This window comes from Artemia sp. Qi Xiang Cuo, chromosome 3 (assembly GCF_049724085.1).
Source record: "Artemia sp. Qi Xiang Cuo chromosome 3, ASM4972408v1, whole genome shotgun sequence".
In the NCBI taxonomy this organism is placed as follows: domain Eukaryota; kingdom Metazoa; phylum Arthropoda; class Branchiopoda; order Anostraca; family Artemiidae; genus Artemia; species Artemia sp. Qi Xiang Cuo.
The window spans coordinates 65,545,402-65,617,490 of record NC_142796.1 but is presented as its reverse complement, the minus strand read 5'-3'; the positions used below and the strand labels follow the sequence as shown (position 1 = coordinate 65,617,490).

Here is a 72,089-nt window from a genome sequence, read left to right as displayed (position 1 = left end):
GAGAATTTAACTCTGACAAGGTAAACCACAACAAAACACTACTGAAATATTCCAACTCTTGCATTTCAAAGAAAGAAATTCTAAATGAACTTTGAAAAATTAAGAGAATGTAACTGTGACAAGGTAAACCACGACAAAACACTACTGAAATATTCCAACTTTTGCATTTCAATGAAAGAAATTCAAAATGAACTTTGAAAAAATCAAGAGAATTTAACTATGACAAGGTAAACCACGACAAAACACTACTGAAATATTCCAACTCTTGCATTTCAACGAAAGAAATCCAAAATGAACTTTGAAAAATCAAAAGAATGTAACTGTGACTAGGTAAACCGAAACAAAACACTACTGAAATATTCCAACTCTTGCATTTTAACGAAAGAAATCCAAAATGAACTTTTAAAAATCAATAAAATGTAACTGTGACCAGGTAAACCGTAACAAAACACTACTGAAATATTACAACACTTGCATTTCAATGAAAGAAAAACAAAATGAACTTTGAAAAATCATGAAAATGTAACTGTGACAAGGTAAACCACGACAAAACACTACTAAAATATTCCAACTCTTGCATTTCAATGAAAGAAATTCAAAATGAACTTTGAAAAAATCAAGAGAATGTAACTGTGACAAGGTAAACCACGACAAAACACTACTGAAATATTCCAACTCTTGCATTTCAACGAAAGAAATCCAAAATGAACTTTGAAAAATCAAAAGAATGTAACTGTGACTAGGTTAACCGCAACAAAACACTACTGAAATATTCCAACTCTTGAATTTCAATGAAAGAAATCCAAAATGAACATTGAAAAATCAAGAGAATTCCACTGTGACAAGGTAAACCGTGACAAAACACTACTGAAATATTCCAACTCTTGCATTTCAACGAAAGAAAAACAAAATGAACTTAGAAAAATCAAGAGAATGTCAGTGTGACAATGTAAACTAGGACAAAACACTACTGAAATATTCCAACTCTTACATTTCAACAAAAGAAATTCAAAAATGAACTTTGAAAAATCAAGAGAATGTAACTGTGACAAGGTAAACCACAACGAAACACTACTGAAATATTCCAACTCTTGCATTTCAACGAAAGAAATTCTAAATGAACTTTGAAAAATTAAGAGAATGTAACTGTGACAAGGTAAACCACGACAAGACACTACTGAAATATTCCAACTTTTGCATTTCAATGAAAGAAATTCAAAATGAACTTTAAAAAAATCAAGAGAATGTAACTATGACAAGGTAAACCACGACAAAACACTACTGAAATATTCCAAATCTTGCATTTCAACGAAAGAAATACAAAATGAACTTTGAAAAATCAAAAGAATGTAACTGTGACTAGGTACACCGCAACAAAACACTACTGAAATATTCCAACTCTTGCATTTCAATGAAAGAAATCCAAAATGAACATTGAAAAATCAAGAGAATTTAACTGTGACAAGGTAAACCGTGACAAAACACTACTGAAATATTCCAGCTCTTGCATTTCAACGAAAGAAATACAAAATGAACTTAGAAAAATCAAGAGAATGTCAGTGTGACAATGTAAGCTAGGAGAAAACACTACTGAAATATTCCAACTCTTACATTTCAACAAAAGAAATTCCAAAATGAACTTTGAAAAATCAAGAGAATGTAACTGTGACAAGGTAAACCACAACAAAACACTACTGAAATATTCCAACTCTTGCATTTCAACGAAAGAAATCCCAATGAACTTTGAAAAATCACGAAAATGTAACTGTGTCAAGGTATAGCATATCAAAACACATTTCAACGAATGAAATCCATAACGAACTTTGAAAAATCAAGAGAATGTAACTGTGACATGGTACACCATGACAAAACGCTACTGAAATATTCCAACTCTTGCATTTCTACGAAATAAATCCAAAATTAAAATAGAAAAATTATTAGAATTTAACTGTGACACTTAAAACCACGACAAAACTCTACTGAAATAATCAAACTCTTGCATTTGTATTAAAGAAATCCAAAATGAACTTTGAAAAAATTAAGAGAATGTAACTGTGTCTCGTTAAACTACAACAAAAAACTACTGAAATAATCCTACTCTTGTATTTCAACGAAAGAAATCCCAATGAACTTTGAAAAATCAAGAAAATGTAACTTTGTCAAGGTAAAGCATAACAAAACGCATTTCAACGAAAGAAATTCCAAAATGAACTTTGAAAAATCAAGAGAATGTAACTGTGACAAGGTAAACCACAACAAAACACTACTGAAATATTCCAATTCTTGCATTTCAACGAAAGAAATCCCAATGAACTTTGAAAGATCAAAAAAAATGTAACTGGGTCAAGGTAAAGCCTAACAAAACACATTTCAACGAATGAAATCCATAATAAACTTTGAAAAATCAAGAGAATGTAACTGTGACAAGGTAAACAATGACAAAACACTACTGAAATATTCCAACTCTTGCATTTCAACGAAACAAATCCAAAATGAAGTTTGAAAAATAAAGAGAATGTAACTGTGACTAGGAAAACCGCAACAAAACACTACTGAAATATTCCAACTCTTGCATTTCAATGAAAGAAATCCAAAATGAACTTTGAAAAATCAAGAAAATGTAACTGTGACTAGGTAAACCACAACAAAACACTACTGAAATATTCCAACTCTTGCATTTCAATGAAAGAAATCCAAAATGAACTTTGAAAAATCAAGAGAATTTAACTGTGACAAGGTAAACCACGACAAAGCACTACTGAAATATTCCAACTCTTGCATTTCAATGAAAGAAATTGAAAATTATCTTTGAAAAATCAAGAGAATGTAACTGTGACAAGGTAAACCACATCAAAACACTACTGAAATAATCCAACTCTTGCATTTCAACGAAAGACATCCCAATGAACTTTGAAAAATCATGAAAATGTAACTTTGTCAAGGTAAAGCATAACAAAACACATTTCAACGAAAGAAATTCCAAAATGAACTTTGAAAAATCAAGAGAATGTAACTGTGACAAGGTAAACCACAACAAAACACTACCGAAATATTCCAATTCTTGCATTTCAACGAAAGAAATCCCAATGAACTTTGAAAAATCAAAAAATGTAACTGGGTCAAGGTAAAGCATAACAAAACACATTTCAACGAATGAAATCCATAATGAACTTTGAAAAATCAAGAGAATGTAACTGTGACATGGTAAACTACAACAAAACACTTCTGAAATATTCCAACTCTTGCATTTCAATGAAAGAAATTCAAAATGAACTTTGAAAATATAATAGAATATAACTGTGACAAGGTAAACTACAACAAAACACTTCTGAAATATTCCAACTCTTGCATTTCAATGAAAGAAATCCAAAATGAACTTTGAAAAATAAAGAGAATGTAACTGTGACAAGGTAAACCATAACAAGACACCACTGAAAATATTCCAAATCTTGCATTTCAATGAAAGAAATTCAAAATGAACTTTGAAGAATCAAGAGAATGTAACTGTGACAAGGTAATTTACAACAAGACACTACTGAAATGTTCCAACTCTTGCATTTCAATGAAAGAAATTCAAAATGAACTTTGAAAAATCAAGAGAATGTATCTGTGAAATGGTAAACCATGACAAAATACTACTGAAATATTCCAACTCTTGCATTTCAACGAAAGAAATTCAAAATGAACTTGGAAAAATCAAGAGAATGTAACTTTGACAAGGTAAACCATGACAAAACACTACTGAAATATTCCAACTCTTGTATTTCAATGAAAGAGAATCAAAATGAGCTTTGAAAAATCAAGAGAATGTAACTGTGACAAGGTAAACTACAACAAAACACTACTGAAATATTCCAACTCTTGCATTTCAATGAAAGAAATTCAAAATGAACTTTGAAAAATTAAGAGAATGTAACTGTGAAATGGTAAACCATGACAAAACACTACTGAAATATTCCAACTCTTGCATTTCAACGAAAGAAATTCAAAATGAACTTGGAAAAATCAAGAGAATGTAACTCTGAAATGGTAAACCAGAACAAAACACTACTGAAATATTCCGACTTTTGCATTTCAACGAAAGAAATTCAAAATGAACTTTGAAAAATCAAGAGAATGTAACTTTGACAAGGTAAACCATGACAAAACACTACTGAAATATTCCAACTCTTGTATTTCAATGAGAGAAAATCAAAATGAGCTTTGAAAAATCAAGAGAATGTAACTGTGACAAGGCAAACTACAACAAAACACTACTGAAATATTCCAACTCTTGCATTTCAACGAAAGAAATACAAAATGAACGTTGAAAAATCAAAAGAATGTAACTATGACAAGGTAAACCACGACAAAAGACTACTGAAATAATCCAACTCTTGCATCTTAGCGAAAGAAATTCAAAATAAACTTTGAAAAATCAAAAAAATGTAACTGTGACAAGGTAAAGCACAACAAAACACTACTGAAATATTCCAACTCTTGCATTTCAACGAAAGAAATCCAAAATGAGCTTTGAAAAATCAAGAGAATGTAACTGTGACAAGGTAAACTACAACAAAACACTACTGAAATATTCCAACTCTTGCATTTCAACAAAAGAAATCCAAATGAACATTGAAAAATCAAGAGAATGTAACTGTGACAAGGTAAATACAACAAAACACTACTGAAATATTCCAACTCTTGCATTTCAACGAAAGAAATTCAAAATGAACTTTGAAAAATTAAGAGAATGTAGCTGTGAAATGGTAAACCACGATAAACCACTACTGAAATAATCCAACTCTTGCATTTCAATGAAAGAAATTCAAAATAAACTTTGAAAAATCGAGAGAATGTAACTGTGACACGATAAACCACAACAAACCACTACTGAAATATTGCAACTCTTGCATTTCAAGGAAAGAAATTCAAAATGAACTTTGAAAAATCAAAACAATGTAACTGTGACAAGGTAAACCACGACCAAACACTACTGAAATAATCTAACTCTTGCATTTCAATGAAAGAAATTCAAAATGAACTTTGAGAAATCAAGAGAATGTAACTGTGACAAGGTAAACTATAATAAAACACTACTGAAATATTCCAACTTTTCCATTTCAACGAAAGAAAATCAAAATGAATTTAGAAAAAACAAGAAAATGTAACTGTGACATAGTAAACCATAACAAAACACTACTGAAATTTTCCAACTTTTGCATTTCAATGAAAAAAATTCAAAATGAACTTTGCAAAATCAAGAGAATGTAACTGTGAAATGGTAAACCACAACAACACACTACTGAAATAATCCAACTCTTACATTTCAACGAAAGAAATTCAAAACGAACTTTGAAAAATCAAGAGAATGTAACTGTGATAAGGTAAACCACGACAAAACACTACTGAAATATTCCAACTTTTAAATTTCAATGAAAGAAATTCAAAATGAACTTTGAAAATCAAGAGAATGTAACTGTGACAAGGTAAACCACGACAAAACACTACTGAAATATTCCAACTATTGCATTTCAATTAAAGAAATTCAAAATGAACTTTGAAAAATCAAAAGAATGTAACTGTGAAATGGTAAACCACGACAAAACACTACAGCGAAATATGTAGTGAAATATTCCAACTATTGCATTTCAATGAAAGAAATTCAAAATGAACTTTGAAAAATCAAGAGAATGTAACTGTGAAATGGTAAACCAGAACAAAACACTACTGAAATATTCCAACTCTTGCATTTCAACGAAAGAAATTCAAAATGAACTTTGAAAAATCAAGAGAATGTAACTGTGAAATGGTAAACCACAACAAAACACTACTGAAATATTCCAACTCTTGCATTTCTACGAAAGAAATGCAAAATGAACTTTGAAAAATCAAAAGAATGTAACTGTGACAAGGTAAAGCACGACAAAACACTACTGAAATATTCCAACTCTTGCATTTCAACGAAAGAAATCCAAATGAACATTGAAAAATCAAGAGAATGTAACTGTGACAAGGTAAACTACAACAAAACACTACTGAAATATTCCAACTCTTGCATTTCAACGAAAGAAATTCAAAATGAACTTTGAAAAATTAAGAGAATGTAGCTGTGAAATGGTAAACCAAGATAAACCACTACTGAAATAATCCAACTCTTGCATTTCAATGAAAGAAATTCAAAATAAACTTTGAAAAATCGAGAGAATGTAACTGTGACACGATAAACCACAACAAACCACTACTGAAATATTGCAACTCTTGCATTTCAAGGAAAGAAATTCAAAATGAACTTTGAAAAATCAAAACAATGTAACTGTGACAAGGTAAACCACGACCAAACACTACTGAAATAATCTAACTCTTGCATTTCAATGAAAGAAATTCAAAATGAACTTTGAGAAATCAAGAGAGTGTAACTGTGACAAGGTAAACTATAATAAAACACTACTGAAATATTCCAACTTTTACTTTCAACGAAAGAAATTCAAAATGAATTTTGAAAAAACAAGAAAATGTAACTGTGACATAGTAAACCATAACAAAACACTACTGAAATATTCCAACTTTTGCATTTCAATGAAAGAAATTCAAAATGAATTTTGCAAAATCAAGAGAATGTAACTGTGAAATGGTAAACCACAACAAGACACTACTGAAATAATCCAACTCTTACATTTCAACGAAAGAAATTCAAAACGAACTTTGAAAAATCAAGAGAATGTAACTGTGATAAGGTAAACCACGACAAAACACTACTGAAATATTCCAACTCTTGCATTTCAATGAAAGAAATTCAAAATGAACTTTGCAAATCAAGAGATTGTAACTGTGAGAAGGTAAACCATGACAAAACACTACTGAAATATTCCAACTTTTAAATTTCAATGAAAGAAATTCAAAATGAACTTTGAAAATCAAGAGAATGTAACTGTGACAAGGTAAACCACGACAAAACACTACTGAAATATTCCAACTATTGCATTTCAATTAAAGAAATTCAAAATGAACTTTGAAAAATCAAAAGAATGTAACTGTGAAATGGTAAACCACGACAAAACACTACAGCGAAATATGTAGTGAAATATTCCAACTCTTGCATTTCAACGAAAGAAATTCAAAATGAACTTTGAAAAATCAAGAGAATGTAACTGTGAAATGGTAAACCAGAACAAAAAACTACTGAAATATTCCGACTCTTGCATTTCAACGAAAGAAATTCAAAACGAACTTTGAAAAATCAAGAAAATGTAACTTTGACAAGGTAAACCATGACAAAACACTAAAGAAATTCAAAATAAACTTTGAAAAAATAAGCGAATGTAATTTTGACAAGGTAAACCATGACAAAACACTACTGAAATATTCCAACTCATACATTTCAACAAAAGAAATTCAAAATGAACTTTGAAAAAATCAAAAGAATGTAACTGTGACAAGGTAAACCACGACAAAACACTACTGAAATATTCCAACTCTTGCATTTCAACGAAATAAATTCAAAATGAACTTTGAAAAAATAAGAGAATGTAACTGTGACAAGTTAAACCACGACAAGACACTACTGAAATATTCCAACTTTGCATTTCAACGAAAGAAATTCAAAACGAATTTTGAAAAATCAAGAGAATGTAACTGTGATAAGGTAAACCACGACAAAACACTACTGAAATATTCCAACTCTTGCATTTCAATGAAAGAAATTCAAAATGAACTTTGCAAATCAAGAGATTGTAACTGTGAGAAGGTAAACCATGACAAAACACAACTGAAATATTCCAACTTTTTCATTTCAATGAAAGAAATACAAAAAGAACTTTGAAAATCAAGAGAATGTAACTGTGACAAGGTAAACCACAACAAAACACTACTTAAATATTCCAACTCTTGCATTTTAATGATAGAAATAAAAAATGAACTTTGAAAAATCAAGAGAATGTAACTGTGAAATGGTAAACCACGACAAAACACTACTGAAATATTCCAACTCTTGCATTTCAAAGAAAGAAATTCAAAATGAACTTTGAAAAATCAAGAGAATGTAACTGTGAAATGGTAAACCAGAACAAAACACTACTGAAATATTCCGACTCTTGAATTTCAACGAAAGAAATTCAAAATGAACTTTGAAAAATCAAGAGAATGTAACTTTGACAAGGTAAACCATGACAAAAGACTACTGAAATATTCAAACTCTTGTATTTCAATGAAAGAAAATCAAAATGAACTTTGAAAAATCAAGAGAATGTAACTGTGACAAGGTAAACTACAACAAAACACTACTGAAATATTCCAACTCTTGTATTTCAATGAAAGAAATTCAAAATGAAGTTTGAAAAATCAAAAGAATGTAACTATGACAAGGTAAACCACGACAAAACACTACTGAAATAATCCAACTCTTGCATTTTAACGAAAGAAATTCAAAATGAACTTTGAAAAATCAAAAGAATGTAACTGTGACAAGGTAAAGCACAACAAAACACTACTGAAATATTCCAACTCTTGCATTTCAACGAAAGAAATCCAAAATAAACTTTGAAAAATCAAGAGAATGTAACTTTGACAAGGTAAACCATGACAAAAGACTACTGAAATATTCAAACTCTTGTATTTCAATGAAAGAAAATCAAAATGAACTTTGAAAAATCAAGAGAATGTAACTGTGACAAGGTAAACTACAACAAAACACCACTGAAATATTCAAACTCTTGCATTTCAATGAAAGAAATTCAAAATGAACTTTGAAAAATCAAAAGAATGTAACTTTGACAAGGTAAACCACGACAAAACACTACTGAAATAATCCAACTCTTGCATTTTGACGAAAGAAATTCAAAATGAACTTTGAAAAATCAAAAGAATGTAACTGTGACAAGGTAAAGCACAACAAACAACTACTGACATATTCCAAATTTTGCATTTCAACGAATGAAATCCAAAATGAACTTTGAAAAATTAAGAGAATATAAGTGTGACAAGGCAAACAACAACAAAACACTACTGAAATATTCCAACTCTTGCATTTCAACGAAAGAAATACAAAATTAACTTTGAAAAATCAAGAGAATGTAACTGTGACAAGGTAAGCCACAACAAAACACTACTCAAATATTCCAACTCTTGCATTTCAACGAAAGAAATTCAAAATGAACTTTGAAAAATAAAGAAAATGTAACTGTGACAAGGTAAACCACAACAAAACACTACTGAAATATTCCAACTCTTGCATTTCAAGGAAAGAAATCCAAATGAACTTTGAAAAATCAAGAGAATGTAACTGTGACAAGGTAAATTACAACAAAACACTACTGAAATATTCCAACTCTTGCATTTCAACGAAAGAAATTCAAAATGAACTTTGAAAAATTTAGAGAATGTAACTTAGAAATGGTAAACCACGATAAACCACTACTGAAATAATCCAACTCTCGCATTTCAATGAAAGAAATTCAAAATGAACTTTGAAAAATCAAGAGAATGTAACTGTGACAAGGTAATTCACAACAAGACACTACTGAAATATTCCAACTCTTGCATTTCAATGAAAGAAATTCAAAATGAACTTTGAAAAATTTAAGAGAATGTAACTGTGACAAGGTACTACACAACTAAACACTACTGAAATATTCCAACTCTTGCATTTCAACAAAAGAAATCCAAAATGAACTTTGAAAAATCAAGAGAATGTAACTATGACAAGGTAAACCACGACAAAACACTTCTGAGATATTCCAACTCTTGCATTTCAATGAAAGAAATTCAAAATAAACTTTGAAAAGTTAAGTGAATGTAATTTTGACAAGGTAAACCACGACAAAACACTACTGAAATATTCCAACTCATACATTTCAACAAAAGAAATTCAAAATGAACTTTGAAAAAATCAAAAGAATGTAACTGTGACACGGTAGACCATGAGAAAACACTACTGAAATATTCCAACTCTTGCATTTCAACGAAAAAAATTCAAAATGAACTTTGAAAAATTAAGAGAATGTAAATGTGACAAGGTAAACCACGACAAGACACTACTGAAATATTCCAACTCTTGCATTTCAATGAAAGAAATTTAAAATGAACTTTGAAAAACTCAAGAGAATGTAACTATGACAAGGTAAACCACGAAAAACACTACTGAAATATTCCAACTCTTGCATTTCAACGAAAGAAATCCAAAATAAACTTTGAAAAAATCAAGAGAATGTAACTGTGACAAGGTAAACCATAACAAAACACTACTGAAATATTCCAACTTTTACATTTCAACGAAAGAAATTCAAAATGAACTTTGAAAAAATCAAGAGATTGTAACTTTGACAAGGTAAACCATAACAAAACACTATTGAAGTAATCCAACTCTTGCATTTCGACGAAAGAAATTCAAAATGAACTTTGAAAAAATCAAGAGAATGTAACTGTGACAAGGTAAACCACGACAAAACACTACTGAAATAATCCAACTCTTGCATTTCAAGGAAAGAAATTCAAAATGAACTTTGAAAAATAAAAATAATGTAACTGTGACAAGTTAAACTACAACAAAACACTACTGAAACATTCTAACTCCTGCCTTTCAATGAAAAAATCCAAAATGAACTTTGAAAGATCAAGAGAATGTAACTGTGACAAGGTAAACCACGACCAAACACTACTGAAATAATCTAACTCTTGCATTTCAATGAAAGAAATTCAAAATGAACTTTGAAAAATCAAGAGAATTTAACTGTGACAAGGTAAACTATAATAAAACACTACTGAAATATTCCAACTCTTACATTTCAACGAAAGAAATTCAAAATGAATTTTGAAAAAACAAGAAAATGTAACTGTGACATAGTAAACCATAACAAAACATTACTGAAATATTCCAACTTTTGCATTTCAATGAAAGAAATTCAAAATGAACTTTGCAAAATCAAGAGAATGTAACTGTGAAATGGTAAACCACAACAAGACACTATTGAAATAATCCAACTCTTGCATTTCAACGAAAGAAATTCAAAACGAACTTTGAAAAATCAAGAGAATGTAACTGTGATAAGGTAAACCACGACAAAACACTACTGAAATATTCCAACTCTTGCATTTCAATGAAAGAAATGCAAAATGAACTTTGCAAATCAAGAGATTGTAACTGTGACAGGGTAAACCACAACAAAACACTAATGAAATATTCCAACTCTTGCATTTTAATGAAAGAACTTCAAAATGAACTTTGAAAAATCAAGAGAATGTAACTGTGAGAAGGTAAACCACGACAAAACACTACTCAAATATTCCAACTCTTGCCTTTCAACGAAAGAAATTCAAAATGAACTTTGAAAAATCAAGAGAATGTAACTGTGACAAGGTAAACTACAACAAAACACTACTGAAATATTCCAACTATTGCATTTCAATGAAGGGAATTCAAAATGAACTTTGAAAAATCAAGAGAATGTAACTGTGAAATGGTAAACCACGACAAAACACTACTGAAATATTACAACTCTTGCATTTCAACGAAAAAAATTCAAAATGAACTTTGAAAAATCAAGAGAATGTAACTGTGAAATGGTAAACCAGAACAAAACACTACTGAAATATTCCGACTCTTGCATTTCAACGAAAGAAATTCAAAATGAACCTTGAAAAATCAAGAGAATGTAACTTTGACAAGGTAAACCATGACAAAACACTACTGAAATATTCCAACTCTTGTATTTCAATGAAAGAAAATCAAAATGAACTTTAAAAAATCAAGAGAATGTAACTGTGACAAGGTAAACAACAACAAAACACTACTGAAATATTCCAACTCTTGCATTTCAAGGAAAGAAATTCAAAATGAACTTTGAAAAATCAATATAATGTAACTATGACAAGGTAAACCACGACAAAACACTACTGAAATAATTCAACTCTTGCATTTTAACGAAAGAAATTCAAAATGAACTTTGAAAATCAACAAATGTAACTGTGACAAGGTAAAGCACAACAAAACACTACTGAAATATTCCAACTCTTGCGTTTCAACGAAAGAAATCCAAAATGAACTTTGAAAAATCAAGAAAATGTAACTGTGACAAGGTAAACTACAACAAAACACTACTGAAATATTTCAACTCTTGCATTTCAACGAAAGAAATTCAAAATGAACTTTGAAAAATCAATAGAATGTAACAGTGACAAGGTAAACCACAACAAAACACTACTGAAATATTCCAACTGTTGCATTTCAATTAAAGAAATTCAAAATGAACTTTGAAAAATCAAAAGAATGTAACTATGACAAGGTAAACCACGACAAAACACTACTGAAATAATCCAACTCTTGCATTTTAAGGAAAGAAATTCAAAATGAACTTTGAAAAATCAAGAGAATGTAACTGTGACAAGGTAAAGCACAACAAAAACTACAGAAATTTCCAACTCTTGCATTTCAACGAAAGAAATCCATAATGAACTTTGAAAAATCAAGAGAATGTAACTGTGACAAGGTAAACTACAACAAAACACTACTGAAATATTCCAACTCTTGCATTTCAACGAAAAAAAATTCAAAATTAACTTTGACAAATGAAGAGATTGTAACTCTGACAAGGTAAACCACAACAAAACACTACTGAAATATTCCCACTCTTGCATTTCAACGAAAGAAATTCAAAATGAACTTTGAAAAATCAAGAGAATGTAGCTGTGAAATGGTAAACCACAACAAAACACTACTGAAATATTCCAACTCTTGCATTTCAACGAAAGAAATTCAAAATGAACTTTGAAAAATTAAGAGAATGTAACTGTGACAAGGTAAACCACGACAAGACACTACTGAAATATTCCAACTTTGCATTTCAACGAAAGAAATTCAAAACGAATTTTGAAAAATCAAGAGAATGTAACTGTGATAAGGTAAACCACGACAAAACACTACTGAAATATTCCAACTCTTGCATTTCAATGAAATAAATTCAAAATGAACTTTGCAAATCAAGAGATTGTAACTGTGAGAAGTTAAACCATGACAAAACACTACTGAAATATTCCAACTTTTTCATTTCAATGAAAGAAATCCAAAAAGAACTTTGAAAATCAAGAGAATGTAACTGTGACAAGGTAAACCACAACAAAACACTACTCAAATATTCCAACTCTTGCATTTCAATGATAGAAATTCAAAATGAAATTTGAAAAATCAAGAGAATGTAACTGTGAAATGGTAAACCACGACAAAACACTACTGAAATATTCCAACTCTTGCATTTCAACGAAAGAAATACAAAATGAACTTTGAAAAATCAAGAGAATGTAACTGTGAAATGGTAAACCAGAACAAAACACTACTGAAATATTCCGACTCTTGCATTTCAAGGAAAGAAATTCAAAATAAACTTTGAAAAATAAAGAGAATGTAACTGTGACAAGGTAAACTACAACAAAACACTACTGAAATATTCCAACTCTTGTATTTCAATGAAAGAAATTCAAAATGAAGTTCGAAAAATCAAAAGAATGTAACTATGACAAGGTAAACCACGACAAAACACTACTGAAATAATCCAACTCTTGCATTTTAACGAAAGAAATTCAAAATGAACTTTGAAAAATCAAAAGAATGTAACTGTGACAAGATAAAGCACAACAAAACAATACTGAAATATTCCAACTCTTGCATTTCAACGAAAGAAATCCAAAATAAACTTTGAAAAATCAAGAGAATGTAACTTTGACAAGGTAAACCATGACAAAACACTACTGAAATATTCCAACTCTTGTATTTCAATGAAAGAAAATCAAAATGAACTTTGAAAAATCAAGAGAATGTAACTATGACAAGGTAAACTACAACAAAACACTACTGAAATATTCCAACTCTTGTATTTCAATGAAAGAAATTCAAAATGAAGTTTGAAAAATCAAAAGAATGTAACTATGACAAGGTAAACCACGACAAAACACTACTGAAATAATCCAACTCTTGCATTTTAACGAAAGAAATTCAAAATGAACTTTGAAAAATCAAAAGAATGTAACTGTGATAAGATAAAGCACAACAAAACACTACTGAAATATTCCAACTCTTGCATTTCAACGAAAGAAATCCAAAATAAACTTTGAAAAATCAAGAGAATGTAACTTTGACAAGGTAAACCATGACAAAAGACTACTGAAATATTCAAACTCTTGTATTTCAATGAAAGAAAATCAAAATGAACTTTGAAAAATCAAGAGAATGTAACTATGACAAGGTAAACTACAACAAAACACCACTGAAATATTCAAACTCTTGCATTTCAATGAAAGAAATTCAAAATGAACTTTGAAAAATCAAAAGAATGTAACTTTGACAAGGTAAACCACGACAAAACACTACTGAAATAATCCAACTCTTGCATTTTGACGAAAGAAATTCAAAATGAACTTTGAAAAATCAAAAGAATGTAACTGTGACAAGGTAAAGCACAACAAAAACTACTGAAATATTCCAACTCTTGCATTTCATCGAAAGAAATCCAAAATGAACTTTGAAAAATCAAGAGAATGTAACTGTGACAAGGTAAACCACAACAAAACACTACTGAAATATTCCAACTCTTGCATTTCAACGAAAGAAATTCAAAATTAACTTTGAAAAATCAAGAGAATGTAACTGTGACAAGGTAAACCACAACAAAACACTACTGAAATATTCCAACTCTTGCATTTCAACGAAAGAAATTCAAAATGAACTTTGAAAAATCAAGAGAATGTAACTGTGAAAAGGTAAACCACAACAAAACACTACTGAAATATTCCAACTCTTGCATTTCAACGAAAGAAATCCAAATGAACTTTGAAAAATCAAGAGAATGTAACTGTGACAAGGTAAATTACAACAAAACACTACTGAAATATTACAACTCATGCATTTCAACGAAAGAAATTCAAAATGAACTTTGAAAAATTTAGAGAATGTAACTTAGAAATGGTAAACCACGATAAACCACTACTGAAATAATCCAACTCTCGCATTTCAATGAAAGAAATTCAAAATGAACTTTGAAAAATCAAGAGAATGTAACTGTGACAAGGTAATTCACAACAAGACACTACTGAAATATTCCAACTCTTGCATTTCAATGAAAGAAATTCAAAATGAACTTTGAAAAATTTAAGAGAATGTAACTGTGACAAGGTACTACACAACTAAACACTACTGAAATATTCCAACTCTTGCATTTCAACAAAAGAAATCAAAAATGAACTTTGAAAAATCAAAAGAATGTAACTATGACAAGGTAAACCACGACAAAACACTTCTGAGATATTCCAACTCTTGCATTTCAAAGAAAGAAATTCAAAATAAACTTTGAAAATTTAAGTGAATGTAAATTTGACAAGGTAAACCACGACAAAACACTACTGAAATATTCCAACTCATACATTTCAACAAAAGAAATTCAAAATGAACTTTGAAAAAATCAAAAGAATGTAACTGTGACAAGGTAAACCACGACAAAACACTACTGAAATATTCCAACTCTTGCATTTCAACGAAAAAAATTCAAAATGAACTTTGAAAAATTAAGAGAATGTAACTGTGACAAGGTAAACCACGACAAGACACTACTGAAATATTCCAACTTTTTCATTTCAATTAAAGAAATTTAAAATGAACTTTTAAAAACTCAAGAGAATGTAACTATGACAAGGTAAACCACGACAAACACTACTGAAATATTCCAACTCTTGCATTTCAACGAAAGAAATTCAAAATGAACTTTGAAATAATCAAGAGAATGTAACTGTGACAAGGTAAACCATAAAAAAACACTACTGAAATAATCCAACTCTTGCATTTCAACGAAAGAAATCCAAAATGAACCTTGAAAAAATCAAGAGATTGTAACTTTGACAAGGTAAACCATAACAAAACACTATTGAAGTAATCCGACTCTTGCATTTCGACGACAGAAATTCAAAATGAACTTTGAAAAAATCAAGAGAATGTAACTGTGACAAGGTAAACCACGACAAAACACTACTGAAATAATCCAACTCTTGCATTTCAAGGAAAGAAATTCAAAATGAACTTTGAAAAATCAAAATAATGTAACTGTGACAAGGTAAACTACAACAAAACACTACTGAAACATTCTAACTCCTGCCTTTCAATGAAAAAATCCAAAATGAACTTTGAAAGATCAAGAGAATGTAACTGTGACAAGGTAAACCACGACCAAACACTACTGAAATAATCTAACTCTTGCATTTCAATGAAAGAAATTCAAAATGAACTTTGAAAAATCAAGAGAATTTAACTGTGACAAGGTAAACTATAATAAAACACTACTGAAATATTCCAACTCTTACATTTCAACGAAAGAAATTCAAAATGAATTTTGAAAAAACAAGAAAATGTAACTGTGACATAGTAAACCATAACAAAACATTACTGAAATATTCCAACTTTTGCATTTCAATGAAAGAAATTCAAAATGAACTTTGCAAAATCAAGAGAATGTAACTGTGAAATGGTAAACCACAACAAGACACTATTGAAATAATCCAACTCTTGCATTTCAACGAAAGAAATTCAAAACGAACTTTGAAAAATCAAGAGAATGTAACTGTGATAAGGTAAACCACGACAAAACACTACTGAAATATTCCAACTCTTGCATTTCAATGAAAGAAATGCAAAATGAACTTTGCAAATCAAGAGATAGTAACTGTGACAGTGTAAACCACAACAAAACACTAATGAAATATTCCAACTCTTGCATTTTAATGAAAGAACTTCAAAATGAACTTTGAAAAATCAAGAGAATGTAACTGTGAGAAGGTAAACCACGACAAAACACTACTCAAATATTCCAACTCTTGCCTTTCAACGAAAGAAATTCAAAATGAACTTTGAAAAATCAAGAGAATGTAACTGTGACAAGGTAAACTACAACAAAACACTACTGAAATATTCCAACTATTGCATTTCAATGAAGGGAATTCAAAATGAACTTTGAAAAATCAAGAGAATGTAACTGTGAAATGGTAAACCACGACAAAACACTACTGAAATATTACAACTCTTGCATTTCAACGAAAAAAATTCAAAATGAACTTTGAAAAATCAAGAAAATGTAACTGTGAAATGGTAAACCAGAACAAAACACTACTGAAATATTCCGACTCTTGCATTTCAACGAAAGAAATTCAAAATGAACCTTGAAAAATCAAGAGAATGTAACTTTGACAAGGTAAACCATGACAAAACACTACTGAAATATTCCAACTCTTGTATTTCAATGAAAGAAAATCAAAATGAACTTTGAAAAATCAAGAGAATGTAACTGTGACAAGGTAAACAACAACAAAACACTACTGAAATATGCCAACTCTTGCATTTCAATGAAAGAAATACAAAATGAACTTTGAAAAATCAATAGAATGTAACTATGGCAAGGTAAACCACGACAAAACACTACTGAAATAATCCAACTCTTGCATTTTCACGAAAGAAATTCAAAATGAACTTTGAAAAATCAAAAGAATGTAACTGTGACAAGGTAAAGCACAACAAAACACTACTGAAATATTTCAACTCTTGCATTTCAACGAAAGAAATCCAAAATGAACTTTGAAAAATCAAGAGAATGTAACTGTGACAAGGTAAACTACAACAAAACACTACTGAAATATTCCAATTCTTGCATTTCAACGAAAGAAATGCAAAATGAACTTTGAAAAATCAAGAGATTGTAACTGTGACAAGGTAAACTACAACAAAACACTACTGAAATATTCCAACTGTTGCATTTCAATGAAAGAAATTCAAAATGAACTTTGAAAAATCAAAAGAATGTAACTATGACAAGGTAAACCACGACAAAACACTACTGAAATAATCCAACTCTTGCATTTTAAGGAAAGAAATTCAAAATGAACTTCCAACTCTTGCATTTTGACAAATGAAGAGATTGTAACTCTGACAAGGTAAACCACAACAAAACACTACTGAAATATTCCCACTCTTGCATTTCAACGAAAGAAATTCAAAATGAACTTTGAAAAATCAAGAGAATGTAGCTGTGAAATGGTAAACCACAACAAAACACTACTGAAATATTCCAACTTTTGCATTTCTACGAAAGAAATTCAAAATGAACTTTGAAAAATCAAAAGAATGTAACTGTGACAAGGTAAAGCACGACAAAACACTACTGAAATATTCCAACTCTTGCATTTCAACGAAAGAAATCCAAATGAACTTTGAAAAATCAAGAGAATGTAACTCTGACAAGGTAAAATACAACAAAACACTACTAAAATATTCCAACTCTTGCATTTCAAGGAAAGAAATTCAAAATGAACTTTGAAAAATTAAGAGAATGTAACTGTGAAATGGTAAACCACGATAAACCACTACTGAAATAATCCAACTCTTGCATTTCAACGAAAAAATTCAAAATGAACTTTGAAAAATTGAGAGAATGTAACTGTGACACGATAAACCACAACAAACCACTACTGAAATATTCCAACTCTTGCATTTCAAGGAAAGAAATTCAAAATGAACTTTGAAAAATCAAAAGAATGTAACTGTGACAAGGTAAACTACAACAAAACACTACTGAAATATTCCAACTCCTGCATTTCAGTGAAAAAAAATCCAAAATGAACTTTGAAAAATCAAGAGAATGTAACTGTGACAAGGTAAATCACGACCAAACACTACTGAAATAATCTAACTCTTGCATTTCAATGAAAGAAATTCAAAATCAGCTTTGAGAAATCAAGAAAATGTAACTATGACAAGGTAAACTATAATAAAACACTACTGAAATATTCCAACTCTTACAGTTCAACGAAAGAAATTCAAAATGAATTTTGAAAAAACAAGAAAATGTAACTGTGACATAGTAAACCATAACAAAACACTACTGAAATATTCCAACTTTTGCATTTCAATGAAAGAAATTCAAAATAAACTTTGCAAAATCAAGAGAATGTAACTGTGAAATGGTAAACCACAACAAGACACTACTGAAATAATCCAACTCATGCATTTCGACGAAAGGAATTCAAAATGAACTTTGAAAAAATCAAGAGAATGTAACTGTGACAAGGTAAACCACGACAAAACACTACTGAAATAATCCAACTCTTGCATTTCAAGGAAAGAAATTCAAAATGAACTTTGAAAAATCAAGAGAATTTAACTGTGACAAGGTAAACTATAATAAAACACTACTGAAATATTCCAACTCTTACATTTCAACGAAAGAAATTCAAAATGAATTTTGAAAAAACAAGAAAATTTAACTGTGACACAGTAAACCATAACAAAACATTACTGAAATATTCCAACTTTTGCATTTCAATGAAAGAAATTCAAAATGAACTTTGCAAAATCAAGAGAATGTAACTGTGAAATGGTAAACCACAACAAGACACTATTGAAATAATCCAACTCTTGCATTTCAACGAAAGAAATTCAAAACGAACTTTGAAAAATCAAGAGAATGTAACTGTGATAAGGTAAACCACGACAAAACACTACTGAAATATTCCAACTCTTGCATTTCAATGAAACAAATGCAAAATGAACTTTGCAAATCAAGAGATTGTAACTGTGACAGGGTAAACCACAACAAAACACTAATGAAATATTCCAACTCTTGCATTTTAATGAAAGAAATTCAAAATGAACTTTGAAAAATCAAGAGAATGTAACTGTGAGAAGGTAAACCACGACAAAACACTACTCAAATATTCCAACTCTTGCCTTTCAACGAAAGAAATTCAAAATGAACTTTGAAAAATCAAGAGAATGTAACTGTGACAAGGTAAACTACAACAAAACACTACTGAAATATTCCAACTATTGCATTTCAATGAAAGTAATTCAAAATGAACTTTTAAAAATCAAGAGAATGTAACTGTGAAATGGTAAACCACGACAAAACACTACTGAAATATTACAACTCTTGCATTTCAATGAAAGAAATTCAAAATGAACTTTGAAAAATCAAGAGAATGTAACTGTGAAATGGTAAACCAGAACAAAACACTACTGAAATATTCCGACTCTTGCATTTCAACGAAAGAAATTCAAAATGAACCTTGAAAAATCAAGAGAATGTAACTTTGACAAGGTAAACCATGACAAAACACTACTGAAATATTCCAACTCTTGTATTTCAATGAAAGAAAATCAAAATGAACTTTGAAAAATCAAGAGAATGTAACTGTGACAAGGTAAACAACAACAAAACACTACTGAAATATGCCAACTCTTGCATTTCAATGAAAGAAATTCAAAATGAACTTTGAAAAATCAATAGAATGTAACTATGACAAGGTAAACCACGACAAAACACTACTGAAATAATTCAACTCTTGCATTTTAACGAAAGAAATTCAAAATGAACTTTGAAAAATCAAAAAATGTAACTGTGACAAGGTAAAGCACAACAAAACACTACTGAAATATTCCAACTCTTGCGTTTCAACGAAAGAAATCCAAAATGAACTTTGAAAAATCAAGAGAATGTAACTGTGATAAGGTAAACTACAACAAAACACTACTGAAATATTCCAACTGTTGCATTTCAATGAAAGAAATTCAAAATGAACTTTGAAAAATCAAAAGAATGTAACTATGACAAGGTAAACCACGACAAAACACTACTGAAATAATCCAACTCTTGCATTTTAAGGAAAGAAATTCAAAATGAACTTTGAAAAATCAAAAGAATGTAACTGTGACAAGGTAAAGCACAGCAAAAACTACTGAAATATTCCAACTCTTGCATTTCAACGAAAGAAATCCAAAATGAACTTTGAAAAATCAAGAGAATGTAACTGTGACAAGGTAAACTACAACAAAACACTACTGAAATATTCCAACTCTTGCATTTCAACGAAAAAAAATTCAAAATTAACTTTGACAAATGAAGAGATTGTAACTCTGACAAGGTAAACCACAACAAAACACTACTGAAATATTCCCACTCTTGCATTTCAACGAAAGAATTTCAAAATGAACTTTGAAAAATCAAGAGAATGTAGCTGTGAAATGGTAAACCACAACAAAACACTACTGAAATATTCCAACTTTTGCATTTCAACGAAAGAAATGCAAAATGAACTTTGAAAAATCAAAAGAATGTAACTGTGACAAGGTAAAGCACGACAAAACACTACTGAAATATTCCAACTCTTCCATTTCAAAGAAAGAAATCAAAATGAACTTTGAAAAATCAAGAGAATGTAACTCTGACAAGGTAAAATACAACAAAACACTACTAAAATATTCCAACTCTTGCATTTCAAGGAAAGAAATTCAAAATGAACTTTGAAAAATTAAGAGAATGTAACTGTGAAATGGTAAACCACGATAAACCACTACTGAAATAATCCAACTCTTGCATTTCAGTGAAAAAAAATTCAAAATGAACTTTGAAAAATTTAGAGAATGTAACTGTGACACGATAAACCACAACAAACCACTACTGAAATATTACAACTCTTGCATTTCAATGAAAGAAATTCCAAATGAACTTTGAAAAATCAAGAGAATGTAACGGTGACAAGGTAAACCACAACAAAACACTACTGAAATATTCCAACTCCTGCATTTCAGTGAAAAAAAAATCCAAAATGAACTTTGAAAAATCAAGAGAATGTAACTTTGACAAGGTAAATCACGACCAAACACTACTGAAATAATCTAACTCTTGCATTTCAATGAAAGAAATTCAAAATCAGCTTTGAGAAATCAAGAAAATGTAACTATGACAAGGTAAACTATAATAAAACACTACTGAAATATTCCAACTCTTACAGTTCAACGAAAGAAATTCAAAATGAATTTTGAAAAAACAAGAAAATGTAACTGTGACATAGTAAACCATAACAAAACACTACTGAAATATTCCAACTTTTGCATTTCAATGAAAGAAATTCAAAATAAACTTTGCAAAATCAAGAGAATGTAACTGTGAAATGGTAAACCACAACAAGACACTACTGAAATAATCCAACTCTTGCATTTCAACGAAAGAAATTCAAAACAAACTTTGAAAAATCCATTGAATGTAACTGTGATAAGGTAAACCACGACAAAACACTACTGAAATATTCCAACTCTTGCATTTCAATGAAAGAAATTCAAAATGAACTTTGCAAATCAAGAGATTGTAACTGTGAGAAGGTAAACCATGACAAAACACTACTGAAATATTCCAACTCTTGCATTTCAACGAAAGAAATTCAAAATTAACTTTGAAAAATGAAGAGATTGTAACTGTGACAAGGTAAACCACAACAAAACACTACTGAAATATTCCCACGCTTGCATTTCAACGAAAGAAATTCAAAATGAACTTTGAAAAATCAAGAGAATGTAACTGGGAAATGGTAAACCACAACAAAGCACTACTGAAATATTCCAACTCTTTCATTTCAACGAAAAAAAATACAAAATGAACTTTGAAAAATCAAAAGAATGTAACTGTGACAAGGTAAAGCACGACAAAACACTACTGAAATATTCCAACTCTTGCATTTCAACGAAAGAAATCCAAATGAACTTTGAAAAATCAAGAGAATGTAACTGTGACAAGGTAAACTACAACAAAACACTACTGAAATATTCCAACTCTTGCATTTCAATGAAAGAAATTCAAAATGAACTTTGAAAAATTAAGAGAATGTAACTTTGAAATGGTAAACCACGATAAACCACTACTGAAATAATCCAACTCTTGCATTTCAATGAAAGAAATTCAAAATGAACTTTGAAAAATCGAGAGAATGTAACTTTGACAAGATAAACCACAACAAACCACTACTGAAATATTCCAACTCTTGCATTTCAATGAAAGAAATTCAAAACAAACTTTGAAAAAATCAAGAGAATGTAACTGTGACAAGGTAAACCACGACAAAACACTACTGAAATATTCCAACTCTTGCATTTCAATGAAAGAAATTCAAAATAAACTTTGAAAATTAAGAGAATGTAACTGTGACAAAGTAAACCACGACATAACACTACTGAAATATTCCAACTCTTACATTTCAACGAAAGAAATTCAAAATGAACTTTAAAAAATCAAGAGAATGTAACTGTGACAATGTCAACCACGACAAAACACTACTGAAATATTCTAACTCTTACATTTCAACAAAAAAAAATTCAAAATGAACTTTAAAAAATCAAGAGAATGTAACTGTGACAAGGTAAACCACGACAAAACACTACTGAAATATTCCGACTCTTGCATTTCAATGAAAGAAATTCAAAATGAACTTTGAAAAATCTAGAGAATGTAACTCTGACAAGGTAAACCACAACAAAACACTACTGAAATATTCCAACTCTTGCATTTCAACGAGGGAAATCGAAAATGAACTTTGAAAAATCAAGAAAATGTAACTGTGAAATGGTAAACCACGACAAACCACTACTGAAATATTCCAACTGTCCTAGTCGATTACGTCATTCTATGCCCATATATGGACTCCCGTCATGACCTCCTGATAGGGTTCCACCGATTATGTAATCGATTTCTCAGAAATCCGAATTTTCTAGTCGATTACGTCATTCTATGCCCATATATGGACTCCCGTCATGACCTTCTGATAGGGTATTACCGATTGTAATCAATTTCTCAGAAATCCATTTCTCCTAGTCGATTACGTCATTCTATGTCCATATATGGACCCCATCACGACTTCCTGATAGGGTTCTATCGATTATGTAATCAATTTCTCAGAAATCTATTTGTCCTAGTCGATTACGTCATTCTATGCCCATAAATGGATTCCCATCACGAGCTCCCGATAGGGTTCTACCGATTATGTGATCAATTTCTCAGGAATTCTCTCCCTTCGATTACGCAGTCAATTTCTCAGAAATCCTCTCCCCTCGGGGGATCCTATGCTCATATATGGAGTCCTGTCACGTGCTCATGAGGATAGGTTAGGTTACGCAATCAATTTCTTGGAAATCCATTTTCCCTCTCGAGTCCTAGATCAATATATCTCTTCCTCTCCTTCCCCTTAGAAACAAGAAATTAATTACCCTTTCATGAAGAAATAATTCCCCTTAGAAACAACATATTAATTCTCCTTTCGTGAATCAATAATTCCCCTTAGAAACAACAAATTAATTCCCCTTTCGTGAATCAATAACAAACTTCGCCCCTGTAACAATTCTCCTGGACGAACACCAAAGATATTAATAAACTTCGCCCGGAAAACATTCTCCTGGACGAAGACCAAAGACATTAATAAACTTCGCCCGGAGACAGTTCTTCTTGAAAATACATCATAGTGAGAAAAATCCTGTTTTTTCATTCTCAGTGACAAAAACCATAAAACAGACATAAATGGCTGTTGACATCCATGAAAAACATCAAATGATTTAACCAACACTCATAACCGTCCAAGAAACATCCATCAAAGTGAGAAAAATCCTGTTTTTTCATTCTCAGTGAGAAAAACTATCTCCCTAGGGACTCTGCCCATATATGGTGCCCCGTCACGAACTCATGAGGTTAGGCTAGGTTACGCAATCAATTTCTCGGAAACGTGTTCTGCCTGAGGATTCCATGCCCATATATGGACCCCCGTTGGACTGACAGCACAGGTGTTCTCTCTAGGGACTCTATGCCCATATATGGTGCCCCCTCACGAGTACTGGGGTCCTCTCTACTTGTGTTGTTGTGCAAAAAACAAAAGGGTGTATCTACATCTTCTTTACTTTAAGTGTAAATAAGGCTTTTAGACTGTTTGTAGAAACTGTTATTTTTTCTTATAGTTTACAGATATAGAAAATTGAAAAAGTCCACAGTGTATTGCTGAATAGTTCGGGATCAATTCAAATTTAATTTCTCTTTTTATTTGCACAAAAAAAAGAGTGAGATATGCTTTATCCTTTTCGAACTCAACGATATCTCGATTTTGATGCCTTTTAATGTTTCATGCCAACAGTTTAGTTTAAGAATGCTTTGGGTGAATTTTACAGAATTAACCCAGTATCCCCCATCCTGCGTAGGGATACTATTAATGATTGAATTGTTATAGGAGCGTGTTGAAGCTGATGAAAGATTGGAAGCCAAAGGTGGATTCTATCGAATTAGATTCTCAATTGATCCGTGAAAAATTGATGCAGCTCATCACTATTGCTACTCAAAGTAAGTTTAGCTTGTGTTTTTAATCTTTGTGGGTTATCAAAAAATGAGCTTACTGAGTTACCTTTCCAGCAGCTTCACAAAAGCTTTTCACCCCTACTTACATAATAGAACATTCAGTATTGAAAGATAGTGGCTGGTGAGCCTCAAGAAGGTTAACACCAACTTCCCTGAGTACATATAAGAGGAGGCTATTGGTCGTGTCCAAACTTTACAAGTTTGTCACTGAATTATTTTGCCTCTTGTACGGGTGGGTCGTCCACAGATTAGCTCTGGTAAAAAGACTGGTCAAACAGTTCGTGGTAACGAACTGTAAGTAAGGTGCGACCCGGCTCAATGGTAACCAAAACTCTAACAAACAGAATTTTGATACCAATAGATACATCAAAAGAATCAAATTTTAATTCTGATTTCAAATATATAAGTTTGATCAAGTTTAATCTTACCCATCAAAAGTTACGCGCCGTAGAAAATTTGGATGATATTTGAAAAAAGGGAAAAGACCCCTTAAAAGGTATAGAACCTTAATGAAAATCACACCATCATATTCAGCGTATCAGAGAGCCTTACTGTAGAGGTTTCAAGCTCCTATCTACCAAAATGTGGAATTTTCCCTTTTTTACCAGAAGAAAGATCACGGATACGTGTTTATTTGTTTTTTTTTGTTTTTTTTTCTTTTCCCCAAGGGTGATCGTATCGACCCAGTGGTCCAAGAAAATGGTGAGAGGGCTCATTCGAACGGAAATTGAAAGTTCTAGTGCCCTTTTTAAGTGACCAAAAATAATGGAGGGCAACTAGGCACCCTTCCACGCTCATTTTTTCCCCAAAGTCACCCGATCAAAATTTTGAGATAGCCATTTTGTTCAGCATGGTCCAAAATATTATAACTATGTCTTTTAGGATGGCTTAATCACTCGAAGCCCCCAGGGGGAGGGCTGAAAGTTATGAACTTTACCCAATGTTAGCATATAGCACTGGTTATTTGGACCCGGCTCAATGGTAACCGAAACTCTAGAAAACTGTATTTTGATACAAATAAATACATCAAAAGAATTGGATTCTAATGCTGATTTCAAATATATAAGTTTTATCAGGTTTAATCCTACCCATCAAAAGTTACGCGGCTGAGAAAATCTGCCTGATTTTCAAAAAAAGTGAAAATATCCCCTAAAAGTTATAGAACCTTAATGAAAATCACACCATCATATTCAACGTATCAGAGAACCCTACTTTAGAGGTTTCAAGCTCCTATCTACCAAAATGTGGAATTTTCCATTTTTTGCCAGAAGAAAGATCATGGATACGTGTTAATTTTTTTTTTCTTTTCCCCAAGGGTGATCGTATCGACCTAGTGGTCCTAGAATATTGTGGGAGGACTCATTGGAACGGAAATTAAAAGTTCTAGTGCTCTTTTTAAGTGACCAAAAAAATGGAGGGCAACTAGGCCCCCTCCCACGCTCATTTTTTCCCAAAGTCACCCGATCAAAATTTTGAGATAGCCATTTTGTTCAGCATGGTCAAAAATATGATAACTATTTCTTTTAGGATGACTTAATCCCTCGAAGCCCCCAGAGGGAGGGCTGAAAGTTATGAACTTTACCCAATGTTAGCATATAGCAGTAGGGTAAGAGGTACCATTTCTGATGGCCCTATAGCAATTCCTGTTTTATTCTGGGCCTTTACGTTCCATGGTAGCTTTCCAAGGCATAGTCTACAGCCAGCGGTTATTTGGTAGTGTATAATTTGGTCAAACAGGTTTTTTTTCTGTTTTTGTTGTCAATTACACAATGAATGTAGGTCATGAGTTCGAATACACATTCTTAAAACTACACGTGATTAAACACGTTATAAAACTAAGTGCTATTTGCTTATGTCCTGTTGGTACCATTCCAATCGATTTTTTTTTTCAACCAGAGTTTTTTTTTTCAACCAGAGTGGGTTTTTTTTAGAGCTGACACCTGTTTTTTTAGGCAGCCAAACAGAGACAACGGAGATATTTACTCCTCTCTCTCTCTCTCAATTTTTTTGTTGTTGCTAGCTCAGTTTCATTGTGGTAGTGAGAGTGTCAACACATGACAAAATTCTCCATACATGTCCGTTATGTATGTATACACTGGGTAGCTGGTCATCATCATGTGAGAATTGCACAATGATTGAGGAGTATGATGAAAAGTGTAGATTATGCAACCCGTGTAAATTGCATAGAGGATATGCTGTACAAATTAAAGATTATAATTTCTGTAATGAAGAGGTGTGTGACTCTCATCCTAGAGGGCACCTATGCTCCGATTGCCAATATGATAAATGTAATCAATGGGAGAATACATATCCCGGTATGACTGGAAAGAATCCTAAGCATGATTTTAGTTTATTGCTACGAAATTGGTATCGTCGAGGTTTTAGATTGTTCTGGGAGGAGGAAACGGGTGAGCGATTGAACTTTTGTAACAACAAAAGAATATGGTTTCTACGTCTTCGTTGTGAAGACAATGGATTCTATTATTATAAGCCCACTGTTTATTATTTGGCGATGACGGAATGTGATTCGACACTTGAGGACACTATTTCTGACATTACTTCAAAGAAACAAATTGAAACATGTGGATTCTATAAAATTAATGAGAATAGTATCATTGACTATACAAAGAGATATGACAAGAGTGAAGTTACACTCTATTGTAGAAAATGTGACTCTGACATTGCACTACATCAGGATCAGTACACTGTGAATTCAGATAATCTACCTGCACTAGTTGTTGTCGACAAATACCTAGCAGTGGATGAAATCTAAAGAGTAGAAAAGTCGTTTTATCATGTTTATAAATTTTTGTTAGTAAACAATTTAACATACATCTTTAGAACATTTTATTCGTAGGATATTAAAATCAATATTAAATACGCTTGTAAGTATGTTTTCCACTGGAGAGTCGTTCAATTGAGATTTGTCAACGTAGATTTCGAGAAACTACTTGTAGATGTAGCCACGACATTCGAATATAAAAAAGAGTAATGCATGAAACCTACATGTCTTAGTCGTTAAATCTGTCTCTTCGTTGATTTTGAATAATGGTTTTCACCCTGCTTTCAATAAATTCGGTAATGTATGGAGAGTAGAATTTATACGATAGGCCAAGAGGATCAAAAAATTCAATGTTCTTCACGGTTTGAAAGATGCAAAGCCAATGACCGGTCTTCAAAGTCGATGGACTTCTATAAACAATGATTAGGGCATTGCTAGCACTTGTAATTTTTTCAATGAGGTCCTACGGTATACAATAGAACTTGTACTGGAAAAGGTACGGATCAATATTAATTACACAGTTTATTTGGTTTTTGTTCAAGGTCCTAGGTCTAATAGAGCACTGCCGTCGGGTGTGATCTCCCAATAGGTTTCAAATTGACTCAGTGATATTAACGTGGTACTCTCAGCCAGAGCAGTGGAAAATGTACACTCTTAACGTACATTCCATGTTCGTGCTATGCTCATGTAACGTGTGCCTGACAAGTTCAAAACAATAGCTCCATGTTTTTTTGAACATATCAAATCGGTTATTCAATTTTCAAAAAGTTGAGAGTCGTTATCAAGGGATTGCATGGTCAACTCGTACAGAGTTCTATAGGATTTTTTATCAAATAATAGATTGTTCAGTGGAATACCATACACTTTGCAAACGAGGCTAGATAGACTGAAAAAATTAAAATCATGGGGGGATTCGGTCCAGGATCGAACGGCACTGCCATTCTTCACAAAGGCCAAAGCCAATTTTGATGGGATTTTTTCATTGATAAATGATGAATCGCTATAGCTACGACAACCGGTGGCAATGTGACGTTGATTGGTGATCGTTTGAGGGACAAGAAGTTTAATGTTGTTAGCAATGGCTCTTAGCTTTTCCTCTGCCAATGCAACATAGCTCAGAACCTGTTGTTTTCAGACGGGGAGACATGCCGATATGATATTGACATTTGCATCGGGTGCTGCAGGAAGTGTTTTTCTCAAAATGAAATTCGATGGGGCCATCTGTTACTTTATGTCAATCTTGACATTGGGGGGCAGCCATTGGGATATATTGAATATCTAATGATTTAATTTTCCAACTAGATGATACTCCTGGGTCACTGCAGTAGTTAACTCACCGTCAGTATAAACACATGATCGATATTCATAGCCCAATGATTTTCCTCTCAACTCCTTGTATGCCTTTGGCGTCATCATCATAAATTGCACGTAGCTTGGATAGTTTGATAAATTATTGCTAGTGCTCACCAATGTTCCATTAATAAATACATTAATTTGTTTGAATAGGTTGTGTAGAATACAGTTTTCATAGGAGAGACCATCGCCGGCATTTGGAGTTGTATTATCTGACTTTTTCGTCACCACAACATTTAAATCAATAAATGTTGACGACAAATCAATGAAATAGTCTTCATTGGAAAATATTTGAAAGTGTATATTTTCATAGAGGGGTTGTTGGGGGTGAAATTGTTCATAGTAGCCATACTTGACACTGACAATCAACATTTTCAGCATTGAATAGATTCAATGAGGAACTAATTGATGGATATGATTCCTTGTGGGAGAGATATGTCATCTTAAGAGAAGAAATCCTTCTTTGATCTAACAATCTTTTCTTTTTCTTTTTCTTCTGCTTATTGGCCTTCGTTGTTTTATTCCTCAAAGTCCTTGTTGATGTCCTTTGCTTCCTGCCTGGGTGGAGACTGATGAGTGAATGACGCGAACGCATCCTTTTCAATCCCTCCCCATTTTGTCGAGATTTTAATTGCTCATCAACGGCTCTTGCTGAAGATCTAATATTTTCCTTAACACTCTCCTTGAAATTCTTGCCCGACCCCCAGTCCTGTAGTGTGGATGCACCCAAAATCAATGCAGCAGGCACAACATATTTTCTGGCAAGGGGTAGTACAAAGCGAGCTGGCCAAGCAAACCAGCTACCAAGACCATAACTCGACCTTGTAGTACGACCCATCTAGTAGTCTGATCCATTCCCTATTTAACACGGACTCAAAGCATCAACATAGCAATCAAAATCAGGGCAAACAAATGGATTTCTTCTATTGTTCATTTTAGGTGATTGTACCGTCGTCGTTGACAATGGGTCGAAAATGACATGTAATCACTGCTAAGGCTTTTTTTATTGATGGAGGATCACCCAATTCACTTCTTAGTGTTATCTGACAGATTTCCAAATACGAAATATTTACAGGAACATACTGAAGATGCTTTATATTATAGTGATGAAAAAGTTCATGGGTTGTTTTTCGGTCAAGAACACGTAGGAGGGGGACATTTGAGTTACCAACTCTCGATGTTTCGACAAAGGATGCATAGAAGAATATGAAAGAGTCCTAAGCGAAACCAGGTGGATAATCAGCAAAAATAACTTTATTTATCCCGTAAACGGTGCCAGCATTTTTCCTATGGATCATATTCTGTTTAAAGCCAAGAACTTCTCTCAGATTATCATTGAGAATAATTGTTTCAGTATCAACAGGTGAGCTAATGTAAATCCTATCATGTTCCAATGAATAATTAAAATGGAATGTACCATTGCGACGATATGAGATTTTTCTATTGATTGTACGACAAAAATCCCTCATATTATCATATTCAATGTATTTCAATCTGACATGTGGATAGTCACTAGATTTAAGTGCTTCAACCCATTCATAGTCGACATAGCCCAATCCATTCATAGTCCAATCGAATGGTATAACTTTTATATCATAGACACGATCCTTTCTCAGAATGTCATAGATATTTTTGAGAATACAGTCGACAAGAGCCACTTCATATGCACTGTCAAATTTGACGGCAGGGGAGAGTTTTGTCCAAAAATCACTTGTCGTATTCAAGTCATTGTAGAGAGGATTGGTAACGTTGGACATGAAAGTTAAATAGATATCATTGGGCATTGTCAATATCTTCAACACCGATCCAAGAATCAAAATCAGAGTTGTATCCTAGCCACCGAACAAGTAACTGTTTATTACCCCTGCGAGTACGTTTATTTAATATTTTTTTCAATTTGATAGATTTCACTAGCATTTTTAACTTTTTGCAATTCATATTCATAAAAGCCACCGAGAATCTCTTCATCTTTGTTATCACGCAGGCGATAAGTTATGGGTTTAGTGTCTAGGATTTTTGCCACTTTAAAAAGTTCAATGGACCACAAGTAATTCCCCTTTTCAAAAACATTAGTTGTTCTATTAATTCGAACAGTATCACCAACATTGAATTTATTTTTCTTCTTCTTGACATTTGATTCATTAGAATATTGTTTAAGAAGGGTGTGAATTGTATCATGATCAGAATGATGAACTTCCGTTGTTGTAGAGTTGGACAATGATCGATGAGGTCGTTGATTATAAATCAACACGATTTTATCTAAATCATGAATAAAAGTCGATGTATTTTTCAATGTAAAATATCTTGAAATTAAAAGTCAAATAGTTCTTATCAATCGTTCGGCCAATGCAGCTTTTATAGGACTGTGACTATGATAGAGGAGCGTACTATATTTCTTTAGTACTTTTGCAACATGGGGATTAACAAATTCCCTACCGCGATCCGTTTGAATTTTTTATATGAATCCTGTTCGAGAGTACTTTCAATGGCCTGAGCAACTTCAACACCTCTCTTTGATCGCAATGGAATTGCACATACAGAGCGACTATAAACACTGATTGCAAGTAGAATGTACTTGTACGGTGTATTGTGACGTCTTTGAAGCTCATCTAGAGTCAGGAGATCTGCTTGCATTATATGCAATGGGTAAAAGGCTTTAGGTTTTCGATATTGATTGGCACGAAGTCTATGATTTCTATGCAGAGTGTAACTTGGTTCATTTTGTAGATAGTCTCGTACACTTTTAGTATGAACACCCGTGACTTTGGAAAGAGTGGTAGGGGAACTTAAATTCCCCGCCTCACCAAATTTTTCATAAATACCTTTCAGAATTTCAACCATTTTGAACGTAAACACGTTTCATAATATCCGCTGCCCTTTTGTATACTGGCTGTTGGTGGTGGCGGTGACGCTGACTTGATTCGTCTTCGCTTTTTTCTAGCTATCAGTGGTGTGCTAGTATTTTCCAAAATTGATTACAAATCTTCTTCTTCTTCAAGTTCATTTTTTATTGGTTTTAATGTTGATGATGCATGTTCATTTAATTTTTTTTACTACCCTTATCTTGCCGAGAAGAATGTTGGTGAATGTTATTTAACTTCAAAATTCGTTTATAATAGCGCAAATTTAAAATAATCCTTTACGTTTTTTTTAAATTCCATAGATTAAATAAAGTAGATTATAGCTCTTGCCCAGAATTATAATCCTTTCCCCATTGCTCTCAACTTGAATTTGATCACTTTCCAAGAGATAGATTAGGAGTCGTTTAATTTGTTCACGTTATTAGTGGGGCAGTATATTTCCAAATTTAAAAACAAATTAATACAAATCCAACTTAGTTAATTGTTTTCCAGCAGCAGCAGACTCTTGAGGAGATGATTCCTTTTTGGGATCAGCAGCAGCAGCAGTGGGCTTCGATCGATAGGACTTGTGTTTGTCCACTCGCCGAAGTGCATCTTGAAGTAAAAGCAGTTTTTTATCATCCTCAATAGTTTCATTGTCAAGGAATTTACTCAGATTGTCCTCAAAGTGTTCCACGGGTGAGAGAGCGAGTTTAGTTGGAGTGGACCTGTAAGGTTTATCCTGTCTCTAGAGAAAATTATTTGCTAGTCACGTTACAATTGGCAGTAAAAGCGTGAACATGGTAATAACTGTCTAAGGGAAATTTTTCCTTTTAGAATCCTGCCCAGTCTTTGTTTTAATCCCTGTACGAGAGAAGAAACAATGTCTCGTTGACTGCTGCTGAACATATTCTTGTAACTGAGAAACAATATCGGTCAAATTTAAACAAAGTTCAGATATTAGATTAATGAAATCATTGTCAATACCATGTTTGAGTATTGCTTTTCTAAGCTGAGGTTTTGTAATGCTTAAAACTGAAAACAAGTGTCTATTTTCATGTAGTTTCTTCAGTGTCATGATAGCGACTAATAGGTCTTTTTGGCGTTCACGGGGAGACATACTGTAATTTCATTGTCAAAAATATCTGTGACTACACGCAGATCTTTGGGTGTATTTTGATTAAGATCCAATAGGATATAACCGTGGGGTTTATTAGTTGCCTGATTGTATGCTGAGAGTAGAAATTTGGGGGCACCTTGATATATTTGTTTATTGAGAGTTATTAGCGAGCTAGAATCACGAAAAACTCTGTAGATGATATGGTAGGTGCAGTTCAAAGCAAGTGTTCACATACATTTGCTCTGATGAAATAGATTGTGTAGAACCAGAGAAACGAAAATCTGTTCATGATGAGAGCGAACAGTGAACAATTGCAGCATTTGCTGGGACCATTGTTCAATAGATTCAGCCAGATCGTCAATGATCAGCCAAGAGTTTTGTTCAATAAGGCTGAAAATATCAAGTCCTTGTATAAATTCTGTCTTCACTGAACCCATCGCGGAAGCAATTGCTTTTATTTTATTGTATGGCTCCTGCAAGATACAAAAGCAATAGTATATTTTTTTCGGATTTTCCACAGACATTTTATCGCACTTTTTAATTATTTTAGTTAAGAGTGTTGTTTTGCCTGACATTGAGGGCCCACACAGAAACGATCTGAATGGTGTTTTAAATTGATACATGTTCCTTTCAAAAGTTCACCTGGACAACTAACTGTAGACCCTAATTGTCTAATGACTAAATAATTTCCCTACTACTCTGTTCTTCAAGAACAAGACGAATAAAGAATCATATTTTTCTTTTATTATATACATAAAAAGTAACAATACTTAAAAACATACACTTTTTTAAATTTATTCATAATAAAATACAACATTTACATAGGCAAACAGAGAGAAAAAACACTTTTTCTGTTTATTTATAGAGAAAAAAATACAACATTAAATTAGAGAGCACTTGAAAAAAAAATATCACTTTTTTTTAATGAAACATTTACAAAAAATCTGCTCTAAGTCGAAAAAAGATAACTTTGATATTGTGGCGGTGCACCCCCCGCGCTGGCGGCCCCCCCCCAGGCCGTGAGCCCCCCCCCCCCCCCCCAAAGGCCACGAGGCCCCCCTCCAAAGGTTTTAGGAAATAATTTACAGGACTTTATTTAAACCGAGACTTTCCCTATGGGCAACACATTCGGCCCGGTCTGAAGTTAAATAGTGACCAAGGTGGTCACACCGTCTTGACAAACATAGACCTTGTCGGAGATGGTACTCATGGCAATTTTTTCTACATTTACAGTAAAGTTTCTGTAGTTGAGAGAACTAATTGCCAGCAATTTGGCTCGTGGAAATGTATTTTCAACAGTACAATTCATACAGAGGTCCATGTCCAAATTCTTATCCACATAGCGCGTGGGTACTCCTTTGCAACATTTCTTGATTTCCTCGTCATTTGTCTGTATAAAGTACACCTTCGGACTTACAAAAATACCACGGGAAATCATGTCGCTTCCCGTTTCAGATTTCAAAAATAAAAGCTGATTTGGTGCCCGACGTTTCACTAGCTCTGGGTAAAGACCGCCCCAATTGGTGTAGTCCATCCGTGAGCTGATAATTTCACCGTGCGCCAAATCATCAATTAGATTTGGGGTTTTTTCTTTTAACAGTAGAGAATCCGTGTCCCCGAAGCAGACCTCTACTTGCCCCTTTTCCGGCCACTGTACCCTAGCCACATTATAGTAGAATTCCAACATGAGCTTTTTTGAGATCTCCAAGATCGCACTGCCTGCAGCAATATTTTTATTCAAGACAATGCGTCTTTTTTTCCTATTCAATAGTACCATGTCGGGGCCAATGATTGTGAAAGAAGTGTAATTTGGAGCGGAAATAATTCGAGCACATTGTTTGGGGTCGGTCACGACGTCACAACGATTCCTATTGCGAACACTCTCACACATTTTGCCGAAAGCCGAATTCAAAATGAGTTTATAAATTTCTTTTTCGGCTTTCGTCTGCGCTGCAGAACGTTTCTTCACAAAGGTGTCAACAAACGTTTTCAGATAGGGTTTTTGACTAAACTGGAGCGCTCTGTGAACCTTTGTGACGTTGAAACCCTTGTTGCACATCCATTTTAAAGCTAAGTGATGTACAACTATATTTTTTTTTGGCATAAGGTCAGCCATAAGTTTTTGTTTTGAAGGTGTCCAATGCAATCCGTCCACCTCGACTAAACGCCTATTGCGGGGGCTCAAAGAGTCCCTAGTCACAGGTTGATTGTTGCACGGGAAAACAAAATCCTTTACTGAATCGTGAAGCTCGACTGGTATCTCTCCATCAATTTCAAAAAACCATCCAACCGGTCCATTCTCCTCAACACTGTCACCAATGTTGGGGAAATGGGGAGCTTGAGGGTCATTGAGCCATTTATAGTCACCGCAAGGTAGCGCATAATGGGACATGGCCGAGGGGTAGAGAGAATTCAAGGAAAACTGCATCCGATTTTGTCCCCGTCTTCTCTCCTTTTGGATCAGTTTCCAAGATACGATCCCCATGAAAAACAAATCCCCCCCTCATTGACCTTTCGATGAACAGATGCTGATCAATGTCTGTGATTAGCTCGATTTTTTCCCCACTAATTTTTAGGATGAGGTCCATCACTAGATGAGGAGATGAAAAATAATAGCCCAAATCAAGATTCCAATTTGTGCTCGAATTCTGTCGATATAGCTATGGAGAACATTCACAGGGTCTGTTAAAATAGCGCCCTCGTCAACCGCGTTTTCCTCGGGGGGGGGGGGGGGGGTTAAAATATACCCAATACCTTTTCAAGTGACTTAGAGCAGATTCTAAAAAATAAAATTCACGCAATTCCGAGGACATAGAACTATTTTCATGTCCTGCACCCATTTGTACAGGATCCAATTCACTAATAGTAAAGTTGTCGTTAAATATGTCCCCGGAAGAATTCGGCCCAACAATGTGTATAAGACTTTCCATTTCTTCAGCTGTAAATTGAAAATCCAGGGGGATATCAAATAACTTACCTTTACTAACATCATCATCTGGCGAGAGGGGGCAATTTCCAGTGATACTTTGAAGTCCTGGACCAGGGAAGGGAGACGTTTTCACAGATTCCCCCTGAAACAAGAAAATGAATGGATTAAGTTTTTTTTTCTTTGGCGAAAGGTTTTATCACAATTATAACACACTTTTTTTTTTAAACTAAAAAGTTACCCCCCTCCTCCCTCAGAAAGGTCAGAAAGACACAATAGCCTTATCTGTAGTGAAGCATTTTTTCTGCTCGTATGTTTCCCGAATATTTAACACGTACCATTTTTCAATATCATCCAACAAAACCCAATTCCTCCTAGAATTGTTTAAACTAAAAAGTTGCCCCCTCCTCCCTCAGAAAGTTCACAAAAACACAATAGCCTTATCTGTAGTGAAGTGTTTTTCTATTCATAAACAAATTTTTAAAACTAAAAATTTACCCCCTCCTCCCTCAGAAAGACACAATAGCCTTATCTGTAGTGAAGCATTTTTTCTACTCGTATGTTTCCCGAATATTCAACACGTACCATTTTTCCATACCATCCAACAAAACCCAATTCCTCCTAGAATTATTTAAACTAAAAAAGTTGCCCCCTCCTCCCTCAGAAAGTTCACAATAGCCCTATCTGTAGTGAAGCGTTTTTCTATTCATAAACAGATTTTTAAAACTAAAAAGTTGCCCCCTCCTCGCTCAGAAAGACACAATAGCCTTATCTGTAGTGAAGCATTTTTTCTACTCGTACGTTTCCTGAATATTTAACACTTACCATTTTTCCATACCATCCAACAAAACCCAATTCCTCCTAGAATTATTTAAACTAAAAAGTTTCCCCCTCCCCCCTCAGAAAGTTCAGAAAGACACAATAGCCTTATCTGTAGTGAAGCATTTTTTCTACTCGTAGGTTTCCCGAATATTTAAAACGTACTATTTTTCCATACCATCCAACAAAACCCAATTCCTCCTAGAATTATTTAAACTAAAAACTTGCCCCCTCCTCCCTCAGAAAGTTCACAAAAACACAATAGCCTTATCTGTAGTGAAGCGTTTTTCTATTAATAAACAAATTTTTAAAACTAAAAAGTTACCCCCTCCTCCCTCACAAAAACACAATCGCCTTATCTGTAGTGAAGCATTTTTTCTACTCGTATGTGTCCTGAATATTTAAAACGTACCATATTTCAATACCATCCAACAAAACCCAACTCCTCCTAGAATTATTTAAACTAAAAAGTTGCCCCCTCCTCCCTCAGAAAGTTCACAAAAACACAATAACCTTATCTGTAGTGAAGCGTTTTTCTATTCATAAACAAATTTTTTAAAACTAAAATGTTACCCCCTCCTCCCTCAGAAAGACACAATAGCCTTATCTGTAGTGAAGCATTTTTTTCTGCTCGTATGTTTTCCGAATATTTAACATGTACCATATTTCAATGACAACCAATACAACCAACTTCCTCCTAGAATTATTTAAACTAAAAATTTACCCTCTCCTCCCTCAGAAGGTTCAGAAAAACACAATAGCCATATCTATAGTGAAGCGTTTTTCTATTCATAAACGAATTTTTAAAACTAAAATTTTACCCCCTCCTCCCTAACAAAGTTCATAAAGACGAAAAAAAGTGCTTTCTTTGCTAATAAAAAAATTATATTATATTAGGCAATCTCTGAGGGGGGGTAGAGAAATTTAAAACAATGGTCGGGGGTGGGGGAGATTAACATTTTAATATTTCTGACAAACTCTTTTACGGTGTTGAAAAATGGCGAAAAGAAAATACTTGAAAAAAAAAGTTGGATAGAAATAGGTAGAAGCTAGAGGTGAAAATACTCACATTTCCAAATTCAGACTGCTGTTGAGTGCCGTCCGTTTCTTGCATAGATGTGGTGGCGGTGTCACTGGCTTATACAGGTGAGCCAGTGGGGCTCCCCATCATGTGAGCAACTATCTATTCTCTTTTCAGCTTTCTACCTAGCTGCATAGGTGCTGGCACTGGTGAGTTTTGAGCAGGCAGCGTCAGTCTGGAGTGGATGTGAGTGTCCCCCAATGAACCGCCTATCTCCACTTGTTGTATTGGAGCAGCGCCGTTAGTTTTAGCTCTCTTTTCCAGGGAAGGGTAATTGTAGGAATCCTCTTTCTTAAAAAAGAAGGCAAAATCTAGCATGGAAAAAAACAATTCCCTTCTTTACAGAAGAAAAAAATAGTCTGCACAAAGAATCCCCTCTAACCACACGGAATCAGGGAACAGAGTCTCTCTCTCAAACCCCGTAAAGCTCTTTTAAAAGATACAAGAATTACTTATTTAACACAAAAACTTCGTTTTCAACGGATACCAAGTAAAGAAAAATCGTGTTAGAATAGATTTATTTCCCTCTTCCCTGTCATATATTTTTATAAAAGCCTCTTAATCATCTATGAAATCCATTTACTTTCATCAAATACAATTGAAAAATATCTGTCTAATTTGGTCAGAAAACAAACTCTTTTGTCAATGAGCCTTGAATCGCACATATCCGTCTTTTTTTTCTTAATCCCGATACGACGCATACCGCGAACAGATCACATCAGACCGATAACAGCTAGAGTAATTAGATCCGGGTTGCAGCGGAATGTTGTTTTGAAATCATCTTCTCTTTGGTAACATGTTAAACACAGATGGCTTTACTTAGAGCGGAAGAAGATAGTACATTTTAAATGCAGGATTGGGAAAGGATTCTTTTGAACGAAAAAGAACTAAAACTACAGAATTATGCTCCTAACAGACCAATGGAAAAGGGAGTTTTTCGTTTCACATAATAGAAAAAAGCGTGCTTTGCCGTTTCTATTGAATATACGCATCATATTTTAAGCTTTGTGTTGTTGGAGGGGGGGCTAAGCCCCCCCCCCGGACATTTGAATTTACTAGTAAAACGATTTTTTTTTTGAAATAAAGAATGAATGTGTACTCACATTGAAAATAGAAATATCCATTGTTACAGAGTTAATAAAATCCAGTATACTATGCTCGATATGCTAATACATAATGAAAATTGAATTCCAAAGCATGAACACTTTATACAGGGTTTCAATGACTAATTGTTAAGAAATTCTCTTTTTGGCTGCCAAAAAAACAGGTTTCAGCTCTAAAAAAAACCACTCTGATTGAAAAAAAAAACTTGGAGTTGAAACGTAGTTTTATAACGTGTTTAATCACGTGTAGTTTTAAGAATGTATATGTGAACTCATGACCTATATTCATTGCGTAATTAACAACAAAAACAGAAAAAAAACCTGTTTGAGGACATTATACACTGGCAAATAACCGCTGGCTGTAGACTATGCCTTGGAAAGCCTTATTCTGGGTTTCAATTACGAATTGTTGAGCAGTTCTCTGATTAGCTGCGTAAAAAACAGGTGTCAGCTCTAAAAAACAACACTCTGGTTGAAAAAAAAACCACTCTGGTTGAAAAAAAAACTCGTTTGGAATGGTACCAACAGGACATAAGCAAATAGCACTTAGTTTTATAACGTGTTTAATCACGTATAGTTTTAAGAATGTGTATGTGAACTCATGACCTACATTCATTGTGTAATTAACAACAAAAACAGAAAAAAAAGCTGTTTGACCAAATTATACACTACCAAATAACCGCTGGCTGTAGACTATGCCTTGGAAAGCTACCATGGAACGTAAAGGCCCAGAATAAAACAGGAATTGCTATAGGGCCATCAGAAATGGTACCTCTTACCCTACTTATAGCACTGGTTATTTGGACCCGGCTCAATGGTAACCGAAACTCTAGAAAACTGTATTTTGATACAAATAAATACATCAAAAGAATTGGATTCTAATGCTGATTTCAAATATATAAGTTTTATCAGGTTTAATCCTACCCATCAAAAGTTACGCGGCTGAGAAAATTTGGCTGATTTTCGAAAAAAGGGGGAAAGATCCCCTAAAAGTTATAGAACCTTAATGAAAATCACACCATCATATTCCGTGTATCAGAAAACCCTACTGTAGAGGTTTCAAACTCCTATCTACAAAAATGTGGAATTTTACATTTTTTGCCTGAAGAAAGATCACGGGTGCGTGTTTATTTGTTTTTTCCCCAGGGTTGATCGTATCAACCCAGTGGTCCTAGAATATCATGGGAGGGCCCATTGGAATGGAAATTAAAAGTTCTAGTTTCCTTTTTAACTGACCAAAAAAAATGGAGGGCAACTAGATCCCCTCCCGCGCTCATTTTTTCCCAAAGTCACCTGATCAAAATTTTGAGATAGCCATTTTGTTCAGCATGTTCCAAAATATTATAAGTATGTCTTTTAGGATGATTTAATGCTCCGAAATTCCCGGGAGGAGGGCTGAAAGTTATGAACTTTACCCAATGTTAACATATAGTAGTTATTATTGAGAAGTATACAGTACAGACGTTTTCAGGGGAGATTTTTCCTGGTAGTGGGGGGGTGGGTCAGGGGTTATGCGGGAGGATCTTTCCATGAAGGAAGTTTTCATGGGGGAAGGTACATTGCTATGAAGGGGACGCAGGACTTCCCAGCATTATTTAAAAAAAGATCAGAAATTAAATACAAAAAAACAAGTTTTTCAACTGCAACAGCAGCAACATCAAAACCTTAAACTAACAGAAAATATTACATATATGATTGGGTTCACCCCTTAGTCAAAACCTCACTCTTTAAGCCAGAGATTTTTTAGTACTTTCATAAGAGCTATTTATTCTATTTAACGGCCTTTGTGATTAAGCTGTCAGTTTTAAAGAATTGGAACAAAATTCGAACTTTCGCTTAAAGAGCAAGGTATTGACTAGGAGGCGAACCCCCTAATATACGTATTAAAAATATATGAATATAGAAGTTTGTTACAATTAATTCGTAAGTTACGTATATTTATTACTAATAAAAACGTTCGTAAATAAAATGAAACAAGTTTCGAGAAAGCCATTTAACCAAATAAAAGTAAATTAATATGAAAATTTTGTTTTAATTATTCATATACTGTGAGCGAAGATCAAAACCTGCATTAATTCAAAAACTTTCAAAAATTAAATAGAAAAAAAAAGTTTTTTTAACTGATAGTAAGGAGCGATATTAAAACTTAAAACGAACAAAAATTATTCCGTATATTAAATGGGCTGTACCCTCCTCAACGCCTCGCTCTTTACGCTAAAGTTTGACTTTCTCACAACTCTTTTTTTTTAAACAATAAAAAACTTTAGCGTAAAGAGCAAGGCGTTGAGGAGGGGACAGCCCCTTTAATATACGGAATAATTTCTATTCGTTTTAAGTTTTAATGTCGCTCCTTACTTTCAGTTAAAAAAAAACTTATTTTTTTTATTTTCTTATACAAAAACGAACTCAAACTGGTTTGCTCTTCACACAATATCATGTTTCTCCGACATGTAACGATCTTCTCGAACAAGTAGCGCATATATATGCGTTACTGACGCTTGTTAGATATATAAAAATAATTCTATGCAGCTGATATGCTATGCATTGGAATAAGGTAAGGATAATAACAATAAATAATAATAATATGTTTAAGTATGAACTGTAAAACTATGAAGTTGTAATTTAAATAGGTTTTGAGCATTTTATTATTTAAGCTTTCACTGGTTTTGGTGCCAAAATCAAAGTTTTCAAAGTTTTGAATGACTTATACTCGTATCACAGCTATCAATTGGAACGCTTTTATGACTAATTATTCGTCTTTTTGTTATGCTTCGGAAACCTTGCATGTATGTAAACTGGGGTCCTTCTAAAAACCTTTAGACTATTGCATTTGGCCCTAATATTTTGATTAATTTTCAAAAAATTCACCTTCTTTTTATTGTTATGAGGACTATCTCTCAACAAGTGAAAATGACATCATTTTTATACAATCCTGAAAAAGGATTATGGCAGCTTTGCCTCTTACTCAGACTAATCTGTCTTGGCTGTGTCTTCAATCGGCCAATGGCTTGATAGCAACTTGATTTTAATTCAATTACTTATTACCCATTTACCCATTCATTTCCCTCCCTGAGAGCAAAAGCCCCTCGTATCGATGGGATCGCGTAATATGCGTTAGTTCTCTATTCATCTAAATACACTAGTAGATAAAGAGGTATCAATTCCGGAGAGTTTACCCTATGATGAAGTCACGCGAGGGTTTTGAGTGGGAATTTATAGTATATAGATAAATCGAAAATGAGGAAGATAGTATCCCGGGCCGTTTTAGCATTTTTCTTGTATCCCGACGGTAGTATTTTTCTTCTGTCCCTTTTGCCTATGGGATCACGTAATATGCCTTAACTTTGTATACACCCCAACAAGTCACTTTTGAACAGACTAGGGTAAGAAGTTCAGTGTTTGGATAGCTAATCACTACTTCAACAGTTAAATCTTTGTAGAATCTGTATCATACCACCTAGAAAGCATGTTGTTTCATCGTTAGATTTGTCCAAACCTTCTTAATAAGTATGGGATTAGCTTGAATATTTTAACCATAAACAATACTCAATTTCAAATATACTGATAGACAACAGTCTAGGGGCATTCAAAGATTGAGCCTAATCTTGCTAGAAGCAGTCCAATCTTGGACACAGGATCTTAAATTTAGAACAGCATATCCGAATCACAGACAGTGTCAATCTTGGACAGATTTAATCTAAGACAAGTGTTGTGAATCAGAGAAATTGTATTTTAAAGGGAAAGGCTGTAAGCGTAGCTTCTGTCTAAATTCAAATGTTGAAATACCAGAAGTTTTTCATGATTTTAGTCCCCCAATCCCAACTACCTAAGTCTATATGCATGATGTGTAAGATTAGTTGTGTTTAAGAAAAAGATTCATTAAGGAAAAGAATAATGGTGTATTTGCATTAAGCTACTACTACTGCTAGTGATCACACATCGCAATACAAAACCGTCTAAGGTAAATAACGGTTATACTAGCCAGGGCCGTATCCAGGATTTTTTTTTTTGGGGGGGGGGAGCGGGGGCTACAAAAAAAATAAAAAACACGTAAAAAATTAGTTTATATTCATTTTTGTTATGTTTTTACTAGTCGGACAAACATTTCGGGGTTGGGGGTTCAAACCCTCTTACCCCCCCCCCTCCCCTGGATAGTGCCTTAGTACCAGCTCTTTCCCCATTCTACTCTATCCAGAACTTCGCTCATTCAAAGACGTCCTACTTTTAATTTAGTCCCAGTTGGGTTGGCAAACACCAATTTGTGAAATGCCCTAAAACAACTCTAAATACTCCGAGCAACTGAAAGTGTGCTGGCCAGTGTTGTAACTTGATCTATTTTAGATGTTTTCTTTCTTTTCTTCCTTGTAATCAACCATTAAGCTTCACTTTGGGCACCTATTTACTGCTTGTCCAAATAACATTTGCTTAGATCTGATCTGTCCATAAAATTGTTGTTTTTAGGATCTGTCAACAGATTCAGAGGTCAGTGAAGATTTGTTTATACTGAGTGTTTGTCAATATAATAAAAAATAGAATGAAGAAATGAAGATTGAGAATGGTTTTTTTTAAGTCTAATGAAAACAAAGGATGAACAAAACAAATAACTCGGTGGGACAACGGCTCCCCTTCATCAACGCTATAAGAGAAGGTTAGAAGGAAACACAATCATATTTTTTAAACGAGAATTTGAACGAAACAGCACAATGGATAAAAGTAAAAACAATGGATAAAAACAAATAACACGAAAAGCCAACAGAAACTAAGCGATATCGACGATTAGCAAAAAGCCATGCTTTTCGCCCAATACTAAAGAAGTGACTGAATTGGTAAAAAAAAAATCTTTCATTCGATCGGTAAGTGAACGTAATTAGCTACCTCGGAAAAAAACGACTTCACATGTTGTCTATTTTTAGTCAGTGCTTCGTTTTCATTATCTCTTTTGGATCTGAGGGGTTGGGGGCACGTGTCACTTTGTGAATGCTAAATGTGAACGAGTTTCCTTCTAACTTCTCTTATAGTGCTGAAGAAAGGGGGAGGCGTTGTCCTCCCGAAATATTTATTTTGGGCGTCCAAGGTTTTCCTTGGTTTTAAAAAAACGTTCCCGACCTTTTTTTTTTTTTTTTTTTTTTTTTTTTTTTTTTTTTTTTATGGCAGGCTAGTTTGATTGGAATTATATGGAATTATCTACAACCACCAAGGGCTGTAGAGGTCAGTGAAGCGTTGTCACTATGATTATGAAATTGTTATCTTTAGGTCCATCGAGGGCTGTGGAGGTTAAAGAAATTTTGCCTTTTTTAATATTTTTCAATTTAATGATAAAATTGCTGTTTTTAGATCCATCAAGGGCTGTAGAGGTCAGTGAAGTGTCGTCAGTATTATGATGCAATTATTGTCGTTAGGTCCATCAAGGGCTACAGATGTTAATTAAGTTTTGTATTTATTTAATAATTGTCAGTATAATGATAAAGTTCTTGTTTTTAGGTCTGTCAAGAGCTTCAGAGGTTAGTGAGGTATTATCTCCTGCGCTTGATTGCATTTTAAAGATTGTCCAAAAAGCTTAGAACTCTGCTAGTGAAACGACGGATAAAAAGAATTGTAAACATCTTAAGAAAGCATTTAGAATGATTGAAAATTTCCTGGAAGATTACGGGACTGGAAAGTAAGTCTTCTACCCCTTTGCTCAAATAATAATAATAAGTTTATTAGCCATAGACAATATACAAATTAACAAGGAAAGAGACACAATAAATGTACATATAATATGAACACTATATACATTCTTTCCGTAGCTGGAGAGCTTTTCCTAGAAACCGTGAAGTGTCCACAATATTTTCTTTCCGTTCGCTCTGCAATATATCCGGGAAACGTACCTCACGCAGAAAACGCGGTCTTATATTGTCAGTTATTGGACACTGTTAGTAGTAACCAAGGTACTATTTCTGACGCAGGTATAGCAATTTCTATGTTATTCTGGACCTTGTATATACCATTTCAAAGAGACTAAGAGCTCCCTCACATGACCTTCTGGATTTGCTTGGAGGTATAGCAATTTCTATGTTATTTGCGCACTGCCATAGGACCATGCTATTTGCGTACTGCCCTAGCAATTTCTATGTTATTTGCATACTGCCATAGGACCATACTATTTGCGTACTGCCCTTGCAATTTCTATGTTATTTGCGTACTGCCATAGCAATTTCTGTGTTATTCTGGACCTTACATAACGTGTTATGAAGGACAAGTTGTTCTGACGCAATTTACCAGATTTCTAATTCATGGTATACATGTCTTTTTAGGGTAAACCTGTGTTAGAAAACCAGCGCGTCTTGTTTAGCTGTTAATATATTCAATTGTTTTTTTGTTGTCACTATTCTAGTTTTTTCTAAACCAGTATTTGCTTGTGGTTACTCCACATAGAGTAACTTGATTAGTAGGTTTTTTTTTAAAACTTGGGCAAGGTATAATGTACTCAAGCAAAAACCCTACAAATGTTCATACACTACATTTCAAAGCATGTTTTGAGAGTTTGATTCTTGAAAAAATACCAGTTTAAAAAAAAATAAACACGTATCCATGATCTTTCTTCTGGCAAAAAAAATACAAATTCCAATCAAAACTGGTCAAACGTGTTAATAACCTGTAAGTTATAGCTATCTGATAACTCGTTCAGTATCGCATGTATTATTAGCGATATCAATGGTATTTCATTTGCGTAAAGCTATCTCGATTTGCCAAAACTTTTATCACTCGCATAAAACTAACTCAATTTGCAAAAAAGGTATTCCATTTGCGTAACTCTGCTCTGAATGTCCTTAATGAGGATATAAATAATATAGAATGACATTGTGACTTGACCTAGCTTTACCTCTCCGATGTGGTCTGTATAATACACAAGTAGCGTTTTAAAAGTATTGTCAATTTAAAATAGGATCTAACGTTCATTTCGTTCCCTCATTTCTGAGGGACAGGGGAGGGTAGGAGAGGGGGGAGGGGAGTCAATTTTGGAGATTTCTGATAACAAGTACCATTCATTGCGATCGTAGCTCTATGTTGGCTCGTTTTAAATACTTCAGCTTGTCTATTCATTTGTGTTAAATGAACAGTGTTGTGAGGTCTCCTACCCCAACCCCAAAGGGTTCCGATCCCCCTACCCCAACCCTGAAGGAAGCCACCGGTCCTCAAAGGTCCCCCAAGCTACCAAAGGACCACCTAGCCCTCAAGGGCCCCCTCAGACCCTCAAAGGCCCTCCCCGGGCTCCCGTCTTTCGGAGGTGAATGTTGTCTGAAACTTATGTTTTGATATGTATGGGTTGCTATTTTTGACTTTTCGGAGTTGGATTTCTTAGTCTTTCATAGGTATGTGTTGTCTGAAAACTATGATTTGGGATGTGTGGTGTGCTATTTTTGACTTTTCTGAGCTGGATTTCTTACCCTTTCATAGGTGTGTGTTGTCAGAAAATTATGATTTGGGATGTGTAGTTTGCTAGTTGGACTTTTCAGAGCTATATTTCTTAGTCTTTCGTTGGTGTGTGTTGTCTGATCTATGATTTGGTATGTGTGGGTTGCTATTTTTTTACTTTTCTGAGCTGGATTTTTTAGCCTTTCATAGGTGTGTGTTGTCTGAAACATATGATTTGGGACGAGTGGTTTGCTATTTTTGACTTTTCTGAGCTAGATTTCTTAGTCTTTCGTTGGTGTGTGTTGTCTGAAACCTATGATTTGGGTTATGTAAATTACTATTTAGGGCGTTTATGAGCTAGATTTCATAGTCTTTCGTTGGTGTGTGTTGTCTGAAATCTATGATTTGGGATGGATGGGTTGCTATTTTTGACTTTTCTGAGATAGTTTTCTTAGCTGTTCATAGGTGCCCCCCTCTCCCCCAGGGCCGTGGGTTGAGTTAAGTTAGCTAGTAAACATCAAACTTAGCCATAGCTAGTTGAAACTGTGCATAAATTTCTTAATTTTTAGTCTAATTGCGCAGGTAATAAAGGATCATTGAACATTTTTTCTGATTTTGTGTGTTTTTGCAAGAAATTAGCTGGTCCTTAGCAAACTTAGCCGTAGCTAGTTGAAACTCTGCATAAATATCTTCATTTTTAGCCTAATTGCGAAGGTACTAAAGGAACATTGAACATTTTTTCTGATTTTGTGTGTTTTTTGCAAGAAAATAGCTGGTCTTTAGCAAACTTAGCCTTAGCTAGTTGAAACTCTGCATAAATATCTTCATTTTTAGTCTAATTGCGAAGGTACTAAAGGAACATTGAACATTTTTTCTGATTTTGTGTGTTTTTTGAAAGAAAATAGCTGGTCTTTAGCAAACTTAGCCATAGCTAGGTGAAACTCTACATAAATATCTTCATTTTTAGCCTAATTGCGTAGCTACTAAAGGAACATTGAACATTTTTTCTGATTTTGTGTGTTTTTGCAAGAAAATAGCTGGTCTTCAGCAAACTTAGCCATAGCTAGTTGAAACTCCGCATAAATATCTTGAAAATAGCTGGTCTTTAGCAAACTTAGCCATAGCTAGTTGAAACTCTGCATAAATATCTTCATTTTTAGCCTAATTGCGAAGGTACTAAAGGAACATTGAACATTTTTTCTGATTTTGTGTGTTTTTTGCAAGAAAATAGCTGGTCTTTAGCAAACTTAACCATAGCTAGTTGAAACTCTGCATAAATATCTTCATTGAACATTTTTTCTGATTTTGTGTGTTTTCGCAAGAAAATAGCTGGTCTTTAGCAAACTTAGCCATACCTAGTTGAAACTCTGCATAAATATCTTCATTTTTAGCCTAATTGCGAAGGTACTAAAGGAACTTTGAAAATTTTTTCTGATTTTGTGTGTTTTTTGCAAGAAAATAGCTGGTCTTTAGCAAAATTATCCATAGCTAGTTGAAACTCCACATAAATATCTTCATTTTTAGTCTAGTTGCGTAGGTACAAAAGGAACATTGAACATTTTTTCTATTTTTGTGTGTTTTTTCATGAAAAAACCGGGTCTTTAGCAAAAGTAGCCAAAGCTCGTTGACAATCTGACTAAATATCTTCATATTAAGCATCATTTCGTCGGTAATAAATGAACATTGAACATTTTTTTCCGATTTTGTGTTTTTTCGCATGAAAATAGCTGGTCTTTAGCAAACTTAGCCATAGCTAATTGAAACTCTGCATAAATATCTTCATTTTTAGCCTAATTACGAAGGTACTAAAGGAACATTGAACATTTTTTCTGATTTTGTGTGTTGTTCGCAAGAAAATAGCTGGTCTTTAGCAAACTCAGCCATAGCTAGTTGAAACTATACAGAAATATCTTCATTTTTAATCTAATTGCGTAGGTACTAAAGGAATATTGAACAATTTTTCTGTTTTTGTGTGGTTTCTCAAGAAAATAGCTGGTCTTTAGCAAACTTAGCCATAGCTAGTTGAAACTCTGCATAAATATCTTAATTTTTAGCCTAATTGCGTAGGTACTAAAGGAACATTGAACATTTTTTCCGATTTTGTGTGTTTTCGCATGAAAATAGCTGGTGTTTAGCAAACTTAACCATAGCCAGTTGAAACTCTGCATAAATATCTTCATTTTTAGCCTAATTGCGTAGCTACTAAAGGAACATTTTTGTTGCATCTATTGGTATCAATATTCTGTTTTTAGAGTTTCGGTTACTATTGAGCCTTAGGTGCCTGAAATCATGAATTAGAATATTTAATTAGCTGTTTGGGTTTTCAGACATAGTTTTTTAGATATTCATGGGTGTCAGGTTCCTGGAGGGTTTTATGACTCCTCCCTCCAATGAATTCAGATGGTTTTAGGACTCATCCCCCTAGCCATAGCTCCATTCAACCTTGAGCGAAGATATAAAAGTTTGATGAAGTATTTTTCTACTTTTTCCTAGTATTATTTCATTTTTTAAGGTTAATTTAGACGAGGTTACGTGCGCGCACGTAACCTCGTCTAAATTACCCTTAAAAAATGAAATAAAGCGATGTCGACTTTGCATATTTTATTCAACATATCCGAGAAAGTGCTGGAGGAGGGGCATTCCTGTCGACTTTTGGAGGATGTTTCCCCCATTTTTCTATAATCAGGCAATTTTCTCAAGCTCTTTTATCAAGGTCATAGCTTCTGACTGACAACACTAACATCAAAACTTAAACGGTCAGAAATAGAGGCTGTTTCGAAAGACTTAGCTAAAAAACCAGTCTGGTTGAAAACGTGGAGTTTTCGAACTGCTCACTTTTTTGCAATGTGTAGGAACCGGTGGGGAATCCCCGCTCATTTGGAAAGGTGCCAAGGAAAGGCAAGCAAATAGCATGTAGTTTCAAAACGTGTTTAATCACGTTTGTTGAATGAAGTATCTGTACTGTATATTCAAGAGGTGAAATCAATAAAGAGCTTGTTACTTACTTACAAATATTTTCATAATTTTTTGAATGAAATTTCTGTATTGTTTATCCAAGAGTAGACTTCATGAAAGAAATTGTTACTTACTGAGAATTTTTTCATAATTTCTTGAATTAAATTTCTACATCGTGTAGCTAAGTGAAAATTGTTTGTGATAAAGAGAGAAAAAAGTTACTTACTTGTGATTTTTTCATAATTTCTTGAATGAGGTATCTGTACTGTATATCCAAGAGGTGAAATAATCCCCGCTCATTTGGAAAGGTGCCAAGGAAAGGCATGCAAATAGCATGTAGTTTCAAAACGTGTTTAAACACATTTCTTGAATGAAGTATCTGTACTGTATATTCAAGAGGTGAAATCAATAAAGAGCTTGTTACTTACTTGCAAGTATTTTTATAATTTCTTGAATGAAATTTCCGTATTGTGTATCCAAGAGTTGATTTCAAGAAAGAAATTGTTACTTACTGAGAATTTTTTCATAATTTCTTGAATTAAATTTCTACATAGTATAGCTAAGTGAAAATTGTTTATGATAAAAAGAAAAAAAAAGTTACTTACTTGCGATTTTTTAATAGTTTCTTGAATGAAATATCTGTACTGTATATCCAAGAGGTGAAATCAAAAAAGAGTTTGTTACTTACTTACAAATATTTTCATAATTTCTTAAATGAAATTTCCGTATTGTGTATCCAAGAGTTGACTTCAAGAAAGAAATTGTTACTTACTGAGAATTTTTTCATAATTTCTTGAAATTAATTTCTACATCGTTTATCTAACTCGTGAAAACAATAAAGAGTTTGTTACCTATTAGAATTTTGTCATAATTTCTTGAACGAAATGTCTTTTTGTTTATCCAACAGGTGAATTCAAGAAAGAATTTGCTACTTAGACTGAGAATTTTTTCATAATTTCTTGAATTTAATTTCTACATCGTATATCTAACTCGTGAAAACAATAAAGAGTTTGTTACTTACTTAGAATTTTGTCATAATTTCTTGAACGAAATGTCTTTTTGTTTATCCAACAGGTGAATATGGCTAGGGGGATGAGTCCTAAAACCTACTGAATTCATTGTGGGGAGGAGTCATAAAACCCCTGGAAGTCATTGCGGGGAGGAGTCATTGAACTCTCGGTAACTGATAAATTCTGTGTCATACAGTCCTGTCATCTTGGAAGTTATTAATGTAGTTGTTAAGTAGAAAAATACTTCATCCAACTCTTATATCTTCGCTCAAGGTTGAATGGAGATATGGCTAGGGGGATGAGTCCTAAAACCATCTGAATTCATTGGAGGGAGGAGTCATAAAACCTTCCAGGAACCTAACACCCATGAACATCTAAAAAACTATGTCTGAAAACCCAAACAGCTAACTAAATATTCTAATTCATGATTTCAGGCACGTAAGGCTCAATAGTAACCGAAACTCTAAAAACAGAATATTGATACCAATAGATACAACAAAAATGTTCCTTTAGTAGCTACGCAATTAGGCTAAAAATGAAGATATTTATGCAGAGTTTCAACTAGCTATGGGTAAGTTTGCTAAAGACCAGCTATTTTCATGCGAAAACACACAAAATCGGAAAAAATGTTCAATGTTCCTTTAGTACCTACGCAATTAGGCTAAAAATGAAGATATTTATGCAGAGTTTCAACTAGCTATGGCTAAGTTTGCTAAAGACCAGCTATTTTCTTGCGAAAACACACAAAATCAGAAAAAATTTTCAATGTTCCTTTAGTACCTACGCAATTAGGCTAAAAATTAAGATATTTATGCGGAGTTTCAACTAGCTAAGGCTAAGGTTGCTAAAGACCAGCTATTTTCTTGCAAAAAACACACAAAATCAGAAAAAATGGTCAATGTTCCTTTAGTACCTTCGCAATTAGGCTAAAAATGAAGATATTTATGCAGAGTTTCAACTAGCTATGGCTAAGTTTGCTAAAGACCAGCTATTTTCTTGCGAAAACACACAAAATCAGAAAAAATGTTCAATGAAGATATTTATGCAGAGTTTCAACTAGCTATGGCTAAGTTTGCTAAAGACCAGCTATTTTCTTGCGAAAACACACAAAATCAGAAAAAATGTTCAATGTTCCTTTAGTACCTACGCAATTAGACTAAAAATGAAGATATTTATGCAGAGTTTCAACTAGCTATGGCTAAGTTTGCTAAAGACCAGCTATTTTCTTGCAAAAAACACACGAAATCAGAAAAAATGTTCAATGTTCCTTTATTACCTTCGCAATTAGGCTAAAAATGAAGATATTTATGCAGAGTTTCAACTAGCTACGGCTAAGTTTGCTAAAGACCAGCTAATTTCTTGCGAAAACACACAAAATCAGAAAAAATGTTCAAGGTTACTTTATTACCTACGCAATTATATTAAAAATGAAGATATTTATGTAGAGTTTCAACTAGCTATGGCTAAGTTTGATGTTTACTAGCTAACCTAACCCACGGCCCTGGGGGAGAGGGGGGCACCTATGAATGGCTAAGAAAACCAGCTCAGAAAAGTCAAAATAGCAATCCATCCTTCCCAAATCATAGGTTTCAGACAACACACACCAACGAAAGACTAAGAAATCTAGCTCATAAAAGCCCGAAATAGTAATTTACATATCCCAAATCATAGGTTTCAGACAACACACACAAACGAAAGAGTAAGAAATCTAGCTCAGAAAAGTCAAAAATAGCAAACCACTCGTCCAAAATCATAAGTTTCAGACAACACATACCTATGAAAGGCTAAGAAATCCAGCTCAGAAAAGTAAAAAAATAGCAACCCACATATCCCAAATCATAGATTTCAGACAAAACACACCAACGAAAGACTAAGATATCTAGCCCTGAAAAGTCCAACTAGCAAACTACACATCCCAAATCATAATTTTCTGACAACACACACCTATGAAAGGGTAAGAAATCCAGCTCAGAAAAGTCAAAAATAGCAAACCACCCATCCCAAATCATAGGTCTCAGACAACACATACCTATGAAAGACTAAGAAATCCAACTCCGAAAATTCAAAAATAGCAACCCATACATCCCAAAACATAAGTTTCAGACAACATTCACCTACGAAAGACGGGAGCCCGGGGAGGGCCTTTGAGGGTCTGAGGGGGCCCTTGAGGGCTGGGCGGTCCTTTGGGAGCTTGGAGGACCTTTGAGGACCGGTGGCTTCCTTCAGGGTTGGGGTAGAGGGATCGGAACCCTTTGGGGTTGGGGTAGGAGACCTCACAACACTGTTCATTTAACACAAATGAATAGACAAGCTGAAGTATTTAAAACGAGCCAACATAGAGCTACGATCGCAATGAATGGTACTTGTTATCAGAAATCTCCAAAATTGACTCCCCTCCCCCCTCTCCTACCCTCCCCTGCCCCTCAGAAATGAGGAAACGAAGGGAACGTTAGATCCTATTTTAAATTGACAATACTTTTCAAACGCTCCTTGTGTATTATACAGACCACATCGGAGAGGTAAAGCTAAGTCAAGTCACAATGTCATTCTATATTATTTATATCCTCATTAAGGACATTCAGAGCAGAGTTACGCAAATGGAATACCTTTTTTGCAAATTGAGTTAGTTTTATGCGAGTGATAAAAGTTCTGGCAAATCGAGATAGCTTTACGCAAATGAAATACCATTGATATCGCTAATAATACATGCGATACTGAACGAGTTATCAGATACCTATAACTTACAGGTTATTAACACGTTTGACCAGTTTTGATTGGAATTTGTATTTTTTTTTGCCAGAAGAAAGATCATGGATACGTGTTTATTTTTTTTTTTAAACTGGTATTTTTTCAAGGATCAAACTCTCAAAACATTCTTTGAAATGTAGTGTATGAACATTTACGGGGTTTTTGCTTGAGTACATTATACGTTGCCCAAGTTTAAAAAAAAAAACCTACTAATCAAGTTACTGTATGTGGAGTAACCACAAGCAAATACTGGTTTAGAAAAAACTAGAATAGTGACAACAAAAAAATAATTGATATATATTAACAGCTAAACAAGACGCGCTGGTTTTCTAACACGGGTTTACCCTAAAAAGACATGTATACCATGAACTAGAAATCTGGTAAATTGCGTCAGAACAACTTGTCCTTCATAACACGTTATGTAAGGTCCAGAATAAAACAGAAATTGCTATGACAGTACGCAAATAACATAGAAATTGCAAGGGCAGTACGCAAATAGCATAGTCCTATGGCAGTACGCAAATAACACAGAAATTGCTAGGGCAGTACGCAAATAGCATGGTCCTATGGCAGTACGCAAATAACATAGAAATTGCTATACCTCCGAGCAAATCCAGAAGGTCATGTGAGGGAGTTCTGAGTCTCTTTGAAATGGCATATACAAGGTCCAGAATAACATTGAAATTGCTATACCTCCGTCAGAAATAGTACCTTGGTTACTACTACTGTTGTAGAAAATGGACCAAATCTTCATTTTCATTTTTACATAAGGGACAACAGTACCTGAAATCCGGACCAGGCCCACGCTATCCTAATTTCTTCAAATTATAACCCAAAGGTAAATTTCTTGATCGTTAGTTGGATCCAGCGTTTCAGTTCTCTCTTACGCAGACTTACTTAACTTACTTACTCAAATGAGGGTTGGATGATAAGTGGAAAATTGGTGGCATTTTTTTCATTCAATATTTTCATCTATTTTCTGTTAATGTTACTAAAATTCCTATTACGCTCCTCAATACAAATTACTCATTATTGAATTGGTTTTATCTGTATTGATAAAGACCAATTGTTTATTGATAAACATCCAGGTTTTTTTTCAGAATTCTGATCATTTTTACTATTTGATAATCGCTATCCCAATAATAAATTGTTATACAATCAGGATTCAGATGACATTTATATATGTATTTATTTAGTTCAATGTATATTTGTAATTAGTAACTAGCCAAATGCAGAATTATATATGTAATATGTTTATTCACTTCAATAGTTCAATCTTTATTCACTTCAGCCAACATGAACTTCTCAATATAAAAAATAATTAAATAATGTAAGAAGTTTCTAAAAAAAAAAAATAAAAAAAAAAATACAAACTAGCCAAGACAATTTCATGATCAATATAAATAATAATTGGTAAACACCAAGGACTTAGGTCAGTGGTTAAAATGAATCAAATAATGTGCAGAGGAACTAGGGCATGTCTATGCGGTCGAAGTGAGACTATCTTGAAGTAAAAGTCCTGTATTCGTTAGAAGTAAAGGAAGAGACACGGGTAATTTTTAAACTTTTTTTTGAACATTCTCAATTTTAGAATATGGTCTTAAATGATATATGGAGGTCAAACGAGAGAAGTGTATGCAAGTGGGGGTCAAACCTAAAAGTGATTAACGGTCCTTATACTGGTTGTTCGTATGCTAAATCTTTTAAGTCGCGACAAATGATTTTAGAAAAAAACTAGCAGATTTAATAATCTTAGATACAATAAAATTAAACTTAAAGTAGCTGTCTAACTGAACATTCAATAGCTTTACAGAGTCTTTCGAACTTAGCTCTAAGCCCGTAATGTCAGTTGAACTCGTTTTAAGGATAGAAATTTCCAGAGGGTAATTTCGTTGCTGTTCTAAGTAAGCTTCACTTTATCAAGGTTGTGTTTCAGTGTTCTGTAGTAAGACTAAGTTCTATAGTAAGGGCTCTAACATGTCTCAAACTTAAAATAGCCATGTCACATGCAAACCTAAATCGATCATGATAATTTCTTGTAACACCATTGAAAGCAAATAGAAAGTATAAGGGCTTAATTTAGTTCCACGGGCAGACCCTTACGAAATGCCGGTACAGTTAGACTTGTACCCAATTGGGAAAAAGAACACAATCCTCCCCCCGATCAGCAAGAAAACTGCTTAGCCAAGTTTTCTTACAATTAACTTCCGTGCATTCAGTTGTCAGCCTCTTCGATAATGTTCGAATGGTACACTTTTTCAAAGTAGTAGTTGTAAATGCTTTGAGATTTCATCGAACAATAGTATAAGATAATGCGTTGCATAATAAACGGACCTGAAGCCAAACTGATTATGGTCAATATTATATTTTAAATCACTATACAGAAAATCGTAAAGTAAACTTTCACAAACCTTCGAGGGTGTTTTGGAAATGGACCTAAGGTCAGTAAGATCTCTTGGGAAATTTATTTTGGGAATCAGGGAAATATAACTACTTTCAAAAATACACAGAAAAGCACCATTAACGGTTGACTGGTGAAAAATGAATTTACTGGGTAGCTTATTAAATCTGAATACCCTTTGATCAGTTTTACTGAGATCTCAAGGGTTATAACTAGATTTTCTAGGATCAAAATTTAATATTTTTACTGAACTTGCTCAATATTGATTATTGGACCGTTGTCAGGCAGCAAGAAAAGTGAAGGATGGCTTCGAAGTATGAGTCCAAATTTATCCTTAATGACACTTGTACTGACGGGAACACATTGGTCTTCTTGTTGAAGGGATCTGTAAACATCTATATTCAACAGGTTCTGGACTGTATTGCGGAAATTCTTAGGCCCCGAGCTAAGAAGTGTACGCATGACACATTGGTCGTAATTTCGCGGGCTTTACGAATTTTATTAACAATTCAAATGCTATTTTTTTTTCTTTTCTTTTTTTTCATTCACTAATTTATCCTTGGCTGCAAAATCTGTCGCGTTCTTTGGGTAATGTTGAAACAGTTTAAATCCAACAATCAACGGCTTGAATTTAGACTTTATTACTATGTGTTTCTGAGAAGGTGTTAACTCGAGAAAATATAGGGGAGTGGGAGGATTTTTTTTCATTTATTTTGGAGGAAGATGAAACATTTCTTCCCTTTTTTGCAGTAGCTGTACCATGCAAACTTACAAAACCCCTCTACTAATTTATCTACTTGTTCTTTGAACTGCTTAAAAGTAGGCTAACTTAGACTGACGTTTTCTACCTTATTACTATTCCAGCTTAAGTCACCGACAGGGGAATCAAATTTCGAACTGAAACTAATTACCGTGTTGCAATTCTGGACCGTTTGAACATTCAACTGTTCCTAGTGTTGCTGTTAATGGTGCATCTGGACTGCTTCCCACTGCCCACTTAGCATAAACAATATATCCAAGAAGAAAGTTATTGACAAGTTTTTGTCGCAAAAATATCAGTTATAATCAGCAACAATAACAATACCAAAGAGGATTGTTTTGAAGACGGTAAGGGTAAATATTCAGCTTAAAAGTTTTAGAAAGACAGTCGCTGTCTTCTTCTCTTCAGCAAAGCAATCGAAAGTAAAGCGTGGATGTGATTAAATAAAAAAACAAGTTTTTTCAACTGAAAGTAAGGAGCAACATTAAAACTTAAAGCGAGCCTAAATTATTATGTATATGAGGGGGGCTGCTCTTCCTCAACACCTCTCTCTTTACGCTAAAGTTTTTTAGTACTTTTAAACAAAGCTTCTAATAATTAAACAAACACTGTTTCGGGAGCTGTTCTTAAGAAATTGGGACAAAATTCGGAACTTTAGCGTAAAGAGTGAGGTATTGAAGAGGAGGAAACCCCCTCATATACGTAATCATTCCTTCTCGTTTTAAGTTTTAATGCTTCTCCTTACTTCAGTCGAAAAAACTTGTTTTTCTTTATTTAATTTCTTATCGTTTTTTAAATAATGCCAGGAAATCTGGCTATACCACTACGGATAAATCCCTCCTATAAACAGATTATTCTCTAGACAGTTCAATCCTGGTGAAAATCTACCCCGGATAATTACCCTTAACATCTCAACGAGTAAAATTGAGTTGGCAATGAGAAAGCAATGCACAAAGAACAATTTCGTAGAGGAATTCTGCCAAATTCCTCTAGTGTAAAATTTTTCCAGAAAAATTTACCCGCTGGAAACTACCCTCCCCATGGAAAATTGTCCCCGTGGGAAATCCACCAGCAGAAATCCCCCCCCCCGAAAAATGTAGGCATACCTACCAAAAAAATATATTATACGTATGAAAAATTCTATATGTAAACAATGGGCAAATTTTGTAACATAAAGACCTTTCCCAACGGGATGTGGGGGGTCATGATATCTCCAAAGACATAGTTCTTCTTCCGTCTTTCAACTATGCTGAACTAAATGGCTATCTCAAAAGTTTTATCGGACCATTTTGAGAAAAAAAGGGGCGTGGGAGGGGGCCTAGTTGCCCTCCAATTTGTTTAGTCTCTTAAAAAGGACACTAGAACTTTTAATTTCCGTTCGAATGAGCCCTCTCACGATATTCTAGGACCACTAGGTCAATACGATCACCTCAGGAAAAAAAAAAAAAATAGACACATATCTGTGATCTTTCTTCTGGCAAAACATACAAAATTCCACATTTTTTAGATAGGAGCTTTAAACCTTTACAGTAGGGTTCTCTGATACGCTGAATCTGATGGTGTGATTTTCATTAAGATTTTATGTTTTTTAGGGGTATTTTCCCCCTTTTTTGGAAAATCAGGTAAATTTTCTCAGGCCCTTAACCTGTAATTGGTAAGATTAAACTTAATGAAACCTACATATTTAAAATAAACATTAGAATTTAATTCTTTTGATATATCTACTGGTATCAAAACTCTGTTTTTTAGAGTTTTGGTTACTATTAAGCCAGGTCGCTCCTTACTTATAGTTCGTTACAACGAACTGTTTGACACGCACCGACAATATATGCAGTGTAAGATTAACATTCAAATATAAAATACATAAAAATAAAGCTTTATAAAAATAAAGCTATCACAATGAAGCAGAAGAGTCAAATCACATTATTCAAACTTGTCCATTTGATGAAAAACACAAAGAGGGAAATCAACATAACCAGATCTAAACAACACTTTCTTGGATTGGGCATGACCTGTTCTCAGTCTAAAAATTGTTACTGCGTGTAGTATTTACGAGGTCTGTTTTTTAATTAAGGTCCGTTTGATCTGTCTGTCTTGACCAAGACTATCTGTCTTGGCTTGTCTCTGTCTACAATTAGCCATGTCTTGATGCAAACCTACTGCAAAATATATGATAACTTCAATTCATTATTTCAATTCATTATACTTGAATTGAAGTTATCAAGTATTTTGCAGTAGGTTTGCATAGGTTGCATCAAGACATGGCTAATTGTAGATAGAGAAAAGCCAAGACAGATAGTCCAAATAGATAAAAAAATTAGATAAAATCAGAACAATTTAAGTAAGGACCTATTGGCAAAATATTATGAATATGATCAAGGTTCTTTACAAGTGCAACCAACTCAATTGAAAAGATGAACTTTTTTTTTAATTACAAGAAACGTTTAGCCTTGGCGGGATGAATATATACCCAGAATTAACGTCAGTCTTGAAACCTTCAGTGAAGGTCCTGTCTCTTGTTCCGTCCAATTATACCAAACATTGTTAATTTTTGTCCTAGTCTTTTTCTTAATCTAGTCTTTTACCTAAAAGTGGTATTCATTCAATTATTTTTATTCATTTTGCCCCACACCTTTACTACAGCCCTACTTAAAAGTGTTACCTTCGTTTCACCAGGAGTGCTACATAATTTATCTCAAATAATGTTTATGTGTGTAAACTTCGAACTGAAATCTTTAGCTCATTTAAATGTAGATAAAAGTGCAAGTTTTGTTAGAGTTTTAAAGAAAATTAAGTATGTTATAAAAATTGCATACTTAGAGATCGAATTTAGACAATAATAAAAATAGACTTTGGTTTTTTTAAACAGAAAATTAAACAGATACTTATTCGGTCAGTATCCTGTCATTTTTGCGAAAAACTTGTTGACAGGACTGTCCCTTAATGTCCTAATTTCAGTTGTCTAATACCCCCATTGGTAAATTTTAAATAAACCCAGTAGCTTCAATAAACCTGGATTATGACAAAAAATTTCAACATAATCAATAGCTATATGCAATGAATACTTTTTACATAGTTACAATTATAGCTTTCATTTTTCTTGTTCATCTTTTAATTTATTTCTGAAGCTTTTTTTATCTTAAATCTTGTGGCAAGATCATTCAACTATATCTTGACATGATTCTCTTTTCTTTCTTTATTTTTTTCAATATTCAGTTTCTCACAGCTTCTATTTTGAGAGTTTAAAAGTGGGAGTTGGACAAGCCTAGCAGTTATGTGTGTAAAGTTTGGTTAAAGTTTGCAGAATTCAACTAATATTACTACGCCTAACAACTCACTACAGTACCAAGCTTCCTGAGGCCAACAGAGCTACGCAAGCTCCTCCTCCATCCCAATTTTTTTAAAGGCTCCCTCTTTACACCCTCCTAGGGAGCTCCCATTGAATTTGGGAAGTGCAGCACCCTTTCAGACACAGTGTTTACAGGGCTTTGCCTTCGATTAAGTGATTTCCGTTGGTAATAGCCCAGTATTTGCTGCCCTTTCAGACTATTTGTAGTAGGGATGTTGTATATTTGTTATAGATTTGTGGTAGATCGTTTGTACAATTCCCATCAAAATTGTTAATATATCATACCACCTCTTACCTTTGTTTCTTGGTGAGGAACATGTTTAAGACATTTTAATCAATTACTTACTTACCTACTTAATCCTTATGCTGGGGTGGCGTTAAGAGTGTCTTCAGCTATCTCCTCTCGGGGCGATATGCTGCAAGGGCCTCTGCATCAGACAGCGAAATACCAGTTTGGTCAAGGATATTCTTGAGACTACCACTCCACCGGAACTTGGGCCTTCCTTTTGGATGCTTCCAGCCAATACTAGTTGGTTCAAAGTCGTAAAGAATCCGAGCCGGAGTATCGGCAGGCAATCATTAAAGATGTTCAAACCAATGAAGTGTCCGCTCGGCAACCAGGTGTGACAAAGGTGACTGGAAAGTTATAGTTCGTAGGTGGTCTTTGCTGACAAAATCTGTCCATCGGATTCCCTCGATTGTGCGAAGCCACTTAGATTGAAGAGTGCTGAGACGGCGCTATCTAATGATAAGTTAATTTATGACTAAACATGGTAAATTTATGAATTTGCTTTGTAAATTCTTGCTGACATGTCTGATTGACAGCACAATTCTCTTCCTGAAAAAATTTCTGAAACAAAGAACGAATCGGAAATCAGGAAGAAACCGAATATTCTCCGCAATGAAGACATTTTTTTTTTCATCAGGTAGTGCAAAATCCAGCTTTCGTAACAGAAGTTGAATTCCATGAGAGCTTGGGTTAAGATGTAAATCAAGAAAATACTAACGGTTTTTCTTACGTTTTTAGGGGCTGAATTGTAAAGAAACAATGAATTTGATATTGTGAAAGGATTTTTTGAGTGTTATAAAACCACAGTAATAAAGTCTTTGATTAAGGTTGATATTGGGGTAAATAATCGTATTTTGGACGTGACTACATTCTAGACATAAGTGTGACCTCTTTTGACACGGTTAAAATTGGCTTTCCCACATATTACTTAATTGACGGGACTTCAAGCTGGACCGTGATACAGTTATAGCAATTTAGTCGTAGGCGCGCGATACGCCCGTAAGTGGGCGATATCTGTCAAATATTGTAAAACTAAGCTGTGGTCAAATTTTTTTAAGTCTTCCCATGGGAAAATTGCTTCTTTCCATTTCTTCTTCTTGACTTGCGAAAAGAGTTCAATTAAATGTTAAAGAAATATCGTCCGAGAAGCGGTTATTTATCATAGTAAAAAATATATACTTATCGAGTAGGCTAATGCTGAACTAAGCTTTTAAACTTGATAATATTTGGAAATTGAATGATAAACATAACTTATAGGGTCAGTGTTATTCCGTACAATTTTGTTTACAAGGCGTTAACCATGGCGTATAAAAAGAGGCTGGAATTGTTCGCCTGGCTTGTTGATGTCTGTTTCAATCACGGAGATATTGGGAAGCAGAAATACCTTGCATTGATGTCTATTTTGAAGAAGGCCGTTATGCTGCCTGATCTTGTATCAGAAGCTATTGAGGCCGAAGATAGCCTCCTATCCAATATATGCAAATTCTCCTCAGAGGTTAGCTTTTTTACTTTCTTCTTTACTTTTTCTTTACAGAATTTCGTTCAATTCGTTTTGATGCATTTCACTTTAAAATGACTACTATTCACAATGCACGAGCACTGAAAAAAAGAATACTAGAATGTGTAGCCTAGTTTTTGTGAATGTTTGCAATGCGTTAACGAGGTTTAACACATCTACTAAACTAATCTAGTTTAACACTTGTTTCTACTGGGATAATTTTTGCATTGAAATTTAAATTGCGCGGTAAATTCCAGTGGAATTAGATATGTGGGTTGAAAATTACTTCTTAGTCGGAAAACATAGATACTTGCCTTATTTTATTGGTTGATATATCACTATTGTTTGATTTTAAAGATTTTACTAAATTAAAGATTTTTGGTTTAGTGATTTTAGTAACTAGCCAACGAAGTTTGTTTCCATGAAATTAATTTTATTGTGTAATGTTGTTAGATTTTGTATATTGTTTAACGGCTATTGTTCGTAATAACGTTCTTAGAAGGTAATTGCACAGACTTAAAAGCTATAGCAAAAATAATAGTAGGAACAACATAAGAAGAAACGGAAAATTATAATAGTTGAACTTTTTTTTTGGTCAGGCTGGTATCCATCATGGCTGGGACACGGCTGTACGGCACTGTTTCTCATTCTGTAGGTTAACAATATTTTTGGAAGCTACTTGAGACAGTATGCGGTTAGGTTAACTCGTCACAGAGACAAAATGTCTAAGCAATGTCAAAATTAAAAAAATAATAGCGGCCTCTATTGATTCTGCAGCTAAGATGCGGTTGATTATGCGTTTACTATTGCATTATTACCCAGCATCAAGAAAAACAGCCATTTACTATCCTTAGAATAACCAATTTCAGACAAGGTTGCTCTGGATAATTAGGGATAACGGACAAAATAATCGAATACTCCGTACTAGCGAACATTCTATTTAATCAAAATATAAGCAGACAATAAACATATAATAAATGAATTAACAGTTAAAATGACGAAATGTTACCCTGTCAGGGCTCATTAATAAGAATCCTAACTGTAAATTACGCTTTTCGAATTAATTAGACCTGTTAATTAAGTCTTGTCACACCGGCTGGCATATAAAGCAAGAACTCCACAACGACTTCTCGAATGCTGCGGAAAATTGGAAATCCTCTTCTCGAGGAATTCTTCTCGAGGAATTCGAGGAAAAATTGGAATTCTTCTCGAGGCATTGCGTGAGCATTGAATATATAGGAGCGTGATTAATAATTGTAAATATCAAGCAAAACAAACTGAAACAACACTTACTTGAACTTCCTGCCAGACCAGACGTGGACACGTCACTGGCCATCTAGAAGACTCTTTTTGGTTAACTATGATGTATTGGGATCTTATGCCAGTTCTTCATCAGACCAGAGCTATCAGCTCTCCCACTTTTTTGTACCAAACTTCTGAAATCCTGATGAAACAAATCTTGCTAGAATGTTCCATTTGATAAAAATGTAAGTAGACTATACAAAAAGTTAAAATGGATAAATAACTGAAGCGTCGTTATTGATCAGGACTCGTCAGAGACATACAACAAGTCAATTTATGTTTATACAGTTTGGTAATCTAATGTTTTCATGCATATCTGATTGGACTTCCATGAGCTCTAGCAAGGAGGTTTAACTAAACCTGCTTGTAATTGCTGCTTTAGTAATGCCCTTAAAATTTTGCTGATTCTTCCAACCTGGTGTATTTTATTAAATGTATGGCGAAATTTGGCTGCATCATATGAAGTTCGCAAATGAGCGTTATCTTCCTGACGCAATTAAAAAACACGGTTAAATACATTTTTGTAATTTTTGAAGTCTGACTTTAACACGTCTTTTCTAAAAGCATCTAGTTTCCAAGATGATAAAGAAGAAGTTGAAGATGATGCACACTCAGGCCCCCTTTCAGGTCAAAAATGGTTAGAAATATGAAAAAAAAAGTTGGTAACATCATTATATCGGACCGCACAACAATGCATAAGAGTTGAAATCGCGAAAGAACAATAGGCACGTTCACAGTACCTTACAGAACTAACAAGAATGCTCAGAATGAACAAGATCACAGAAGACGACTTCGAACACTTTTTTACACAACAGGAAGTTGTATTGAAATGTGCTTCAATATAAATGATGGTCAATATGCATATATTCCAAGTAAAAATAAATTTGTTGCTCTTTAAATTCATATGAATGTGATGTCATTCACGTAAAAAATGTTTTTTTGTTAAAGCTTTAGAGTACAGTCAGCTGAAGGGTATTAAACCTGCCTACGACCCACCAAAATATTTCCATGCCCCACCGGTGGGCCCTGCATCCACGTTGGGAATCATGGGTATAGATACTAGTGATTGGTATTCTTTTCAAAACGTAAAAATAACCTCTTGCCTCAAGTGATTATTGGAGCTATCCAATAAGGAAATTGAACACTACAGAAAATCTTCCGAGTTTGCAAATTTTATTTATCCGCTCTGTATTTGATAAAAAAATCTGGTAAAAATTCCACATTTGCCGCTTATAAAATTCACCTTTGCCAGTTATTTTCGTGATTTCTTTGTTTTTTTTCATGGCTTATCTCTTTGTTGAAAAGAAAAGTAACTCAAGATTGAATAAGAGTAGGTGCGGGTCTATGCTTCTCCCTTACCAATTTCTTGTCACGTCTATGTTAGAAATTCAATTGGTGAAAGCAATTTCCTTCAATGTTGGGATACAAATCGTTGCTTTGACTTACATCGTTGCTTTGGGATACAAATCGTTGCTTTGACGGGGCATGCACCGCGTGCCCACCCTTATAGTAATTAATGACCCTTGTAGTAATTAATTAGTCTCATCTGTATGTACTTTTTCATCGTTTCTTTCTTTATGAGTAGGCTTTGTTGACATGCGAGTCTTGTTGAAAGCTAACTGTAATTGGTTGTCCATGCCAGGTCAAATTACTTTGTTAGTATTTTCAGTCACTAATTGTTAAGATAGCCAGGTTTTTCGCCTTTCTATTATATTTGGTGCCTAAAAAGGGCCCAAGAGCTTTCAATTTTCAATCGATGAACTCCCACCCAAACCTCTTGGACTATCTATTCTATATGGAGTGATGGGACAAAAACGGGGGAAAATACATTGGAGACCTGTAGCTCTTATATTTAACGCCAGAAGATTCTTGAATATTAGAATAAAGCATTATTTTCTTTCAATAAGCCTTATTTTTTTGTTTTAGATGGTCCTGATTGCTGAATTTTGTAAGCAAGAGCATTCAGAAGCCTTTGACATATTGAATACTATCTTGCCGAAAATGAAAAATGTGGAAAAGATGAAACCAGTTTTGTCAGATTTGGAAAACGCAGTGTCAACAATACCAAAAAAACGTCACAGCAAACAAAGATTTGAGGGAGTCATTCCCTAAACCATCTGCACAATTTGGAGTCCAATATAATAAATCTAAAAGGTGTTTTTTCTTAGCTTTCTTCTGCTTCAGGATTTTGGAGTTTCCTGTACCTCTTTTATTTAACAAATATACAAAAAAATTTCTATGGCTTACCTAGCCAATTGCGTAAAACCTTTATCATTTGTGAATAGCTGCTGTTCCCCCATAACTGCATAAAATGATGAAGGTAATAGAAAATATTCGTCTGTACCAATACACTCTGACTAACTCTCCTAGGTCAACCTTTAGTTATCACTGAATTTTTTAAGTTTTCCCCAATTTCCCTGAAAAAAGGCTGGGCTCTCCGAAATCCCGATGAAATTTAATGTTAATCAATATTAACTATCTATATCGTGTGTTCACGTTCGTATATCTGTAAACGTTTATTTTCGAAAGTTCAAAGTTTTTTTTTTGGGCGAAGTACATGGAAACGAAGTGCTGAAAACTTGGGGATAGTGGAAAGACATTTAATGAGAACTAGCTCGGCGGTACAACTCTCGTTACTCCGGTAATTTTTACTCTAACTGTTTGGCTGAGTGGCATTCATCCCTTGTGTTTGCTCGGCCGCAGAAATTATTTCTATAGGCTCCATTTGGTCATTAACAGAAGTTGATGAGTAAAAATGCTATTTAATAATCAATTTTTATTTGTTAGAAAGTGCTTCCTGAGTTACATTCGTAACCTCCGTGAACTGTCTTTATATAGTCAGTGGCGTGGGCTTCATTAATAAAGTTTAGCGCAGTTAGCGTTAAAGCGATTACAGTTAGCGTTTAGAGAAAAGTGAACTTTACCATGGGTTTGGACGTTGGATTTTGAGGTTTTCATGGGGAGGAGGGATAGATTGATATTCAAGTAGGATCACATTCAGGCTCAATATTTAAGTGGGGGAATTACTTTTGACCTCTTTTTGTTATGTCTAGTTATATGTTTGCGCTAAATAAAATTTTTTTTTCCAGCGAGGATCGTAAGAGTGACACACCAGCTACAGCAACCACAGGGACAACCAAAGCGCAAAGGGAGGAGGAGAAAAGGAATAAAAAGAAGACAAAAAAGTGTCAATTGAAGAAAAAAGCTAAAAGTAAAGGGAAAAGTAATAAAAGTAAAACATCATCTGAAATGAACAGCAACGCTGACGAGTCAAATGAAAAGCCAATATACACAAATAGTATTACCTTAAATGATGAGGACTCTCCTCTTACTCCTTCTAAGCCGAATAAAACGAAAAGAAGAGAAAGTAAGGAGCTTGAAAAAATACAGGATGTCCAAGAAGCAGATAGAATCCCTCCTCAAAAATCCCCTCCGTCAGTGTTATCAAAAAAGAACAAGAAAGTCTCTGAAAACCTCCCTATTAACGAGATAAATGAAAAGGAGGCCTATTGTGAAAAACAAGGTGATCAAGAAGAAGAAGGAAAGATCTCTAGAGTACATCCTAAATGTGGTTTTAATTTGTTTCTAAGCATTTTCCACAAATATCTTTTCAAATATCTTTTATCAAAATGTTTTACATATCTTATTATCAAATTTAACTTGCAGAAAGCAAATTTAGCATAATTTAAAGAACTCAACCAGGAATCCTATCTCTCGTTGGCAAAGTTTGGAAGTTGAACATAGCCCAGCTAGCCAGGAACACATTAAGTACACACGGAAACATTATCGGCTCTGTGGTCCAGCATAATTCTGTTTCTGTTAACAAGTGTTACTATTGTCTGAATTGGCCAATTCCCATTATGAAGGAATTTCTGAATTCCCTTTGGCAATATGCTTGCCGTAAATGTTTATCTTAAGCTGGTGGCAACCCTGAATAGAATATATCCAAGCTGTCTGTCCAGTTTTGCTTTTCAGAGATTATCCGTTTTCAGGAAATAGTGGTACGTTGTCGCCCACCCTGTACAAAAAGCGTAAATAACCAACAATAGCGAATAGAGTTACATTTAACGTTTAAGGCTGTAGGCTATTTTGAGTCGATTGGTGCTGCCCATTTGTGTCAAGCAGCGCAGGGCTCGGAATTAGTCCCTTTAAGTCTCTAAAGTCCCTTTTTATTGGCTGAAGTCCCTTTCAAGTCTTTTTTAATGCAGAAAGCCACTTAGCTCTGCCCAAAATTTCCTAGAATTCCTATCTGAGAGCTTGGTATTTTGAAAATTGAAGCACGATATATTTGAGACCCTCTCAAGATAATATAGCTTTTCCACAAATCCGGTTGCGCTGAGCTCTTGGTTATGCCATCGCAATTCAGGAAGAAGCAACAAAAACACTGGGAACATTGTTAAACTTGAACGGTAATTGGGAATTACCGTTTAAGTTACGGATTTGTAATTGAGAATCATAGTTTATTTTCAACTTCTTACTTCATTTCCGGTTTTATGGAAATGAAGTTTTGCATAAAACTATATCTTAATATATTTTTGCAGCTCCTGCAGAAACCAAAAGCAATGAAAGTTTAGCCATCAGACAAAGGAGGTATTTTTAATCTTAGAATCGTCTTTATTCAAATAGGCATTGGACGGGGTTCAGTTTTTGGCCCACTAGCCTTTGGGCAATGGTTTCAAAGAATTAAATGTAAATACAGGGAACAAAGTATAATACACTTATGTAAGAGAGGATTGGTTGTAGCTGGAAAAGTTTTACAATTTGGGACAGAAGGCCAAGGTAGCAAGGAAATTTTGTTCTCGTGTGTTGTACTTTCGAAAAAAAAAATTGCTCGTGGGCTAGGCGAAAAACAAAACTTGATGTTTAGCACAAAGGTTATGAGCCAAATCACAAGTTACTTTTATACGAAAAAATTGAAAAATTAAACGGAAGAGCCTGAGATTTTAACGGCTATTGTTTACAAGTATTACCATCACAATAACTCCTGTAAGCGATCTCCTTTACCGCCGTTTGCCACGCCAATGCGGCAAGTATATAGAATCATAATACGGTGAGATTTAATAAATTGAGAATTTAAACAGCAACATAGTAAGACGTTTTCTCTGCATTTAGAATGGAACCCCCAGGGGGATAATCCCTGAAAATCCTGTCTTTTTATCGCTTTAAAAGGAAGTTCAAAAGACATGACCCTATGGAGAAAAACTAGGAAATGGTTGATCTATTGACTAGGAGTATCAATTATTGGTAGATGTTTCGGTGACTAGCATTCAGGGATCCGTTTCCTTCCATAAAATTTGGATCAGTCCTGGAGCACTGAGATTATAAAGCTTAAATCATAAAAAATTAAAATATTTCATGTCTTCTCGTGTTAAGCCTATTTCCTTATGGATATAGCCATGCTCCAGTTTGTCCCTCCCCCCTCATTGCCTCGATTAGCTGGTTAAATGAGCTTTTTTTATATCAGTTTCTAGAAACAATATCTCATAGCGGGGGTCGAGGACGAAAAAAGACCCTGCGTATGAGAAGTCAAATTCCGGGCTAATTATATTTTGAATACTCGTAGTACTCAATCAATAATGACTTATAAATGGTAGAGTGCTGGGAATATTGTTGTTATCACTTTAAGGAACAGTCCCCTTTTTTTTCTATCCGTAGGCTTTTTTATGTTCCCTTAAAGAGGTAACCTTTATATGTGTAGACAGGTGCGTCATTGAGGGTTAGGTTCTGCATAATATTTTTGGTTGAGGGAGGGGAGGGGGGGGGTAAACTACCCAAAATTCAATTTCAAGCTCAAAGCCTTAAAAGGCTTTTAGGGGATTGCTCATGTTAAGTTTCATTGGAAATTATGTTATAATGTGACAAAGGTAATTATTCGATGAGAAAACAACAGTAGAGTGCTAACTTATACTTTGCACACAGCACTAGGAATTCCAATGTTATTTGCGTACAGCACGTTCCTTGGTGTCTTTCCAGAGCATGTACTTATAGATTTCGGTGGAATATGTTCCTTCCTATGCTATTATAAGGGCTTATGTTCCCTCCCATGCTATTATAAGGGTTTATATTCCCTCCCATGCTATTTTAAGGGCTTATGTTCCCTCCCATGCTCTTCTAAGGGTTTATGTTCCCTCCCATGTTATTCTAAGGGTTTATATTCCCTCCCATGCTATTTTAAGGGCTTATGTTCTCTCCAATGCTATAATAAGGGTTTATGTTCCCTCCCATGCTATTCTATGGGTTTATATTCCCTCCCATGCTATTCTAAGGGCTTATATTCCCTCCCATGCTATTTTAAGAGTTTATGTCCCCTTCCATGCTATTCTATGTTCCTTCCATTGTTATTCTATGGGACCTCTACACGTGATTCAAACACGTTATGAAACTACGTGCTATTTGCCCCGTCAGTACCATTCCAAACGAGCGGGGATTCCCCTCCAGTTCCTAAACATTGCAAAAAAGATAGCAGTATGAACGGGGATTCCCCACACAAGTTTGTTTCAACTCTAAGTTTTTCAACCAGAGTGTTTTTTCGAGCCAACATCTGTTTTTAGGGTGCCAATCAGAGAATTGCTTACATATGATTTTCCCTTTGCATAACAATTCGCCCTTGGGATTTCGTATATAAGGGACATACGTTGTGATTAAATTATCAGAAAGTTCTGTAACTCAATGGATGCATTAATGAATAATATTGATGAGTTAGAAGCCATGGCAACAAATATATACAATGTGAGTTCACTTTCATTCTTTATTTCAAAAAAAAAGATTGTTTTACCAGTAAAATCAAATTTCAGGGGGACTTGGCCCCCCGCCCCCCTCCAACAACACAAACCTTAAAATATGATGAGTATACTCGCTAAAAAACGCATTTTACGCTTTTTTTCCATTATGTAAATAAAATCTCTCCTCCACTGCTTTGTTTACAAGTTTTAATTCACTAGAAATAGTTCTTTTCGTTCAAAAATGTCCTTTTCCCACCGTGCATTTAAAATGTTCTGTCTTTTTCCGGCCTAAATAAAACCATATGTGTTTATAATCCTGTTCCCAAGAGGGGTAATTTCAAAACAATAGTGTCATGCATCTTATCGGGGTTAAGAAAACATAAAGATGGAAATTTGTGATTCAAGACTCGTTGACAATGATTTGGTTTTTTGGCTAAACTAGACGAGATAATCATTTTGAATTGTATTTGATGAAAGCAAATGGATTTCACAGATGATTAAGAGGCTTTTATAAAAATATATGACAGGGAAGGGGGAGGGGGCGGGCAATGTATCAATTCTAACACGGTTTTTCTTTACTTGGAGCCCATTAAAAACGAAATTTTTGCGTTAAATAAGTAGTTCTTGTATCTTTTAAAAGAGCTTGACGGGGTTTGAGAGAGACTCGGTTGCCTGATTCTGTGTGGTTTTTCTTTACTTGGTGCCCATTAAAAACGAAATTTTTGTGTTAAATAAGTAGTTCTTGTATCTTTTAAAAGAGCTTTACGGGGTTTGAGAGACTCGGTTGCCTGATTCCGTCTGGTTTTTCTTTACTTGGTGCCCATTAAAAACGAAATTTTTCTGTTAAATAAGTAGTTCTTGTACCTTTTAAAAGAGCTTTACGGGGTTTGAGAGACTCGGTTGCCTGATTCCGTGTGGTTAGAGGGGAATTTTTTGTGCAGACAAATTTTTTTTTCTGTAAAACAGGGAATCATTTGTTCTATGCTAAATTTTGTCTTCTCTTTAAGAAAGTAAATTCGCACAACTATTCTCCCCCCGCAAAGAGAGCTAAGGCTAACGGCGTTACTCCAATACAATAAGTGGAGATAGGTGGCCCATTGGAGCCACTCACATCCATTCCAGACCGGCGCTGCCTGCCCAAAACCCACCAGTGCCAACCCTATGCAGCCGGGTAGAAAGCTGAAAAGAGAATGGATGGTTGCTCACATGATGGTGAACCCCACTGGCTCATTTGTACAAGCCAGTGACATCGCCACCACATCTATGCAAGAAACAGACGGCATTCAAAACCAGTCTGAATTTGGAAATGTGAGTATTTTCACCTCTAGCTTATTTCTATCCATTTTTTTGTTTTTTTTAAGTATTTTCTTTTCGCCATTTTTCAACACCGTAAAAGTGTATGTCAGAGATATTAAAATGTTAATCCCCAGCCCCCAACCATTGTTTTAAATTTCTCTGCTCTATTCAGAGCTAAATTTCAACTTTATGTGGGAGGGGGATGGAGGCAAGTATTTAGTTTAAATAATTCTAGGAGGAATTGAGTTTTGAGAATGGGGTAAAAAAATGAACATGTTTTTTTAACTTTATAAAATAATGGTTATTTCACATAGGATATAAAAACATTTTTCTATAGGTTAATGAATTAGCCTTTTCGCCAATTTTCAACACCGTATAAAAGTGTATGTCAGAGATATTAAAATTTTAATCCCCCGCCCCCAACCATTGTTTTAAATTTCTCTGCTCCCCTCAGAGATAGCTGAATATAATGCATTTTTTTTATTGGCAAAAAAAGCACTTTTTTGTGTCTTTCTGAACTTTCTGTGGGAGGGGGGTGGAGGCAAGTGTTTTGTTTAAATAATTCTAGGAGGAATTGAGTTATGAGGATAGGGTGAAAAAATAAACATGTTTTTTTTAACTTTATAAAATAATCGTTATTTTACATAGAAAATAAAACCTTTTTTCTATAGGTTAATGAATTAGCCTTTTTGCTATTTTTCAACACCGTAAAAGTGTATGTCAGAGATATTAAAATGTTAATCCCCCCGCCCCCAACCATTGTTTTAAATTTCTCTGCTCCCCTCAGAGATAGCTGAATATAATGCATTTTTTTATTGGCAAAGAAATCACTCTTTTGCGTCTTTCTGAACTTTCTGTGGGAGAGGGGTGGAGGCAAGTATTTAGTTTAAATAATTCTAAGAGGAATTGAGTTTTGAGGATTGGGTGAAAAAATGAACATGTTTTTTTAACATTATAAAATAATGGTTATTTCACATAAGAAATAAAATCTCTTTTCTATAGGCTAATGAATTAGCCTTTTCGCCATTTTTAAACAACGTAAAAGTTTATGTCAGAGATATTAAAATGTTAATCCCCCGCCCCCAACCATTGTTTTAAATTTCTCTGCTCCCCTCGGAGATACCTGAATATAATGCATTTTTTTATTGGCAAAGAAAGCACTCTTTTGCGTCTTTCT

At 34.0% G+C, this 72,089-nt stretch overlaps 1 protein-coding gene across 1 annotated transcript; it reads left to right on the top strand.

Moving 5' to 3' along the window:
* The first annotated feature begins 25,032 nt into the window (after positions 1-25,032).
* LOC148954421 (uncharacterized) lies at positions 25,033-66,441 on the top strand. Its single transcript, XM_089087083.1, has 5 exons — positions 25,033-25,145; positions 44,666-44,843; positions 61,352-61,589; positions 64,821-65,048; positions 65,984-66,441. Exons 2-4 carry the CDS (start codon positions 44,806-44,808, stop codon positions 65,004-65,006), a joined length of 462 nt encoding a protein of 153 aa, XP_088943209.1. The 5' UTR covers positions 25,033-25,145; positions 44,666-44,805; the 3' UTR covers positions 65,007-65,048; positions 65,984-66,441.
* Positions 66,442-72,089: the final 5,648 nt, after the last annotated feature.

Excerpts from the sequence above, each read along its gene's own strand:
- LOC148954421 (XM_089087083.1), top strand. The coding sequence starts at position 44,806 with ATGATTGAAAATTTCCTGGAAGATTACGGGACTGGAAA. Across the intron at positions 44,844-61,351 it reads GAAGATTACGGGACTGGAAA|GGTCAGTGTTATTCCGTACA; the intron begins GTAAGTCTTCTA and ends CATAACTTATAG. Across the intron at positions 61,590-64,820 it reads TATGCAAATTCTCCTCAGAG|ATGGTCCTGATTGCTGAATT; the intron begins GTTAGCTTTTTT and ends TTTTTGTTTTAG.